General features: G+C 46.7%; 3 protein-coding genes across 3 annotated transcripts in view; all 3 read left to right on the top strand.

The window, feature by feature from the left end:
• Nucleotides 1-2,046, top strand: part of Ube2q1 (ubiquitin conjugating enzyme E2 Q1) — a 9,494-nt gene extending 7,448 nt beyond the window's left edge. The window contains exons 8-13 of the mRNA XM_051199468.1: nt 1-89; nt 199-257; nt 358-406; nt 673-768; nt 1,076-1,142; nt 1,556-2,046. The exon at nt 1-89 is cut by the window's left edge and continues 2 nt beyond it. Coding sequence (XP_051055425.1) covers nt 1-89; nt 199-257; nt 358-406; nt 673-768; nt 1,076-1,142; nt 1,556-1,587 — 392 coding nt within the window. The 3' untranslated portion in view covers nt 1,588-2,046. The remainder of the gene's footprint in view (nt 90-198; nt 258-357; nt 407-672; nt 769-1,075; nt 1,143-1,555) is intronic.
• Nucleotides 2,047-29,091: 27,045 nt separating this feature from the next.
• LOC127232925 (60S ribosomal protein L23a-like) lies at nt 29,092-38,516 on the top strand. The gene is made up of 2 exons (XM_051199249.1): nt 29,092-29,524; nt 38,284-38,516. The coding sequence occupies exons 1-2, from the start codon at nt 29,092-29,094 to the stop codon at nt 38,514-38,516; spliced, it is 666 nt and encodes a 221-aa protein (XP_051055206.1).
• A 158-nt stretch (nt 38,517-38,674) lies between these two features.
• She (Src homology 2 domain containing E) lies at nt 38,675-60,250 on the top strand. The gene is made up of 6 exons (XM_051198963.1): nt 38,675-39,510; nt 41,576-41,702; nt 52,930-53,235; nt 55,970-56,111; nt 56,748-56,867; nt 59,159-60,250. The coding sequence occupies exons 1-6, from the start codon at nt 38,905-38,907 to the stop codon at nt 59,340-59,342; spliced, it is 1,485 nt and encodes a 494-aa protein (XP_051054920.1). The 5' UTR covers nt 38,675-38,904; the 3' UTR covers nt 59,343-60,250.
• The last annotated feature ends 3,083 nt before the right edge of the window (nt 60,251-63,333 follow it).

Below are 63,333 nucleotides of genomic sequence, written 5' to 3' on the forward strand. Positions count from 1 at the left end.
TTGACCAGGACAGCGCTTTGCACAACGATCTCCAGATCCTGAAGGAGAAGGAAGGAGCAGACTTCATCCTACTTAACTTCTCCTTTAAAGTAAGATGGCGTTCTGAGCCCCGCTGCCTGGCTGAGCCTTCCCTGCCTGCCCTGAGTCTTACAAGAATGCAGGCCTCTCTTCCCTGACTGCTGTCTGCCTCTCTCCCAGGATAACTTCCCCTTTGACCCACCATTCGTCAGGGTTGTGTCTCCGGTCCTCTCTGGAGGGTGAGTGGCTGGGCAGAGGGAATAGGCCATTTCTGATGTAGCAGGTGAGGAAGGGACTGGACCTCTGGCCAGGCACAGCTGACTAACCCTTCTTCTGCAGGTATGTTCTGGGTGGAGGTGCCATCTGCATGGAACTTCTCACCAAGCAAGTGAGTGAGCCTGTTTCACTCTTGGCCATTGGCCTGGGTGGGGCTGGCTGAGCTTTAACCATTGGGGTGGAGGAAAAAATCATAGCCATAATGTGGCCCTTTCGTTGCACTAGGCATAACCTGTACCCAGCAATCTAGGTGACAAGTGGTGACTATCCTGGGAGTAAAGGGACCTATCTGTAAAGGCAGCCTCTTGCCTGGAAAGGTGCTGATGGTGTCTCGGGAGCTGTAGCCTGACTTCCTGCTTTGTCCCTGCTCTGCCCCAGGGCTGGAGCAGTGCCTATTCCATAGAGTCCGTGATCATGCAGATCAGCGCCACACTGGTGAAGGGGAAGGCACGGGTGCAGTTTGGAGCCAACAAAGTAAGGGCCCTGGGACTGGGGAGCCAAGCACAGCTTGGTCACCAGCCGGCTAAAGCTGCCTGTGAGAGACAGAGGACAAGGCCTCTGAAATGGAGGGAGGGCCTTGGCCTCAAGCACCCTCAGATGTTGGGGTGGGCACAGGTCTGGAAAGGGAAGCTGTGCACTGTGGTATGTCCTCAAGGTCTTTCCTGGCAGAGGCACTTAGTGCTGGAAGCTCGGACTCTTGAGTCCCTGGGAGACATCCTGCTAGTGAGGGACAGTAGGCTGCAGCTGGCCATGATCTGACCTGGCGACTTTCTCTCCCCAGTCTCAGTACAGCCTAACAAGAGCACAGCAGTCCTACAAGTCTTTGGTGCAGATCCACGAAAAAAACGGTGAGGCTGGAGCCCGGCCCCAGAAGAGCCAGGCCTGTGCAGGGCTCTAGCCCCACGCCAGCCAAGTGCGAGAGCCTTTGGTTTCTGAGCTTTACTGTCCATTGATCAGCATCTGCCCAGTTCTCCAGAAGTATGGAGGCGGCTAACCTCACTCTTTTCCCCAACAAGTGCCAAGGGTGGGGTCAAAAGTAGACTGGGTACTGTCTGGGTGGGCTCACCCAAGCTCCCTCCTTTATACTAACCTCCAGGTAAGTATCCTCAGCTTCCCCCAGGCCTGTGTCCTTCCGCTGGACTGGACAGCCTTCCTAGGATCTGCTTTCCTGGAACAATGGAGAGGTCCTCAGGGATTTGGGTGGGTAATTGGGGTGGCCTGGGCCTGCCCCTCACTGTGCTGGTTTTTGTTTTTTGTGCAGGCTGGTACACACCCCCAAAGGAAGATGGCTAACCCTGGAGTATCATCCCCTTCCTCCTCCCCCAGGCACCACTGGACCAATTACCTTTGAATGCTGTTTTTGGATCTCACGCTGCCTCTGGTTCCCTCCCTCATTTTTCCTGGACGTGATAGCTCTGCCTATTGCAGGACAATGATGGCTATTCTAAACGCTAAGGAAAAACAACAAACAACACACACTGAACTGTTTCAAGTACTCAAGACTGACTACAGACCAACCACCTTGCTGGAACCCTTGCTAGCAGGCATTCTTATAAAGAAACTCTCAAGCCTCCTTATATTGCTGGAAACTCAGCTGTGCTCCAGACTAGAGCCTCCTTACCTATGCTATGGGTTTTTAATTTATTTTCTCTTATTTCATGTACACTGCTTTTTTTGGTTACAGTGTATGATGGATGTGTATGAAAAAAAAAATGTATCTTTGGGAAAACAATTACAGTTTGTTAATTTGAAGATGCTGGTCTTGACTCATCTTTATTTTTATTCCCACATCCCCTGACTGCGGGGTGGGGGGGGAGGGGTGCCAGGCCCACCATGTTTTGGTAGCAAGGAGAAGCTGCAGAGAGGCTGCATTTTGCTGCTAGCACAAGAGAAATGCCCAAGCTGAAGCACTTGCCTGATGTGACACTAGGTTGCTCCTGAAGGCCTCTTGGAACATACCTTGGAACAGTCTGGCCTACTGAACTACAGTGCAGAGGCTCAGAAGCAACATGATTGATATGGCTTCTTTATACTAATCTCCATTTTGAATGTCCAAGAAAAAGATGAGACTCGAGTAGCTGCTTCATAAACTCCTTTTGAGTGGGGTGGGGCCCAGGCTCCTGGATGCATGCGGTTTTCTCTAATCCCAGCAACCTGCTGAGTGGCTGTAAACCTTGGTTCCCAGCCTTCCTGCCCTCTGCTCACCTTTCATCTGCTTCATTAGGTGATCTAAGAAAAGACATGAACTTTGGATTCTTTCTAACCGTTCCCAAGTTGCGGTCCTACTGAAAACAGCTAGCTCACTGTGGCTGTGTTGTGTGGTGGGTCCTCAGCGCAGCCCCAGGAACGGCACAGAAGGGGAGAAATCTGCAGAGCCAGAAACCGGCACTGCACACTGTGTTGGATGGACCTGCTGTTGTGAGACTGCACTCCACGTGGCACACGAAGCCTGCATCTTCCTGTCAGTGAGCTTGTGGGACCACCTGCCAGCTGATGTGACAGAGGCAAGGGACAGCTAAGCAAGGTCCCAGGGTTTAGAAACCCAGCTCTGGGATGGGCTTTTTAATTTGGCCATCCTCCCCGCTCCCCCTTTCTTTTGGGAATTTGAATGTCTTGCTGCTTAGGTGGATGGAGAGTTCACCAGTCCTACTTGATGCTGCTCTAATTCTGCCTACACCCACCAGATCAGGGGTGCTAATACACACCGAGACACAAGAGAGGATGCAAGGGGAAAAGTCATTCCATGGAACTGAAATCTATCTCAGCCTGTGTGGCTTCCTTCTGAACTTAATGCCAGCCCTGGCTGGCATGTAGATTGTGTTTTTAGTAATGTGTACTGTGAGCTGTCCTCTGTATAATGTATTTTGTAATGTATTTTTCTCATCTACCAAAGGATGGATCAAATAAAGTTATTTAAATAGTTTGGCTCTAATAAACTTATTAAAATATAGTAGGTTCGTATCCACTTGAACTGACACCAACTCCTGACAATCCTACATTTTTCTTCTCAACCCTTTTATGACAAAATTTTAAGTTTAGGCTTCTCATAAAATTAGGCTGAATTTTAAAATGAGGCTGTCTCCATGCAGCAGTTAAGAGGGCAAGATAGGGCAGCAAGCAGTGACCAGGAGAAAGTAGCGGCCTCCTCAAACATGTAAGACATGACAACCTCCATTTGCTAGAGTGATGGCTCACCGTTCTGATACTACATGCAACACCAAGGAACTTAGGCAGGGACTCTTCCAACCTCCATGAGTCTGTCCTGACATACAAAGAGAGGAAAATGTACTTGGCTGGTTCAGACTTCCAACCTAAAGGAAGCTTGCTTTTTTTTCCGGTTCAAATGTTCATTCTAGTTCAGTAGACTAAAGACACCTGACAAACAAGACTTCACACTTTGGAAAGGCAAAATGGAAAAGCAACTCAATGTTGAGGCCCCAAGAATGGATGGCCCTCAGGACAATGCAGGCAGACAGAAATAGCTGGATGTTCCCAGTGTGCCCCATTAAACTCCAAACCAGGATGTGTGGCTAGAAGCAAAGGAAAGTTGGTGAGAAGGCAGGCTGCCCCCCCCCATCTAGTCCCCCTACTCCTGGCATGTGTTCAGCTTGTTTCGTCTAAGATTTCAGGGAGACCCACAGAATTTTGGCAGAGGGACAGTCACCTCTCTGAAGCACCAGTGATTCCCCCCCCCTAGGGATTTAATGGACACCTGGTGTGAATTCAAAATGTCTGCAAAACAAAACTAAGGGCAGGTGGTGGCAGAGGAGGGAAGCAGAAGGCGGGGGCCACAGGGAGTGGGCTCTGGCGGCGGACCAGCTAGCTCCCCAACAAGTCTCGGCTAGTGTCTGCTAACTCCCAGCTCCTGTCTGAAGATCGTGAAAGCTGCAGCAGTGGGAAGCAGGGGGGGGGGGGGCGGATGGGGCAAGGTAGCGGCTTGTATGAAGATGCAGACCTGTTATTGCTGTTCAAACAATAACAGCGTCCTGGGTTATGCGCTCTAGTGGGAAATTCTGTGGGGGTAAAATGATTGTTTTAGGAGCATTTACATACTGAAGGGGGTGGGGCTGGTACCAGCCAGAACTTCACCTTTCTTCAAGAGGCATCCCCAGAATTCAGTTCTGCCTTCCCTCCTACCAAGGCCTCCAAACTCCGGGGCTGTTGGTATGAGTGAGACCAGTTCTGATTAGGGCAGAAGGAGTCCCACCCCCGGGATGCCATGTTTATGCTATGCAGTACCAGGAAGGTCCTTTCACTTTCTGAGCCTGCCTTTCCTCACCCACGGAAGGAAGAGTCATCCCCTGGGGTGGCTTTCTCAGAGTCTACTGAAGAAGTGGTACACACCTGGGCTGGCACTCTCTCCTGGCAGCGGTTCTTTGGATCAGGAGGCTCCCCTCAGGGCCACCTTCCAATATCCAGAACCAGAGACTGCCATTCCTCACCGCATGGCAGCAGGCCTCTTTTCATGCAATGACCCACGATGCCCTCTGGGTGGAGCTCCCTGACCACTGGGCACAAGGCCGCTAACCTCCCAGGTAGCCTGAGCCCCACACTAGAGGAGGCACTTTAGTGGGCTGTGTCTACCTTGACTTTTTCCAGTTCCCCAAAGTAATATTTCACCCTCTCCCTCAATCTTGAGAGGGGACAAGGAAAGAAAGGTCCTCTGTGTTTCTAGAATATGGAAACTGATGTCTCAGCACCTGGATCTAAAGAAACAACATGGCAGAAGACAGCTCCCTTCCCCCACATCCAGTGCTCTAACCTCTATCCTGGTTTCCAAACTTTCATTTTCTTCTACAGCAGAATCTGTCCCCAAAGAAATTGTAAACAAAACCGGAAGCCTGAAATAGCTGTCATCTTAGGGACGCTGGCGGAAGCAGGGATGGGAAGTCTCCCTTACCAACTAAGAACTCAGCAGCAACTGATACTCCTCGGGGATCCTGAGGCTGCAGAAACAACTGTGAAAAGCCCTAACTCAAAATGCACTCTACTGGCATGGCTGCTGCTAAGGAGAGGAGAGGGCAGGGCAGAAGCTGAAGGAAACCCACCTGGCCAGTCCCCCAGAGGCTCTAGATGTGAGCACCTCCTGTCCCTGATCCTCTAGAGAGGGTGGGAGACAACTGACCTTTCTGAGACAGAGGTGGGGTGGCCCAGAAGTCGGTCATCATTGTCTAGGCTGCACAGGCACTACACAGGGATGTTGGTCAACTGCCCAGCAGCCTGCTTTATCTAACCCATCACTTGACCTACAGGAAGGAAAGAGAGGTGGGTTATGCCATTTGGTTCCATGCACAATAGTACTCTGCCAGGGGACAGAACTCTAAGAAACAAGGCACTGCTATCCCCATATCAACTCTCAGCCATGTGTGTCACTGAGGTACACATGGGTTGGTGGCCCTCTTGGCTCTGGTGCCTTCTTCCTGGGGTGAACATGGTAATGAGGCCCAGTCAGTGGTGGAGACCCAGAACCACCATGTGATCCCTGCTTTGAATCTTGTCTTCCCGGGGGGGGGGGGGAGCTTTAGGTTCTCTTGGGGATGGTTAGGAGGGCTACTGTAACGGTGCATCTGTAGAGACAGGTCCAACCCATTGCATTCACCCTATCTGCAGACCCTCTGCTGGTACGCGCAGCTTCTCTTCATTCGCTCTTCTTGGGTGGCTCAGCCCTACAGCTGGGGGCTTCTGCCTGGCAGAGCTCCATCTGGGCATCTACAATGTTACAGTGTGCCCCACAGAAGGGTCTGCCCCAGGCTCACACTGTACCCAGATGAGAAACAGGTTGGTTGCAGGAGTTGTTAGAATCTCCCTCCTGCTGTCCCTGCCCCCACACTCCGGGTAGAATGAAGTCTGCCATCACCATTTATCTTGGTGAGCCTTCTACCCATGCTCCTGTGTTCTCTCATCCCACAGGAATTTCAAAGGCTGCCCTGTTTTCTCCTTTGGGCAGGCAGTGGACCCCTTAGGAGAGGGTCCTTGTGCAGGGTAGAAAGAAGTCAGAGCTGAGCTAGAGGAGTGCAGCCTTCCCCACATTGCCTCCAGAAGGCTGAGAAGGTAGACTTCCACTTCCCAGCCCCCATGTCCTCATGTGGATTAAGAAAGTGCCCCAGCAGAAGAAAAAGGAGAAGGGGACATTTCTATACTCTCAAAGGGAAACAAAGCTAAAAAGGAAGGGGGAAGCTGTGGCCCAACTGGGCTGAGAGAAGTAGAAGAGCCATGTGGACGTGCTGAGGGTATCGCCTTGGCCTGGCCAATCTCCAAAGCCTGGGGAGAAAGAGACGAGGCGTCATCCGGGTGTGGCAGTGTCTACACGACTGCTACCAGTTGACATGTTTGATCATCCTGTGGTTTAGAGACAGCAGCAACCTCTCCTTCCTTTCAGAATCCTGGAACAGCCCAAAGCGATACACAGAAAGAGAGAAGGAGGGCCAGGGAGGCTGCTGCAGGTGTGTGTCCTCACAAGCCCTCCACAGACAAAGCAGAGGTTAGCCAGGGATGTCAGACCTGGGCGCTCCCTGCTGGAGCCTCTCTGAGGACAGTGAGAGGCAGAAGTAGGAATAGCTCTGGGTGTGAACGGAAAGTCCTGGATGCTAGCCACTGCCTGTGGCCCTGCACACACACACCCACTTTCTCACCAGGGGAACTGCAGGCCTGGTTAAACCCAACGAGATGTATGAGTGCACGCACGCACGCACGCACGCACTCACGCACACACGCACAGGAGCACAGAGGCCCCATATCTCCAACTGGGGCTGTGCCTGGATGTCAGTGTAATCAGTGTTCCTGAAGTAACTCACGATTAACTAGGTGCGGTAGCACATGCCTGCACAGGGAGGCTGAGGCAGGGAAATTGCAGTGAATTCAAAGCTAACCTGAGTCCATGGCTAGCCAAGTCATGGGTCAGAAAGAAAACTCTAAGACACCTGACAACCTGAATTTGATCCCTGGGACCCATGGAGTGGAAGGAGAGAGCTGATTCCCCCAAGTTTCTGCCCTCTGACTTCCATATGCAAGGTATCTGATGCTCAACTTCCAAAGGGGTTGCAACCCACAGGTTGAGAACCACAGTTCTAGAGAGTGACTAAGGCAGAGGTCCAGCTTTGAGAAGCAGGTGAGGAGGAATGTGCCAAGACTGTGTCTAAAAAGAGGAGCAGAGCCGGTGTAGTGGTGCATGCCTTCAGTCCAGCACTCAGGAGGCAGGCGTGGATCACTGTGGGCCTGAGGGTTGACGTCAGCCTGGTCTACATAGGAGTTCCAGGCCCGTCAGAGCTATAGAGAGAGAATTTATCTCAAACAAACAAACAAATGGGGGGTGTGGATGGGAACTTGGTAGTAAATTAATGTCTGAGACTTGGCTGTGGGACTGTGAAGGTCACTGGTCCTGTGCAGAACCACATGGCAGGAACAGAACACTTTACTCTGGAGCAGAGAAGGGCTGCAACAGAGGCTGATGTGGGGTCAAATCAGGTCCTTCCAGATACAGATAAGAGCCAAGCCATGTTTGTTTCGCAGTGGGAAAGGCCCCACAAGAGAGATGGCGAAGAGGGAGGGCTGGAGGGGAAGCGGGAGCCCGGCTGAGGGGGTGTTCAGCGTGAATGGTAGGAAGTGAGGATGAACAGGTGGAGAGGGAAGGCTGCTGTTCTAAAGGAGAAGGTGTGGTGTGCATTTGGGGAAGGGAAAGGAAGGGCTGGCGGGGCTTCTGGAATATTAATTATTTACCTTGTTTTTATTTTTTATTTTTTCGCACGAATTTGCAGGTCAGAGTGTGTATGCCTGTGGTTGTGTGTGGAGGTCAGAGGACAACATGTGGGAGTCTGTTCTCTCCCTTCCACCACATGGGTCCTAGGAATCAAACTTCTTAGGTATGGCGCTGTTACCTGAGTAAGGGCAGAATCCTGAGCATAGAAGACCTCAAAGCCCCACCCCACCCCCACACCCCCACACCCCCACACACACACACACCCGCACACTTCCTCCAACAAGGCCACACCCACTCCAGCAAAGCCACAGCTCCTAATAGTGCCACTCCCTATGAGATTTCAGGGGCAGCTACATTCAAACCATGTCAGGCTTGGTGACAGGCGTCTTTACCAACAGAATCATCTCCTATGCTTGACTCTCTAAGCCTGAGTTTTCTTCTCCCTTCCTGTTTTCACTTGAATTCAAGTGAGTTAGCCTTGAATTCAAGGTGATCCTCCTGCATCCGCCTTTCGAGTTATGGGATTTCTGGCATGAACTACGGTACTCTGCAAACCTTACTTTTCCTCTGTACCATGAATGGTAGGTACTTGCTGTGGTGTGAGGGTTCAGTAGAGCTGCCATCCATGGGCCATGGCGTCCAGTGGGTGCTTTAAAAATAGAAGCAGGATGGCTGTTCACAGTGCGGGTCCAGAGTCCATCTGGGCTCTAATCCTGGCCCCTAGTCACCTAGCTGCTTGGCTTTGGGTGCCACTAGGTGTGAGTGTCTATCTAGCGCTTACCATGGCCACCAGATGTGTGCCACAATGAAACCATGAGCAAGAGCGTCAGTGAGAACTGCTGTGACCAAACGCTATTTGACACCACATTCTGCCTTGCCTGCTCCATCATGCCAGAGCAGGGCCATGTCCCAAAGGTTGCCTCTTCTAGCCAAGCACATCCAGTCCTTTCTATTTAAAATTCCCTAAGGTGGCTCTAAACATTGACCCTAAGAACCAGAGTGAAGACAGGTTATGACTTTTTAATTGATTTACATTTAATTTTCGTGTGTGCAGTGGCAACATGCATGTGTGGGTTTCGGGAGAACTTGCAGGACTCAGTTCTCTGTTTCCGCCATGTGGGTCTCAAGACGCTGAACTCCTGACCCTTCTGCTCCCGCTGGGGTTGCACCACCACACCTGGCTTTGACCCATTTATCTCGCACAGTTTTCTGCTTCTTTTCCGGCCAACATCAACTTTGGATCCTCAGATATTGCCCTTGGTCCTGACTGTTGGCCTCTCCTGGAGGCACTGGGACTTTCCTTGATGAGCTTGATGAGTTTGATCTGGCTCTTCCCTGTTTTTTTGGTTTTGTTTTGTTTCTTTCAAGACAGGGTCTCTCTGTGTAGCCCTGGCTGTCCTAGAACTCACTCTGTAGACCAGGCTGGCCACGAACTCATAGAGACCCACCTTTCTCTGCCTCCTGAGTGCTGGGATTAAAGGTGTGTGCCACCACCCCTCGCTCTTCCCTGCTTTTCTAGCTGACAGATGCATCTGATGGGAGCACTGGCATTCCTGCCTTTCTATGAACAAGTCAGGGGACATAGGCTTCTTTTAGGTGTACAGTTCTGAAAAAGGCTTTATTCCACCTTGATTTCGACTACCCGATCCCACATCCTGTAATACACATCCTCTTCTGGAGCTTTGCCTGCATCTCTGTGGCATCTCAGAGCTCATGATCCTCCTCTCCTCCCCCCCCCCCCCACTCACTTCCCCAAGTGCTGGATCACAAGCATGAACCATGTCTGCCTGACAAAGTTCCAGGAAGTCTTTTCTTTTGACTTAGCACAACCATTTAAAAATGCACACTCCATTTTAAGAACCTCCACCCTGGGATGGGATTGTCATGGTCCTTCCTATTCTACAAGCTAAGTAAAACCTGGCTGTTGCATATAAAGCATATCTAAGATGATTCAGAAGTGGCAAGAAGATGACAGACTGACTGACTAGAGGCCTTGGACTTGCTGATGGGTTCTCTGGGATTTCTTTGTAGTGTGTATATTCCAGACTCGGAGCCATAGAGACTGGTAACCTAGGAATTCCAGCAGACATAGACAAACCCACCCCCACTAAACCTACATCCTCCAGACAAAGGACCAGAATGCAGCCTGGCAAGACAGAAAGGCTTCAGAGGACAAGTCCTCTGTTCTGACTGAAGTGATTCTTACACACACACACACACACACACACACACACACATACACACACACACACACACACACACACACACACACACACACACGCACCCCGACTAAAGCAGAGCAGATAACTCAGACCTCCAGGTAAGTCACCTCAGTCCCGCCCCCTGATGATATCACAGAAGAGAGAGCAGGTAGCCTGCTTCATCCTCCAGAAAGTAAAATCAGTCACTCACTCCCATGCCCAGTCTGGACATCAGTGGAGAGCCCCCTGAGAAGTTTAGACATCCATGCTTGCCCAGCAGGACTAAGACTCTCCCTTTCTCTACCCCCTGGGGTAAGTCAAAAGAAGTCAAGGGCAGAACAAGGGGGAGTTAATGGACCCCCAGACTGATAGCTGGGAAACCAGCATTGGACCGACTCAGACCCCCTGAACATGGGTCTCAGTTAGAAGGGCCTGGGCAGACTAAGGGACCTCAGACAGTGGAACCAGGATGTATGCCTGGTGCACAAAAGGACTTTGGGAGCACATTCCACATGGACGGATACTCCCTTAGCCTAGAGGTAGGAGGGAGAGCCTAGTCCCTACTCCAAATGATTTGACAGATTTTGTTGATCCCTCCTGGAAGGCATCACCCTCCCTGTGGAATGGGGGGATGGGATGAGAGGGGGGTCAGAGGGCATGGGAGGGAGGGAGAAGGAACTAGAATCGATATGTAAAATAAGAAAAAGTAATAATTAAAAAATGCTTCCAAACTAGAAAAAAAAAAATGCCATCGATGTTTCTCACATCAAAAGGAGGAGGAGAAGAAGGAATAGTCAAGGGCAGAGTCTGCACTTTTCTAGGGGCACTGGCCACACATAGGACTTTATCAGTGGGAAGCATTAGCCAGCACCAGCAGTAAAGGGAGCTGCTGTCACCTTAAGAACCTGGATTTGTATCTTCACCTTCTTCCCCTGACACAGCAGTGTCAAAGAAAGCAGGAGGCACAAAGCCAGTCACAGGACTGGAGAGATGGCTCAGATGTTAAGGGTACTGGCTGTTTCTTGCAGAGGACCTGGGTTTAGTTCCTCTAAACACATGGTAGCTCACAGCTGTTCCCAACTCCAGTTCCAGGGCATCTGACACCCTCTTCTGGCCTCTGCAGGTGCTAGGCACACAAGTGACAGAAAGACATTTATGTAGACAAATCACCCATACACATAAATAAATAAACAAACAATCTAATAAAGATTTCAATTGAAATCCAGTCACATAACTAAAAGAAAGGAGAACATATCCAGGTTTCCAGTGAAACTCATCAGACCCAGAGCCCAGAAAATTTCAAACAGAATAGAAAAGATAATCAAGCCGCCAAGAGTGTGAAGTCACACTACCTGACAAACGTTTTCAGCAGACATGAGAGAATGTGTAAGTGTGAATTGCAAACACCCTTAAAGCAAATGAGAAATGGGAACTCTCATTAGAGGTATAGAAAGCTGCAAGGGAAACTTACAAAGATTTAAAATATATTTAGGCAGATATTTTAACATAGAAAAAAAATACAATAACCAAAATCTCATCAGACAAACTCAACCATGGGATGAGGGAAGGCAGAAGAGCGGTAACTAGAAAGTAGAATAATAGGAGTTGTGCAAGAGAGAGAAAGAGGGGGAGGGGGAGAGAGAATAAGCTGACTGAAAATTTTCAATTAAAAAAGGACTGGAGAGGTGGCTCAGTGGTCCAGAGCACTAGATGTTCTTGCAGAGGACCTGGGTTCAGTTCCTAGCACCTGCACTGTGGCTCACGGCTGTCTGTAACTCCAGTCCCAGGGGATCCAATGCCTTCTTCTGACCTCCAAAGGCATCAGGCATGCTTGTGGTGCACACACACACAAATGCAGGGAAAACACTCATACACATAAAATAAAATGAGGAAACCATTGAAAATTATATGTCGGACCAGGCACGGTGGCACATGCCTTTAACACTAGTGCTCAGGAAGCGGAGGTAAGTGAATCTCTGTGAGTTTGAGGCCAGCCTGGTCTACATAATGAATTCCAGGCCAGCCAGAGCTGCATAGTAAGACCCTATGTATGTATACACACACACACACGAAATTGAAAATTGATATGATATGAAAATTGGAGGACTTTGTGGGGGAAAGGAGGAGGCAGGATAAAGAACAGGAAAAGACAACTGTCTTGTTTTCTTACTAGGGAAATCAAGCAGAATCTAGATTTAACTGCATATACAGCGCTCTGTATTTAGTTTAATCAACTTGATACAAGGTAGAGTCATTAGAGGAAAGAGAACCTTAAGTGGGAAAATGCCTCCATCAGACTGGCCAGTAGGTATGCCAGTGGGGAATTTTCTAGATTAATGATTGATATGGGAGCACCCAGCTCACAGTGGGCAGTACCTCCCCTGGGCAGTGGTCCTGGGTAGTGTAAAACAAGCTGAACAAGCCACTGTTTGTGGCAGTTTGAATGAGAGTGGCCCCCATAGGCTCATATACTTGGGTCACAGTTGGTGGAACTATTTGGGAAGGATTAAGAGGTGTGGCCTTGTTAGAGGAGGTGTGGCCTTGTTAGAGGAGGTGTGGCAGGGGAAGTGGGCTTTGAGGTTGCAAAAGCCAGCATAATTGATAATTGGTGCCTTCTCTCTCTCTCTCTCTCTCTCTCTCTCTCTCTCTCTCTCTCTCTCTGCTTCCTGCTTATAAATCAAGATGTAAGCTTTCAGCTACCGCTCCCACACCATGCCTTCCTGCCTGCTGCCAGGCCCTTGCCATGATGACCATGGACTCACCCTTTGAAACTGTAAGCACAATCAATAAACTCTTTCTTCTGTAAGTTCCCTCAGTCATAGTGTCCTGAGAGCAATAGAAAAGTTAGTAAGATAGAATGCAAGCCAATAAGGACTCCTCCGTGGTTTATGCTTCGGTTCCTGCCTCCAGGTTCTTCCCTGACTTCAGTGATGGAGTGTGGCCTCGGTGTTATAAGATGAAATAAACCCTTTCCTCTGCAAGTTGCCTTTGGGCATGATCGTCATCACAGCAATAGAAAAGAAAACACAAAACAAAACCAAAAAACGAAGACACACACAGGGATAAAAGATGAAATCAGAAGAGAGACCATGGTACATGTTCACCTGCATGAGCATATGTGTGTGTCAGTGTAAGTGCATATTTGTGCATGTGTGGATGTCCAAAGTTGAGAGACTTTCTTGCTCACTCTCCACCTTATATTTGTTGATGGTAGGTATCTTGCTGAACCTAGAGCCTGGCAATTCCTGCTGTCTAATGATCTAGCTTGCTCTAGGGTCTCCTGTCTTTGTCCCCGAAGCCCTGGGATTACCACACCTGGCTCCTACACATGCCAGGCTTTCATACGTCTGCAGAGGATCTGGACTCCAGTTTTTATGCTTGCATTGAAAGCACTTCATCCAGTGAGCAATCTGCTTGTCACAGGCATTATAGATCACTTCTTCCTCTTCTCCTCCTCCTCTTCTATGCAAAGGAACATTAGCTGGTGAGATGTCTTAGTGGGTAAAATGCATTTCATGCCAAGCCTGATGACCTGAGTTCAATCCCAGAACCCAACGGTAAAAGAGAGAGAACATACATGAGAGAACTGACTCATGTATGTTGTCCTCTGACTATGCATAATCCATGAGACATGCACCCTCACACCCTGTGCTGGATATTTTATGTCAAATTCACGCAAGTTAAAGTCATCAGAGAGGAGGGAACTTCAATTAAAAAAAAAATGTCTCCATAAAAAGCAAGCTTCCTTTCTTATGTTGTTACTTTGTTCTGTTTTTGAGACAGGGTTTTGTAGTGAGATATTCACTTTGTCTACACCTGTGGCACTGACTACACCCATTGCGGGTGTGGACAGGGGTGGTTGTTACCTGGGGGAACTAGGTCTGGGGAAGGCCCCCCACCCCCGCCCTGAGTGCTCTCTTGTTTGCAGCATGGGGACAGAAGAGCATCCGGAGGCATCCTTGGGACCAGGAACCTGCTAGTGTTCATCTGTCTCTGGTGTAAGTTATTTCTCCCTGAATAAACATCTATTCAGCCTATTTGTTTTTCCTGATCCTGGAACTCTCTCTGTAGATCAAGCTGGCATAGAAATCAGAGACTGGCCTGCCCCTGCCTCTCAAGAACTGCAATTAAAGGTTTATGCCACCACCACTCTAGCCAATAAGGCATTTTCTTAATTAGTGATTGATGGAGGAGAGCCCAGTCCATTGTAGGTGGTGCCATCCCTGGACTGGGTTCTATAGGAAAGCAGGCTGAGCAACCCATGAGGAGCAAGCCAGTACTCAGCACCCTTCCATGGCCTCTGTATCAGCTCCTGCCTCCAGGTTCCTGCCCTGTTTGAGTTTCTGCCCTGATTTCCTTTGATGTGAAGTGGAAGCCAAATAAACCCCTTCCTCTCCAACTTGACTTTTGGTCATGGTGTTTCATCACAGCAATAGTAACCCTAACTAAGACATACCCCATACACACAAATAAATAATGTAAAAAGAAGAAACATTGCCCACAAATAATTCCCTTCCAATAACATGTCTTTATTTTTCATGCCTTACTGGATAACTCAAGTGTGGATTAAAAAATAAAACTTAGTGTGTGTGTGACCAGGGTAGAGAACCCAGGGATTTCCCAACACATGGTAAGGCAGCACTCATCCACTAAGAGCCCTCAGCCTTTTCACTTAAAAAAAAAATTATTTATTTAATGCATGCCCATCTGCACACCAGAAGAGGTCATTGGATTCCGCTATAGACAGTTGTGAGCCACCATGTGGTTGCTAGGAATTGAACTCAGGACCCCTGGAAGGGCAGCCAGTGCTCTTAACCACTGAGCCATCTCTCCAGCCCCCCAGCTTTTCCATTTGAGATAAAGTCTTACTAACTGGTCCAGGCTGGCCTTGAACTCTTCTACATTTAAGGCCAACCTTGAATTTATGATCCTCTTGTCACAGCTTCTCAAGTAGTTAGGGTGGCAGTTCCACACCCAGGCACAGCTTATAACATTAATTTTTAAAAATTTTCAAGCCAAAAGAAAAAATGTTTGCAATAGCATCATATTGCTATTTGGACTTATTTTTATATATTAATCTACTTTTTCAATTCACTAATCAATTTTCAAGCTTCCCTTCTTAAGACTAGACCTTCCCCACTCAGAACCAATTTCATTACATCTCAAAAACTTCTCATAGGCTAGATCATCTTTAGCGTTCAGTTTTGTGTTTTAACGTTTTTGTTACAATTTCCTCTTTAGCCCCTGGGTTGTTGATCTAGGAATGTTAGATTCCCAGGTGGGTGGGATTTTTCACTCCTCTTCTATTGGCTTACCTCAAACTTAATTAGGAATCCACATCTGGCCAAGAGAACTCAGGGGGAGACCGGGGAAACACCCTACAGCGTCTGGACCCTCATGACAGAATGCAACTCCTCCTGCATACAGCACTGAAGTTGTTGTGCTGGTAACAGAGGGCAATTTCCACAGGAAAGAAGGTTCTGGAGCTCCACCTTCACACTGACCTTTAGCCTGGGGACTTTCCCACTCATAGCACAGGCTGGCAGAGTCTGAGCTGATAAGGCAGCCTAGACATTCACAAGATGGCAAAACAGGTTCTGTAACAGGAATTGTGTGAGATAGTGTCTGTCCTAGAGAGGAAGGAGCCACAGACAGGTTCCAAAAAGTTAAGAGTTAACTGTTGCTTGGGTCAGATTCTAAGCAGTCCAAGTACAGGACATTTTCTAGGACAAAGGGTGTGAGCCAGCACTCAGCGCTAAGAAGGGTTTGCACAAGACCCCAGAGACACCAAGCTACAAGCTCAAACTGATGCATAGGCATCCTAACAAGGAGTGTTCTACCCTCAATGGAAAAAGTCCATTACTCACTTCTTTCTCTTTCTTCCTTCCTTCCTTCCTTTTTTCTTTTTCTTTTTCTTTTCTTTTCTTTTCTTTTTTTTTTTTTTTTTTCTTTTTTTTTGGAGTGGGCATGGGAAATGGGAAAACAGGGTCTCACTATGTAGCCCGGAACTCACTATGGTAAACCAGGTCAGCCTTTAACCTCATAGAGATCCTCTGCCTCTGCCTCCGGTATGCTGAGAGGCATGTGCCACCGTGCAACTTTGTTTTTCAGTACTTGGATTTAAACTCAAGCATGTGTCTGCTGGGCAGCCATTCACCTCTTATCTACATCCCCAGCCCTTTCTTCACTTTTTATGTTGAAAGAGGGCCTCACTGTGATGCCTACACTGGTCTGGTAGTCTAGGCATGCTTTTAAAGAAAGCCTTGCTTGAGGTTAGTATGTATGTAAGAGTGTGTGCATGCATGGCGTGTAGAGGGCAGAGGACAACTGGAAGAAAGCCCCTTCCTTTCACCACGTGAGTCCTGGGGATGAACTCAGGTCAGTCTGCAGGTGTTAGTGCACATGCCCTTTCTTACTTAGCCATCTCATTGCTCCCCCAACCAGGGAGGCTCTGAACTCGCCATCCTCTTGCCTCAGTCTGCTAAGTAGCTTGCCCCACTATTAATTTAATTTTTGCTAGAAAAAAATGTAATACTATTTAGAAGTCAAAAAACATTATATAAAGTCTTGATGTTTCATCTAAGGTTAAAAAAAAAACCTATTGCATTTTTTGAAAATTTTTACCTGTAATTACAGGGTAGATGTCAATAAAATCAGATTCACAGATGACCTGATATTGGCATTATGAGACACACTAGGCGAACAATGAGCTAAGGATGAGCGCTGGCCTAGCATGCACGAATTCCCGAGTGCAAGTCACATTATAGTATTTTATAGGGGTGCATGGAGAGATGGCTCAGCAGTTAAGAGTGCCTCGCTCTGTTCCCAGCACCCATGTTAGGTAGCTCACAATCACCTGTACCTCCAACTCTGGAAGGACACCAACTTGTCCACTGGGGGAATCGGTACACATGTGCCCATACCCCACCACACACACAAACACGGCACAGAACTAAAAACAATCAAGTGGATACTTTTAAGGGTAAAGAATGGAAGATTGTAGAAAGACATGGGAAAGGGAGAACCAAGTAGAAGTTGGAAAGTACACTACCTTAAAATGCAAATGCCCTTGCTTGTGCTCTAGAACAGATTGCACAAAACAACAGGAAGGACAGAGGTGTAATCAACCTGTGACCCCAAGGCCACACATCCCAGGACACCTGTAAATGAGGCCCAGCACATTGTGGATGTCAATGTCATTTAGAAATGTCAAAAGGTTGGGCGCCCTGCCCAGGTCAGTTTGGAAGTGTGGGAAAGCCTGTGACTGCGTGCACAGTGAGCTAGCTCTCGGGTTGTGTGGATGTTGTTAATAGCTCAGAGCAGATTCTGAACAGGTAAAGGGCTGGGTTTTGCAGGACTTGATCCAGTGAGAAACTTGCGTCTTGGACTAAGGAAACTTACAGACTGTGGGAGCTAAGCTAAGGAGAAAATGAAGGAATAAGAAGGAATGGTTTGCTTTCCATTTTAAGACAGCAGCTCTGTGTAGCCCGAACTGGACTCGAACTCTTGACCCTCCTGCCTCAGCCATTTGGGTGCTAGGACTACAGATGTGTATCACCATGCCTGCCTGGCCTGTAACTTGTTCTATATGACTCATTGGATGGTCTGTTGCTTGCTAGAGTCTGAAAACCAGACTTGTAGATAGAGAGATTCAGGGATTGGGTTCACAGTGGGATGCTTAGAAGATTTTGGGAATACTTGGTTATAACAATGTCTGAAACACAGCTAAAAACTGTGAGAAGCTGTAATGAGTTGAAAGACCAGGGATAAGACAATGGGATAAGAAGTGGGTGGATCATTACCAGGGACTCAATCTGAGCCCCAAGTGAACCACACAGAGGCAATTCGTGGTGAGGGAGGGGCTGAAAGAACAAGGGTATTGATGGAGGAGCAGCAGGGAACTGCAATCAAGGCTACCCACAACAGCAGACCCTAAATGCCAGAGCCACTCTCGGAGCTCAGTCCTGGCCCAGCACCACACTCCCCACTCCCGTCTTTCCATCTCTTCATCCCTCCAGCTTGCACACACTGCCAGTTGCCTGCAGATCTGTATTCTCACAGAGGCCAGCGCAGCCATAGTACTGCTCAGTGCAGTGCCGGCAAAATGTGCTTGGGCTTTGAGAATATATCTCTGAGGAGGACAAGGGGCCTTTGTCCTTGCTCCCTGCTTGGAACCCAGATACCATAGTGGACTTCCAGAGCAGCCTTGGATACCTCTTGACTACTTTCCCTGGAAATCAGGTAGAGAGCAAAAAAAGTTTTAGCCATTGGATGTGGACTTCCGTGGGTGCAACCAACCCCAACGTTCAGGCTCTAAGATGGGATCCCTTGCTCCTGATTCACCCTTCCACACTGAACATGCCTCCCCAAAGAGATGGAAGCCCCAGGGGGTTCCTTCTCTGCCTACAGAGGCACTGCCACTGATCAACCTCTTCCTATGCCTCAGTTTGGCAATGTTTACCTTCCTGCCAAGAGGGACAAGATTTTATTCACACCCCCCCATACCAGTAGCCAGAGCCAGTCTATGCAAATAATAAGCAATTAATATTTGCCATAGTAAGCAAATAAAACTAAGAATTTCAATATTCCAAGTGGGAAAACCCCAGCTGAATTATCACATGACTCTTTCTGTTCCTGCCAAGAAGACAGACTCCCCTTTATTTAAAAACACAACGTTTTCTGTTCCTGGACTGTCAAAGGCTGTTAAGATTCCCTGGGTGAGCAATCTTAAAGTAAAGCTTCCTACCCTGGGGAACAGAGGCCACAAGACTTAAACAGAAGCTCCTGGGGTGGCTGGGCCACCTGGGTATGTTCCAGAGCCTTCTGTTCGCATTCATAAATTCTGCTCTTGGAAGAACTCACCATTCCACGGGAGCACAAGCGCCATCTCCTGCAGGGAGCCCAGATCTGTTGTCAGAAAGCTGAAAAGGAAGAGAAGGGACGCACCTATGAGCCAGGGAAGCCGCAGACCTGAGTTGGTTCTGATGGCACAGGCCTGTGCTTTTCACTAGGGAGAGAGGCCTGGGTTGCAGTTCCAGGCCCATACTACAGGGTGAGCTCAAGGTCCAGACTACAGAGTCAGCTCCAGGCTAGTCTGGGTAACTTAGTGAGGCCCTGTCTCACAAAGCCCCAAAAGGGAAGAGGGAGGGTATGACTTGGGAGTACTTGGAAGAACTTGCTTAACAAATGCAGAGACCCTGGGTTCCATCTTCAGTACTGAGGGGAAAATGCAGACCAGAGCTCCTAGGGGGCAGCAAAGCTTCAGAGTAGGCTTCTGTCCCCTCTCTGGGGCCTCAGTAGACAGCACTCCAGTCAGACCAGACTCAGGATCAGGCTGTGCCTCAGGAACTAGAAATGATTATTTTCCACCATAAATAGCATATCTGTGACTTTGTATTTCTTTAGTACACCCGCCCACAAAGCTCCAAGAACTTTTATTACTTTGAAAATAAAAACAAGGCTGTGTGTAGCCGTGTGCCTGAAATTCCAGCCCTGGGGAGAATGAGCAGGAGGACCTTGAGTTCAAGGTCAGTATGAACTACACAGTGAGATCCTGTCTCAAAAAGGGGGTCATGGGAAGTATAGCAGGTTGTTGGGGGGGGGGGTGCGGCTAAGACTGAGAGTGGCCTCATCACCCATTTCAGTTTAGGAGACACTAGGTCAGAAGCAAAAGTAACCCTGGCCACAGGACGCCACCACGGCACCAGGGCTGGGTGGAGCAGACAGCTGCTGAGCCCGAGGGTTAAAGATGGAACGGGGAGTTTCCAGATGTCACTTTGCCAGAATGTCTCATCTGCAGCATCCACATATCATCAGAGTGGACAGGGGAGGAGCAGCTTCCCAAAGCAGACAAGGAAGTAGTCATTGGCTGTTTTGGATTCTGCAGACACGAAGAGAGTTGTGTCCTTTGGAAGGGAGAGAATCCCCTCTGGCAGTAGCAGGAGAAAGAGAGGAAGTGGCATCGCTCACAGTGAGCCCCTGAGGCCTCGGATGCTAGCCAGGAACCCCAACTCAACTGAGCACATCTGGTGAGATCTGCTCATACAGTGTGGTCCATGCTTCATGCCATGGCTGAGAACACGGGATCGGGCAGGAGGGTTGAATATGGCCTTCAGTAAGCCTGAGTGGTTGAGTGGGGATGGATGTGAGGGCAATGAACAGATATCACAGAGCAACAAATTCTACTGTGAGCCTGGGGGACCGGTGCTGCATCTAGATTTGAAGGCAAAGGGGTCGAACGGTCTCCAGGAGGAAGCGACTTGCACACCTTTGCAGACCCTCCCACTGCTCTTGAGCAGATCCCGGCCTCTGCTGTCCTGGGATATGGCACTTGACCCATCCATCCCGACTCCTCCTCTTCGCCCTCATATTGCCCTTCACTAGAGAGCCCCAGTTCCAGTGCCAGCCTTCTGTGACCCCCGCTTCCGCTCTGATACCATCCCTTCCACCCTGGTGCCCCTGTGAGCGCCACTGTATTGTGCTAATGGAAAGCCATCCCAACCCTTCCCCTTGTCCAATTGGCTGCAGTCCCGAAACTGCTGAAGCAGCATCCAAAGGTCACCGGTGCTGGTGAGGCTGTGATGGATCGCCTTACTCATCTCATACCTGCAGGTCCGCCCTGCTTCCTGCTTCCTCCGGCCACTTCCATGTTATGCTGCAAAACATTTCCCAACCAACCATGATGAAGGCTCATTCATCCCTGGAAAGTCCTATTCTGGAAAACTGTTATTTATGCCACCCCTTTAAAAAGCACACTGTACCAACCTAAAGTCACTGGTGATATTGGTGAGGAAAACAAAACAAAATACGCACTATTATAACTCATGCTTCCCATGCTATGTGTTAATATTACATTTAAATTCAGATTTTTAAATTTGCTTTACTTCTAAATATTTAATGCTTATTACACTTTAATCTAGCAACAAGCTATCTGCAAGGACAACTCCACATTATTTGTTTAAGAAGAGCTTTCATATTCCTTAGTGTGCAGTCATCACAGCCCTGTGATGGGCTCATTATTATGGCCCTCATCAGGATGTCACATGAAAATAAGGATAAGAGCTTAAGTGACCTCCCTGAGATTACACAGCCAAGTCACAGTTAGGATTTGCACTTGAGGGCTTCCAAGTCCATTTTTTCCATTTTACCATCAAAACTATAATGTGGCCAGCATGATGTACGTGCCTATCATCCCACAGGCCAGCCTGGGCTATACAGGGAGATGCTGTCTCAAATAACAAATGAAGGGATTTAAAAGGTCTGGAGAGACAGTGCAGAAGCTAGAGTGCTTGCTGCTTCCACAGAGGGTCTGGCTCACAACTGACTGCTACTCGGGCTCCTAGGGACCTGACTACCTCTTCTGGACTTCATGGCCTGAACTCATGTGCACATGCCACCCCCACACATATGCATAGTTAAAAATAGTTTTGTCTATACATAGTTTTTAAAAAAAAACTTAGTTTGTCTCATATTTGACCAGTATTAAAATAGAATGGAAGAGGACTAATACTCTTGTATATATTGGGTCTCAGGACACCAAAGTCTTGAGCCAAATCCTGCCACTGCCTTTTTATTTTGCAAATAAAGTTTATTGGAACATAGTCACACACTTTCATTATTTGTTGTCCATGATCCTTTCACTCCAGCCTGTATTCTATACTACCCACAGAAGCAGACATCACTCAGAGCATACAATTAAAATAGTCACTATTGATCTCTACAGAAAGATTGCCAACACGTGTTCTGTAGTAATGGTTCTTTTTTTCAGATTTACTTATTGATTTTTTTAAAAAATAAAACATAAACTGGGTGGTGGTATTAAATTTAATCCCAACATTTGGGAGGCAGAGGCAGGTGGATCTCTGTGAGTTCAAGGCTAGCCTGGTCTACAGAGCTAATTCTAGGACAACCAGGGCTACACAGAGAAACCCTGTCTTGAAAAACCAAATAAAAAATATTAAAACATATGTATGTGTGTATTCCTAAATACAACTTCCTCAGTCTGTCCTATATATATATATATAATATATATCATATATATCATATATATATTACATATATACATATATTATAATATATACATATAATGTCTTCAGGGATGACCTTTGGTATTGGGTAACAAATAGTGTACAATTTTGGGGGGGTATTATCAATCCAATTAGGAATATTTCTTTTAAACTGTATATGTATATTATACACATATGTATACATATACACAGACTTATCTGCATTATATATAATTCTATGTAAATAGACAATAATATAACTTTTCAGACAAGATTTACTTATTCTTATTTTTCATGTATATGGGTGTTTTGCCTGCATGCTGTCTATTCACCATGTGTTTGCAGTGCCCAGGAGACCAGAAGAGGGTAGATCTCCTGTAACTAGAGTTATAGTTGCAAGCTGCTATGTGAGTGCTGGGAATCCAACTGTGGAGCTCTGCAAGAGAAGCCAGTGCTTTTAACTGCTGAGCCATCTCCCCAGCCCCTAACAATGATTCTTAATTCTGCTGCTGACAAGATTCAGATGGAAAAATCACTATTTTTCCCCTTTTTAATAGCCAATGAAACACCAAACCCATCCCAGAAAATCAAAATAAAAACTAGGAGTGAGACTAAAGCATTAATTAAAAAAAAAAAAAAAAAAAAACTTCTCCACCTGTACAGGATAAGTACATCTGCAATCCCAGCATCCAGGAGGCAGAGATTCAAGGCCAGTCTAAACTACAAAGGAAGGCCCTACCTAAAAACAAACCCATTATCCCTAGATAACTTTACTATTCAACCAAGGTCAGAAGCATGGAGTGTACAGCCAACCAAGGTCAGAAGCCACTGCTCAGCAGGGCCACAAAGCATCAAGAATGACAGAAAACCCTCAAGTCTTCTTATCTCCAACACACCAGAATACAAAATCAAGCAAAATCCTGCTGCCTTTTTTCGCCCACAAAATGACTCTGCTACTGTTGGTAGATATGATTAGGCACCCTCCAAATCAGAAGACATGCCCGGTCTTAGTTGGCTTTCTATTGGTTTGATAAACACCATAACTAAAAGCAACTCAGGAGGAAGGGATTTACTTGACTCACACATCCCTGGAAGTCAGGGCAGGAACCTGGAGGCAGAACCTAAAGCCAAGGCCAGGGAGGGGCAATGCTTTTTGGCTTGTTCCCCGTGGCCTGCTCAGCTGGACCACATATCAATCTTCATTAAAAAAAGGAAATGTCCCTCCGGCTTGGCAAAAGCCAATCTGATGGAGACATTTCCCCAGTTGAGGTTGCTTGTTTGTGTGAAGCTGACAAACAAACAAACAAACAAACACAAAAACTACCCAGGACACGCCCTAAGTAACACTTTTTTCCCCTAATACTCATATTTGAGTTCAAATTTTTTTCACTGTTTATAGATTTGACAGAAGGCGGTACAGTAAGCTAAAATTGCCTTGTGCCCCATAGGAACTCGTTTATATCTCATTTTAAATAATGAAAATAACCTAGTGAGGTCTTTTAGAGTACAGACATTAAATGTTTATTGAAGAACTGTTACAAGATGTAGATAAACAAAATAGAGATATCCTCCCACCAAAATCTGAGCACAGATCATCGGCTGATGGGTGAACTCACAGTCTGCCTCGGGTGTCAGGGCAGGTTCACTTAGCAGTGTGCCCCTTCGAGCCACTGTCACCAGCTGTCTTGGCCAAGGATCTACAGCTGGCCACTAATTGGAGCATCAGTGCTGACACTGTGGCAGGCAGGTAGGAGGTCACAGCGGCCAACTGCACGCACTATGCTCCCTGCTCATTAGGCAAGCAATAATTCACAGCTGGACAGCAGTGTGCGAGCAAGGCAGATCACACTTGAGCTGAGTGCAAGCCACTCTCTCTCCTGCTTAAGCTGTGTACACTGTGTGACTCTGAGGTCCCACACCCAGGTACAAACCCTAAGCACACACATGTGCCCAGACATGCATATAAGGAACTTCGCCGAAACTGTTTGAGGCAACAAAGCCCCGGGGAAGTAGTAGTTCAAACCAACTGAAATGAACGCCTTTGCAGACTGACACTGGTCCAATACTTGTAAGCCCAGGAATGTATATGGTGAGCAAACACACTGTGGAAGACTCATAAAGCCGCAAAAGTACTACCTGGGACTGAAATGATTTTTAAAATGAGCCAGACTGGAAGGCAGAGAACGGAAGCTGCCTGCTCCTCCTCTCAGGGCCACTGTCTAGGGCCCAGGCTAGCCTGTCACTGCCACCCCCAATGCCAACTTGGAGTCCTGCCCTCTTTGACCTCCCACCATCTACCGGGTCACACTTCTAGCTCTCCAACCCCCAGTCCCGGGGTTGCACTCTGCAGACCCCACCATCCTACCACCCTCCTGTGACCCTCAACTCTGTTCTCTACGCTGCCCAGCCCTACATGATGTCCTTTCTATCCTCTGCCCAGCATTCCTGTGACCTATCACTCACCACCAGGCTTCCACTTTCCCCAGACAAAACCACATGCGCTTCCCATGCCCTCTTTCTGCTCATCTGATAACCCCCGGGTCTTCTCAAGCTCCTACGATGTCTCCTCTGCCCTGCACCAACTCTCCAATAAATGAGCTCTTCATGGTCTCACTCTCCAAAGAACCTCGGCCCCGCCTCCCCTCCTTATTCTCCTACAACACTAAAGTCCTTATGTGAGGCCTGTGCACTCGCTATCTGCTTCATCTCGTGCAACAAATACATGCCAACTTTGTACCTAAAAAATGGTTTTTGTGGAGCCCAAAAGAGAAGGTAGCTGAGTGTTCAGAGTCATGAGTAATCCAAACTGCAGTCCAGTTCTAGACTAGCAAATCAAGCCAAATAAAAACTGTTATTAACCCCCCCCCAAGGAAAGGAGAGTCCACCAGGAAGCAAAACCTTTTCATCCCTGAGCTTCTTTGCAGTAGATGGGGACCAAGCAGGAGAACAAGCAGTCATGGATGAGACAGTCCCATGGAGAAGGGTGGAGAAGGGCGCTGGCTGCCCAGCCTGGCGACCTGAGTTTGATCCCTGGGACCCACAGAGTAGGAGAATAGACCTCCACTGGCTGTCCCTCTGATCTCCATACAAATGTGCACGCCGTGCGCCCACATACACACACACACACACACACACACACACACACACACACACACACACACGTACACACTTGCAAAAATAAATAAGACAGTGACAAAAGAGAGGAATAAGTAAAGTACATGCCAAGTGTGCAGTAATGTGTTGAAGATGGATCCAAAGCAGGAGAGGGCAGAAGAGCAGCAGAGCCTGGGCCTCCTGAGAAGGTGAGTTCTAGGAACAGCACAGGAACACCCTGAGGCAGGTGTGTACACAGAGTGACTACAGTAGGCAGAGAAGACCGTGGGCAGAGGAGAAGTTCACGTCCCCTCACTCTCTGTGAGAACAGCAGCTGCTGGAGCTCTGAGGAGCTGCTACATCAAAACATGGCGGGAGGGAGAAGGAAAAGGAGCTAGGAGGCCATGTTTACTCAGGTGAAAGACACCATGGCCTGAGCCAGCGAGCAGAGCACCTGACGGAAGTGAACAGATACAGCTAATGGCTTGTTGTGAGACATTCCATGCACACACAGGACCATGAACTCACAACCTGTCCCCAACCTTCACTTTTGCTGTAACTGCTTTATCTCTCTCCACCAATGCTCGCTGGAAGGATCAGATATTGTGTCAAACCCTTACACACTTCAGTGTGTACCTTGGAAAAGCCATTTCCTGTGTTGACTAAGAAAGCGAACAATAATTTCTTATCAATAGGTAAATTTCAGTAGCTGACTCAAAAATACCTTGTTTTGTCCAAACAAGAAAAAAAAAGTAAGCAGAGTCAAAACAAGGACCCCAAATGTGACTGAAGACATGGTCAAGATAGCATCTAGGACAGTGACATCTACCACTAGAATCGTGTGAGCACAATAGCTTTTCTCCATAATAATGCTACCAGTGAGATCACCTGCTTCGGGCTAGAACACAAAGAAACAGACAGGAGCTTCTGTCCACGTAATCCAACAGATAACAATTCTAGCCTAGCAAAAAGCACTGACTTCCATTCTGTGCCTACCACCTCAGCTCAGACACCTCCCTACGTCCACCTGCCACTAACAATCACACTGTGTGACACCAGCCTCACACTCCGTGAAGATCTGTCCCTGGTAGCTGCTTTCCTCCAAAGAGACTCCTTGACCTTGCTGTGAAAGCTGTAATTTTCTTCTCTACAAATTCTGCCAATCTAAACAATGAATTTACGGTCTGTAAATGGACCTATTACATGAATGGTGTCTGGCGATTCACCGGTGTAACTAATTGAAACCCAAATGCTTTCAAGGAGTCCCACATGGACGGTGATATCCCAGGTTCTCTAAGTTTCCAAAGGAGGCCTGTGAGATGTCTCAGTGGATAAAGGTGCTTACCACCAAGCCTGACAACCTGAGTTCAGAGTTCGGTCCCCAGGACCCACATGGTAGAAAGAGAAAAACCAACTCCTGAAAGTTACACAGAGAGAGAGAGAGGGAGGGAGAGAGGGAGGAAGAGGGAGAGAGAGGGGGGGGAGAGGGTCCTAGAGGGAAATCGAGAAAGTGAGAGAGTTTTAAAATAAAATTTCAATGTAATTTTCTAAAGGATATATTTAGGGCATTTTAGAGCATCCGAGAAAACAGTGCTATCATTTCTCTCAATGGGAATAGTTAAAAGTTCTGCATGAGTTTCTGTGGTTGTCTCTATTTTGCTCTTCCCTTGAGTGCCAAATAAAACCTTCTTTAAATGGTGGAAATTTTCGCTTTGCTCAGAATTGTCCTGAGTCTTTGGCAGTTTAAGTGTAGTCATCTTGGGTGGGGGAGATGGCTCAGTGGTTACAGTACTTGGTGGGTGGCCCACCTGTAACTCCTATGTTCCCTAAGAGCAGGGAGACAGGATCTGAGGAGCAAGATGGGCAGCTAGCCCAGGTTCAGAGAGCTCTGTGTCCAACTGAGAGACGCTGCCTCAAAGGTAAAGTGGAAAACAACCAAGAAAGACCCCTGCTATAAACCTCAGGTGTGCACATCCAGACATGCACTTGTACACACATGTACACCCACACACATGTGAACATACATGCACATGGATACATACTACATACACACCAATTTTTTTAATGGAGTCATTTTAAAACCGGACTATTCATTCTTTTCATCCTGACTCAAGATGGAATTTAGTGACCAGAACTGAGAGGGATATGTTAAATGAGCTCAGCCAAGGGAACTTTGGGCTGTTATTTCAAAAGCGGAGTAAGCTCGTTAATTTAGAACTACACTATACCCTCGGAGCAAGATCTTGAACTTGTTAAGTTACTTCTCCCACATTAGAGATGAGGTGCATGCAAGGAATTGTTTCCTGACTTACAGGGGTGACAAGTACAAAGCACAATCACTTAACAGGGTGCTGGCTTGTCCCCACAAAACATCCTGCATCAGGAATACAACAGCAGTGCCCAACAAGACAGGCTGACAGAAGGCCAGGACAGAGTGTGCACGGTTAGCTAGGAAGGGAAAGCTCAACACAAGAGGTTGTAACCCTAGACAACACACTGCTAATATTTAATTAATATTGTATATTTTTCCAGATCTGAGAACTTAGCTAAAGGTTGAATTCATTGAATCTCCCAACATTTTTCTTAGGCCTCTTGAAAAGAAGAGGGATGATCTGAAGAGGGGATGGGGGAAACAGGAAGGTTCTAATTAGGGAGGGGGAGGAAGATAATACAGAGAAAGGGGTGAGGAAGAGAAATAAAATCAATTGAACATACAATAAAGGATCCTAACAATGGTGTACCTTGGAAAGATTCCTGCCCAGCTTCCCTGAAAAGTAGGTTTTTTAAAATTTATTTATTTATTCATTTATTTATTATTTATTTTAAGTTTTTCAAGATAAGGTTTTTCTGTGTAACCCTGGCTGTTCTGGCACTCACTGTAGACCAGGCTGGCCTTGAACTCACAAAGATCCACCTGCCTCTGCCTGCTGGGATTAAAGGTGTGTGCCACCTTTAATCTGGCAAGAAGTAGTTTTGCTTTGTTTTTAACTTGACTCAGAATAGTAATATTATTAATATTGACACATAGGCAAGAGCAAGTTTGGGTAAGGAAGAAATCTCGTCATATAAATGGTTTAACTATTAGGGAAAGAGAATTTGCAAAGTTAAGCATGGAATGTCCCAGAAAGTCAGAGTTCAGAGCACCTGGCTGCTCACGAGGCACCATTTCCCAGCACCCACAGACAGTTCACAACAACCTGTAACTTCAGTTTCAGGAGGTCTTATTCCTTCTTCTGACTTCGGAGAGCACCAGATATTTGTGTGCTACAAATACATACACGCAGGCAAAACACCCAAACACAGAACATCTTCTTAAATGTTTCAAGTTATATACTGATGTTCACATGCACATTATTCATGATAACCAGAAACTGGAAATGACCTACAAGTTCACCTGACAGGTATACAAAGTGCAATCTATCCATACAAGGAAATACTGTTCAGCCATAAGTAGGAATGGTGTGTTACACTACCCCATGGATGACCCCTAAACCACCACAAAAAGTGGAAGAACACAGTTCTGAGAATTGTCTGATCTGTTTCTGTGAAGAGTCCACAATAACCCAAACTCTTAAACACACATGAAAGTTGATTCCTGTGTGCACAAAGAGTAGACTGCGGCTTTGCTAGGGGCTGGGAGGACGAGAGAAGAGGGGCTGTTTAAGATCCAGGGCTTATTTTTGAATTAATAAAATGCTTTGGTGAAGCTTATGAACATATCACTTCTTGTGAATTCATTAAAAACAAACAAACAAAAAAACAAAAAACAACAACAACAAAACCACCATGCTTTTTTGCCAAGATGGCTTCGAAAGCAAAGAAGGAAGCTCCTGCCCCTCCCAAAGCCAAAGCCAAGGCCTTCAAAGCCAAGAGGGCTGTGCTGAAAGGCATCCATGGCCATGCTGAAGATCCTCAGGGCATGTCACCCACCTTCCGGGCGGCCCAAGACCCTCGGAAGAGCGCGCCCTGGAGAAACAAGCTTGACCACTATGCCATCATCAAATTCCTCCTGACCACTGAGTCAGCCATGAAGAAGATAGACGACAACAACGCACTTGTGTTCATTGTGGACGTCAAGGCCAACAAGCACCAGATCACACAGGCTGTGAAGAAACTCTATGACATGGATGTGGCCAAAGTCAACACCCTCATAAGGCCTGACGCAGAGAAGAAGGCGTATGTTCGGTTGGCTCCCGATTATGATGCTCTGGCTGTTTTAACAAAATTGGGATCATGTAAACTGAGTCCAGCTGGCTAATTCCAAATATACACTTTCTCACCATAAAAAAAAAAAAACAAACAAAAACAAAACAAAACAAAACACAAAACACTGAACTGTACAGTAATATTTTTTTTTCCTAATCTGTCTGTGCCGGTATATCTGTGTGTTCATATGTGCATGTAGTGGCTTGAATGAGAGAGTCCCCACAAGTCTCGGGCATTTAAATACGTGGGCCCCCCCGTTGCGGACATTTGGGAAGGATTATGGAGGTGTGGCCTTGTTGGAGGAGGTGTGTCATTGGGAGAGGGCTTTGAGGTTTCAAAAACCTCCTCCGGACACCCTTAGAGCACTCTCTGCCTCCAGCTGCTGCTCCATCACCATGCTCCCGACCATGGTGATGGTGGGTACCTAGCTCTTTGGTACACACAGTAAGCCCCAAATAAACCCTTTCTTCTATAAATTGCTATGAGCAGGACAGTGAGTGAGGGTGCAGTACCCTCAAAAGCCAGAAGATGGCAGTAGCTCCCCTACAGCTGGAGTTACAGCTACTTGACCTGGGATCCGAGAACTGAACTAGAGTCCTCTGTAAAATCAGTGCCTGCGCTTAACCATTGAGCCACCTTGCCACTACCACTGAGCCAGCTCTCCATGCACCCCATCCCCCATTTTCTTCCCTTTGTCAAATAAAACACAGGAGGTCCCCCTGTATCATGGTGAGTCGTCTCCATGTCTAATCAATTTTGCAGTTCGGTACAGGGCAAAGAACATAGGACTTAGGGACAATTGGACCTAAGCTCAACTTTAAGTTGACTACTTGAATGCTGTTTGTCTTTGACTGAGAGATTTGACCTTTTAGGAATTTGGCTGCCTGATCTGCAAGTCTAGGGCTTTACCCCCTTTCCTACTGTTACAACAGTAACAATGAAATCACACCAATGAAACACTTAGCATTTCCTGCAACAGGACTGATGATAATGCAAAACCAGAGCAAGCTGTGGAAGAAGGCGGAGCAAGTGGGACTAAAGATGGAGTGTAGCTGTCTGGACAGGGAGCATGGAGGCCAGGAAATTCTTAACCAGGTCTGGCATGCAACGTGGGCTTGCTACAGCTTGGTATGGTTTATCTCCTAAATGTTCATGGTATTGGGAGGTAGTAGAGCCTCTAAGAGGTAGGGCCCAGTGGAGAGTACTAAGCACTCTTTAAAAATTCTCAAGATGGGCCCAATATAATCAGGTGGTCCTTGAAAACGGAAGAAGATTTTTTTTTAAATTGAAGACTATAATAAGATTAATGTAAAATGCCAGTGAGAAAAGAGCGTCCACCAGCCAAGGAGTGAGGGCAGCCTGAAGACGCTGGAAAAGGCAAGGGATGGGATTCTTGGATTCTGGCCCCCTTGTGTCAGCCCTGTTGACAGCCCAGAGGGATGCACATCAGAAGTTTAACCTGAAGAATCATAAAATAACATGGGTTATTTAAGCTACTATGTTACAAGCAACAAAGAAAGACAACACAGTTCCCGGGAACAATATGCTACTAGCCACAAAGAAAAGTAACACAGATCTTGTGAACAACTTTTAAGTTAAAAAAAAAAAAAGTTTTTGTTGTTAGGGCCTTTTTTTTGGTTTGGGGCTTTTTTGTTTTGTTTTGTTTGTTTGTTTTTTGTTTTTGTTTTGTTTGTTTGTTTGTTTGTTTGTTTTGAGACAGGGTTTCTCTGCATAACCCTGGCTGTCCTGAAACTCTTTCTGTAGACTAGGCTGGCTCAAACTCAGAGATCCTCCTGCCTCTGCCTCCCTAGAGCTGGGATTAAAGGCACCTTGCTGATTTATCTTTATTTTATGTGTATGGTAGTGTTTGCCTTGCAGGTATTTACCCGTTCCTCATGCCTGCAGTACCCTTTATGCCTGCAGGGCCTGCAGAGGTCATTAAATTTCATAGAAGTGGAGTTACAGACAGTTGTGAGCTGCAGTGTGAGTACAGGAATCGCACCTGGGTCCTCTGCAAGAGCAGCCAGTATTGTTAACTGCTGAGTTTTCTCTTCAGTGCCCCAAACCCTGAACAACTTTTAAGCTCCACATACTTCTGCACAATGGTTGGCCTGTGAAGCTAGACCTGCAGCTCCAAGCAGAGACCTTGAGTATGTATTTTTTTATAAGATGGGAATTAACACATCCATATCATAGTCAAGGTTTCTAAAATCCTTTTTTGTCTAGGAAAATTGTGCGTGATTCTGGTTATATAGGTGTCTTTGCTGTAGGAAAATTATGCATGGTTCCAATTATATGGGTGTCTTTGCTGGAGGAAAATTGTGCATGGTTCCAGCTATATGAGTGCCTTTGCTGGATTTCTACCCCTGTGGTGAAGCACCATGACCATAAACAACTTGGGGAGGAAAGGGTTTGTATCTCTTACAGTTCCAGGTAACTGTCCATCACTGAGGGAAGATAGACAGGAACCTGGAGGAAGGAGCTGATGCGGAGGCCATGGAGGGTACTTGCTCATCGGGGCTTGCACAGCCTGCTTTCTTATAGCACCCAGGACTACCAGCCCAGGGATGATACCACTCACAATGGGCTGGACCCTCCCACATCAATTACCAATCAAGAAACTGTGCCATATAGGCTTGTAACACAGACTGATTCAGTGAGGAATTTTTTTTTTTTTTTTTCAAGACAGGGTTTCTCTGTGTATCCCTGGCTGTCCTGGAACTCACTCTATATAGACTAAGCTGGCCTCAGACTCATAGAGATCCGCCTTTCTCTGCCTCCTGAGTGCTGGGATAGAAGGTGTGGGCTACCTCCGCCTAGCTTGGTGAGGGCACTTTTTAAATTGAGGTTTCCTCTTCCTAAATGATTACTTACTTGTATCAAACTGACATAAAACTAACCAGCACAAATAGGTATGTTAAACAGGTATATAAATCAAAGAAGTAGCCAGGCGGTGGTGATGTTTTTCTTTAATCCCAGCACTCGGGAGGCAGAGGTAGACAGATCTCTGTGAGTTCCAGGCCAGCCTGGTCTATAGAGTGAGTTCCAGGACAGTTATGGCTACACAGAGAAACCCTGTCTCAAGAAAACGAAATGAAACAGATTAGAACAAAACCAAGGGCTCGTTATAGTAAATCATAAAGAAATTTATTTTAAAACAATTCTTTGGTTCATAGTTTAGCTATTTGTAGTTCCTAAAACTTTGTTTTCATTTTATTATTGTGTGTGTGGTGCATCTGAGTTGCAGATGCATTCATTCTTGCTACAGCAAGCAGTGGAAGTCAGAAGACAGGGTTAGGGACAGTTCTCCCCTTCCCCAGTGGGTTCTGGGGACCAGATCCAGTTGCTGGATTTTCACTTTCACCCACTGAACCATTGAACCAGCTCAATTTTACCATTGGCTGAGAATGAAATTCAGGCCTGGGAGATGGCTCAGCATTTACTGCCGAGTTTCACAACCTGAGTTTGATGCCAAGATCTTACACTGTGGAAGAAAACTCGGTCCCACAATTGTCCTCTGTCACATGTGCACCCACACCCATACACAAAAAAAATTAACAAATATTTTTTTAAAAAACTGATTAAAGCAAATTTGCATGGTAATGAGATGGATGTGCTTGGTTTTGCATAAAGTATTAAATCTGGAATGAATATTTGAAACCAAAGGAGCACAGCATCCCCAGTGCTTTTCATAGTTGATCAATATTTTGATTTTATAATCATTAATGCTGAAAATGATACTTCACATAAACACATACCCAAATGGCAGGAGTAATTTAGGGACGTTCCAAAAGTTCTGGAAACCTGTCATAGTCATACTTATAAATGAAACTCAAGGGTCCAGTGTGCTGGTGGTGCATGCCTTCAATCCTAGCACTCAGGAGGCACAGGCAGGTGGATCTCTGTGAGTTCCAGGACAGGCTCCAAAACTACACAGAGAAACCCTGCCTCAAAGGAAGGAAGGAATGGAGGGAGGGAAGAAGGGAGGAAAGGAGGGAAGGTGGAAGGAAGACAGAGAGAGAGACAGCAACCCCAAAACCATTTTGTTTCTTAGCTATAGGAGTTTAAACCTAGGACTCCCTACATGCAGGATATGTGTTCTACCACTGAGCTACATTCTCCCTGGTAAAAAGCATTTTAGAAAAACTGAAATTCTAACATGATATGACCCAAAGATGTACTAATTTGATGCTTACACACTGAGGAATGCCAGTGGGAAGACCAGGCTGACCTCGAACGAACAGAGACCTGTCTGCCCATACCCTGTCACTGAGCTACACCCGAGCTAGATCAAGTGGGTGGCAAATCAAAGCTTATGGTCACCAGCTGAAGAACTCAGGCCTGACACTCCACAACCCTCATTCTGCTCCTAGAGATGAAAAAGCTGTCAAACAGATTCTGCAGTGCTACTTTTCCTTTGCTTTAGGAGAAATACAGATTAAAACATTATTATTAATTGCCATGGCTGCACGGCAGGGGACCGAGAATCTGCAGAGGGTGTTGGGATTAACAACACAGGACTCTTGCTCCATGTTAAGAAGGCTCTTTCTAATTTTTTATTTTACTCCTGGGGCTGGCTTATATACCACAGCACCAGATGGAGGAGAGGGAAACAGAGGAGGGTGGTTAGTCATCTCAGGTTCCAAGGACCAGTTAGGGTGTTTTCAGGGTTATGGAAGCCAAAGGAGCATTAGCATTTTGCATTAGAAAACATGTCTTTTGTTTTCTTGTGGTTATAGCTCCTGCCCTGAGGGCAGCAGGGGGAAGTGAATTCTTAGCCAACCTCTTAATTCCTACAATTAATCTAGTTATTTTTTGTTTATTTACTAATTTTAAAGACAAAGTCTCACTATGTACCTTTGGCTAACCTGGAACTCATGTGTAGACCAGGCTGGCCTCAAACTCACAGAGACTTATCTGCCTCTGCCACCACAGAGCTGGAATTAACACCTGGCTTAAAATTAGTATTAACATTAGTATTAACATTAGTATCAATATTAGTATTACCTCTGTTGATTTGTTCTGTTTTGTTTTGTTTTGAGATGCAGGATGGCCTTGAACTCACTAGGTAGCAGAAAGTTTGTCTTAAGTCTTGATATTCCAATCCTCTACCTTCCATGTTTTGGGATTATTTGCATGCACCACCACACCCAGCTAAAATATTAAATATTAAAGAGAAACACTTCTCTCTAAACTGTTCCCAGATGTGGGAAGAAACAACTGCCTTGTGGGCAAATAAATCTAAATAAAGCTAAAAGCAGCTAAGAAAACACAGGAGCGAATGAAGGAGTTTATGGGGAAAACTGAATGTAGACTGTCCATCCAAACTTCCTGTTGATCTATGGAATGTGATTGTCTTTTAGACTCAGGCAGGAACCAAGATTCCCCTAGGCAAAGGCCTCAGCACAAACTTTCAAAGATGCCTCACTGGTCGGCCTGGTGTCATGTTGAGTTCAATCTTATACAACCTCATTTAATCCCCAACAAACCCCCAAAAAGGAGGCACGAAAGCTCAGAGACCAGAACCTGGCCATTCCCTCAACATCCCCTAGCACACTGGTTCTCAACCCTCCTAACCTTTACCTGCTGAGCTGTCTTTTTGGTCCTTGCTTGCTTTTTAAATGTAAGATTATGTGAAGAACTTTACAAGTCAATAACAAGACAAACCAAAAAGGAGTAAACAACCTGAGATATTTTTCCAAAACTATAGAAATAACAGAAGGATGTTCCATGCCTTTTTAAAAAATAGTCTCTGAATGAGAATGGCCCCTATAGGCTCGCATATTTGAATGTTTAGCCAGCAGTTAGTTGAACTGTTTGGGAAGGATTAGGAGGTGTGGTCTTGTTGGAGTAGGTGTAGCCTTGTTGGAATAGGCATGTACTTGTTGGGAGAGGTATGTCACTGGGGTGGGCGTTGAGAGCTTCAACAGCCCATGCCAGACCAAGACTCAGCTCTACAGCTCCAGCACCATGCCTGCTTACCTACTGCTATGCTCTCTGCAATGACAATAGTGGACTAACCCCCTGAAACTGTTAAGTAAGCTTCCAATTATTATATATATATATATCATATCATCCTGGTCACAATGTCTCTTTACAGCATAAAACAATAACTAAGATAGGCTCTCAGGTGGCTGGCCTTAAACTCTTCCCTCCTGCCTCCACTTCCTAAGTCCTGGGGCTTCAGGTGTGTGCTCTCACACCTAGCTAATGCTCTACATCTTTAGCTACTAGAGAAATACCAAACAAAAGCTCTATGACAGCTATAAGTCAAAATATCCAATTCCAGTAGGCATCCAGGGTGTGGAGAGCCTGACATGCTGCTGGTGCAAAATTATGCAGACAGTTTGAAAAAAGGTTTGGCAGTTTCTCAAAAAGTTAAAACAGTGAGTTACCATGTGATTGAGCCATTCCAGTCCTGAGAAATCCAAACATATATCCACATGAGGGCTTTTTCACCAATACTCACAACATTTTTGTAACAGCCAAAAAGTGGAGGTGATCCAAATGTTATCAGCTACACATGGACACCATACAAAGGGATATTACTGGACAATGTAAAATGCACAAAGGGTACACATGTGTGCAGTGTGCATAGATTATCAAAAAGGATGTTGAGAGGATAGGCAGACAGAAGAGACCACTTATGTGATTCCAGTGACATGAAACTTCCAGACAGTCCAATATGTAAAAACAAAACAGATGGTGGCAGGTATGATGGACAGTCTCGGCTGTCAACTTGATTGGATTCGAAACCCACTAAAAGGCAAGCTGCCAGGCACTCCTTTGAGGGACTTTCTTGATGGTGCTAAATGTGGGTGCACCTTCTGGTGGCAGCCCAGATACAAAGGGCATGGAAGAAAAAGCTTACCTTTTGCCTGCTTGCCTTCACTCTGCAGGCAAGCTCATCTAGCCTTTGCTACTGCATCTGTTTGCTGGTATTAAAACTAGCTTCTCCAGGCTTCCAACACAGACTCAACACTATGAGTCTCCAAGAATCCTCCAGGCTTCTGTGCCAGGCTGGGCTAGTGACACATTCAGCCTGGTGGACTGAGCATCTACCAGGGTCTTGGCCTCTCTGATGTGAGAATGCCACTGTTGGGCTACCTAGACTTTATTTTGTAAGCCAACAAATCAGTGTGTGTGTGTGTGTGTTTTCTGTTCCTCTAGACTAGAGAACCACAGAGAATACACTGTCCATGGAGGGGGAATGGGGAGTAGTTACTAATAAATTTTCTTTTCTGGGATGGTGATATTTTTTTTCTTTTTCTTTTTTGGTGTGTGTGTGTGTGTGTGTTGATATTCAAATGTGGTAGAGGTCATGTTAGCACATGTATGCAGGCCACAAGGCCACAAGACAACCTTGAATGTCCTTCATAAACAATGTCTACTTTGTTTTTTTGAGAGGTTTCTAAATTGGACTTGGGGCAGCTGGGCGTTGGTGGTGCACCTTTAATCCCAACACTCAGGAGGCAGAGGCAGAGGCAGGCAAATCTCTGTGAGTTCAAAGCCAGCCTGGTCTACAGACAGAGTTCAGGACATGCTCCAAAGCAATACAGAGAAATCCTGTCTCAAAAAAACCAAAAGAAAAAGAAAATGTACTTGGGGCTTGCCTATTAGGGTAGGCTAGCTGGCAGTGGAGTCCTGGGACCTGTTTTCCTCTGCCTCCGCAGCACTGGGATTTCAAGAGTGTGATTCCCAGGGTTTTTCTTTTGGGTGCTGGAGTTCACACTCGGGTTCTCATGCCTGCATGCCAAGCATGCTATCAACTGAATTACCTCCCCACCTATTAGGTGGCTATGTCTTCAAATCAGATTGTGAGTGAGACTTCAGTGTATTAAAAATCCCTTAAGTATATACTTTAAATAGCTGATTTTGTAGCATCTCAATTATACCTCAATTTAAGTTGATGAATTTTTAGCATCGGAATGGTCAGGCTGAGCCTGCATTTGTCCACCTGATTAACCACCATCCACAAGCTGATGGAGGCTGGTGCTATCCAATTCCCGCAGCTTGTAGCTTGGACTTTCAAACCTGCTGCCTAAGTCTCCGTAGCACATTTAGGATTTTCGCTGTTGCTGTTGAATATGGGTGGTATTATTGTTTTATTTTTACTTTGAGGTTCGTAGACGACTTTATTAGAGCTTGAGAGAAAGCGTGGCACAGCAGGCAAACTGTAAACTCTTGTGGCTAAGACAAAGGAGGACCGGAGGAAGAGAGAAAGTTTCGTCTCTCAGATCAGTAGTTGAAGTCTGTCAAAAGCTGCTCAGGACTGGAGACATAACTCTTGGTAGAGTGCTCGCCTAGGTTCCATCCTCAGCACCACATGAAAGTGGCAGTGGTGGCACAGCCTTTGCCACCCCAGGTTCAATATGGTCGGGCGGCAGGAGGAACACGAGTTCGTCCTCCAGTGCACAGACCTCCAGTGCACAGATCCTCGTTTGGATTGCACACAGTCCTAAGGGAGGAGAGCGTAGCTGAGGAGAGGGAAAAGGGAAAGAGGGTGAAGGGAAAGAAGAACAGCAGGGCCTCAGGCCAGCTTGGTATTTTGGCCTATATCCGGAAAAAATAATACTATTTTGGACTCAACGTACTCAGGTTTACAGCGAAGGTTTGTAAGCAAGTGCCACGTTTCGTGTTTTAAACGAAAAGACTTGGTGTCACGTTCACACTTAATCTTCTTAACCAAAAAGCGTTGAAACTGCTTTGAGGAGAGCGCGAGAGTGGAAGAACCAACTAGGGGGAGAGCACTTAGAGGTGCCATCTGTCCGGAGCCGGTCTGGGCCAGCACGCTCTTCCTCCGACAGCGACTCTTTGGGGCCGGGTCACCCTCCCCGCGCTCCCCGCAGCCCAGGCCGTCCCTGCGCGGACCTCACAGGCTCCCACGCCGGCGCCTGGCCGAGCTTCGAGCCTTCGTCCCTCGAGCCTGCTTCCATGCGCGCAGGGAAGGCCGCGCCCCGGACGCGCGTGCAGGACAGGAGAGCGAGGGAAGTAGCGGGCGCCCGCGACAGCCGTCCCTGAGCGCCACTCCAGGCCACTCTCCCCGCACAGTCCCTTCTGCAGAGAGGGGGCTCCCGGCGCCGGCGAGGGAGGGGCGCGGCCGGCGGTCCGTCCGTCCGTCCGTCCTGTGCATCCACCGTGAGGCGGGCGCCCGGGCACTGCGGCCGCCGTCGTCGCAGGGAGTGTGGGCAGGGCTGCCGGGGGCTTCCGTGGGCTCGGCCTCGCCCACCTCAGGAGGAAAAGCAGGGGAAGCCCCGGCGCCCGGCGGCCGCCAGCCGTGCAGCGCAGAGGACACGGCGGTCCCGTCACCGCGCCCGTCCAGCTCCGGGCCGAGGGGTCCCACCCTGCCGGACGCGCGCGTCTCCCGGCCAGGGGCCTCGCGGCGGCCTCCAGCGCCCAGCCCCGGGGAATGCGGCGGCCCCCGGCCCCTGGCGCCACTCGGTGTCTCGGCTGGGCTTCCTCGCTCGTCTGCTCCGCGGCCTCGACGCTCCCGGCCCCCCTGATGGCGGCGAAGTGGTTCAAGGAGTTCCCGCTGACCCTGAAGACCGCGTCGGAGCGCGCCAGGCCCGGGGGCGCCGGCGGCAAGCCGCGCAAGAACTCGGAAACGGGCGGCGCGGCGCCCACCCCGGGCAAAGGCCGGAAGAACTCGGCGGCAGAGCTTGGGGGCGGCAGGGCGGGCAGCGGACCCCCTAAGGACAGCCGGCTGTCCCGGGACAGCCTGCAGGGGCTGATCCAGGCCGCGGCCGGCAAGGGTCGTAAGAACTCCAGGGTCACCGCCACCTCCACGTCTGCCACCACTGAGGAGGAGCCCCACCGGGGCGCGGTGGCCAAGAGCGCGGGCTGCAGCACCTACATTAGCAGGCTCATCAAGGTGGACACGCAGGAGAAGAACGGCAAGAGCGGCTACCCGGGTGGCGGCAGCAGCACCAGCAGCTCCTCTTCCTCTGCATCCTCTTCACCGTCCTCCCTGGGCCCCGAGCTGGACAAGGCCAAGATTATGAAACAGCAAGACACGGTAGAATCCAGCATCTCTACCCACCTCTCAGTGCGCGCTGGGGTGGGGTGGGGAGCACACGGGAGCCTGCTGAACCCCATTATGCCTTATGCGTAAGATCAGTAGAAGATGTTTTCTAAGGGCCTCCCCTGAGTCCATTCTGACTCCCAAGTGACTATTTAAAAATCATTAGATTTATTTTCTCCTGGAAATACCCTTGCCCTGGCTTTGAGACCTTGGCCGCAATGTTTGTTCTGTTTGGGTTTTTGTTTTGTTTTGTTTTGTTTTGTTTTTGTTTTGTTTTTTTTTTTTTTGGTTTTGTTTTGTTTTGTTTTGTTTTGTTTGTTCCGTGGTTTAGAAGAGCAGTTAAAGGGAAGGGAAAGAAATTGGCCTTTTATGGGTGTGGTATACTTTGGTTGTTTTCAAGTTTGTCATCCAGGGGTCTACCAAAGCTAGACCTAAGCATGGCTTACGCCCCTTGAGCATATAGAGCAAAAGTCACCTGTAAACTGTGAAGTGTGGCTTCCCCATCCCCCAAGCCTCTCAGAGTTCCAGCATCACCAAGATGACAGGCCTTCCATTCATTCTGTGGATGTTTGCTGTGCTATAGAATGAGGGCCATGGGCACGGGGGGGGGGTGAGGTGGGGGGAAGGTCCACAGCAAGGAAATGCCCTTAAGGAAATTGCAGATCAGGAGAGAAGAAGGTGTTTCCTGCATCTTGGTCACCAGAGGGCTTGTGGGTGCTGTCCAGTGTGGGAAAGGTAAGGGGAGGAGTGGACCTGTGAGTCTCCTCTTCATCCTTGCAGGGCAGAGCTGGGCTTTCTGCCCTGTGAGCAGTGGAGAGAGAAGAGCTCCCACCCAGATTTTAGGTTTCAGCCCATGCAACCCCTTCCTGGTGAGGGGCGTTGATTTCCTCTTGGCTTTCAGCAGGCTGCCTACCTAGACTGCCAGAAATGTGTGGCATATGTGAGATGACATATATTGGGTGGCTCTGTTCACTGCTCCATTCAAGAGTTTAAAGAGATGTTTAGTGTGCCTGTCCTGGCCAGGCACTGAGAAGAGCCATGGAAAGATGGCTGTGGGAGCATCTCACATATATCTGGGTGGTGTGCCTCACTTTTGGGCAAGGACTGAGTGCCACATCCTGTCTTCCTTGCTGTATCTGAGTCACAGCGTGTGGAGCAGGTGTCAAGGACAGCAGGATGGGGTGAGTGGCCATCACAGTTCCCTGTTGTGGGTGTCACTTTTGGATTTGGATGGCTGACATTTCTTAGGCTGTCTTCTCCAAAGCATCGGATTCTTCCAGTCCATTCCATTCTCTTCACTTCTCCCTTGACTGTCTGAATTCTTTCCTCGTGCCCCTGTAGAACTTTGTGAGCTTTCTAGAGAACATTCCGCCAGAGAGTATGGAGCAGGACTCTGGCCTCGTCCCTGAGAAGGGTCCTGGCCCCCGGTAGTGTCACCCAGCCACTACAGAACAGAACTGCTATGTTCAGAGCTTCACCACACACACTGTGGCTTTGGAGTGATAGATGCTCTTGGACACAGATACTATCAAAATTCTGTTTTGTAGTAGCTGCTGAATCACTCACTATCCCTGTGAATTACGGAACCCAAAAACGTCTGCAGAACTGTTCAGTGCTAACCTGAGAAGCCTGTCTCTTTGGAACTTAAAAAATTCCATGAGGCCAGGAAGGAGGCCTTGGATTCATTTTGACCCAACTCAGTGCTGGAGGTGACTGGGTCACTGGACTATGTTTCTTAGATGATAGGAGACTCAGAGCTGTCACCACGTGGTAGAACAATTCTCCCCCCACCCCGCACTGAAGCCACAGATAACCTCCACTTCCCACTACCCACCCTGCCACCCTCTAACCCACAAACAAGAGTTTAGGTAAATTGTCACAAATCAAGTACAAAAAAAAAAGTTTGTCTAACGCAGCTATATGATCAAGTACAAAAGCTTTCAAAACTAATGAGAGATTTTGACTCCTTGGACCTGTAGGAGATTTCAGTAACTGTTTTGATGCTGTTGCCATTTTCATATCTGGGAATCCTTAGCAACTGTCTTTTCTTATTGAACAGGTCATCATTTTAGAAGACTACGCTGACCCGTATGATGCCAAACGGACAAAAGGTCAAAGGGACGCAGAGAGAGTGGGTGAAAATGACGGCTACATGGAACCCTACGATGCACAGCAAATGATAACAGGTTTGTGACTGGGTTCTGCCTAATGAAGACAGAAATATCATCCTCATTTGAGTGTTAGAGAATGGTAATCCCAGGCAGAGGCAGGAGGATTTCTGTGAGTTCAAGGCCAGCCTGGTTGACATAGTGAATACCAGAACAGTCAGGGCTATGTAGAGACACCCTGTCTCAAAAAAACAAAACAAAACAAAACAAAACAAAAACAAAACCAACCAAACAAAAAAAAAACCAAAAAAACAAAAAAACAGAGAAATAGAGATAGATAGATAGATAGATAGATAGATAGATAGATAGATAGATGATAGGTAGAAAGATAGATGATAGCTAGGTAAGTCGACAAACAGACAGATAATAGAAGAGTAGATAGGTGTTTGGGGAGGAGAGCAATTTAAGCAGAGCCTGCTGACTGGAAGAAGCTTTCTGAATGTCTCTTAGTGTCCTTCAGAGTTTTATTAAGAACTTGAAGAGTTTTGTTTTTAAGTTTCCTACTTTTGTGCAAGATGGCATTTGAGATTCTGTTCAATATGCAATCTTTACCTACTAAAGAATTTTATTGCATTTTATTTGGGTGAGGATGGATGTCAGAAGACAACCTGTGGGAGGCAGTTCTCTCCTCTACCTTGTGGATCCCAGGGGTCAAACTTGGGCTGTCACATCAGGCTTGACACTGGTGCCTTTCCCCACTGAGCTGTGTCACTGGCCTCAGTTTTTAAGATTGCTGATGTACATATCTCAGCCACATTCAAAAGCACTGGCATCCATAATGGGGGCCACAAGTCAGTACGGATATACTTAACGGATTCGAAGATTTATCTCAAGTTCTTCAACACTGAAACGAAACAATTAATTGCTAGGGAATAATTAGTTAGTCTCTGTCAGCCATTCCAGGCAAATCACATAAAACTAGTCTTGTTGCTTTTCAAGTCCAAGCCATTCCAGTCAGTGGGCTAAGCAAACCCTCTTGTTAGTGTTGGTGTCAAACCTTGCCTTTTTAATCAGTTCTTCTAAGTTGGTATGAGTAGTACTCAAGCAAAACACCAAACTAGTTGTTCAGATTTATTGGAGGATTTTAAAGTAAACACCTACAATGAAATCTGTGGCTGCTGAGTACTGACTCGAGTGTCCTGTTCACGCACACTGTTGAAACACACTGAAGAGCGATCCCGCTCAGGCTGGGTGAGCCTGCCCCTGCAGAGGAGAGCAGAGAGGTAACTATCACACCCTGGAAAGCCAAGACAGGCAAGAACAAGTGAGCCACAGGAAAGCTCGGCTCAGTTTCCTGCTTCCCTGCTCGCAGAGATAAGGTACCACTCTGGGGAGGGTGTGCCCTGGCCAGGCTGTGACCCTGCAGGTCACTGGACTGTGGCTCTAATGAAATCTGTGAATGAAAGGAAGTGAAAACGAAATTAGTCACTTTTACAAGATATCAGTGGTTTAAAGGAGTAAGGGAAAGGATTGACTTTTACATATGACCAAGGAAAGGTGTTTTATTTCCTTTTTTATTCTTTTCCTTTTTATTTAATTTTAGAATTTCATACATAAATAAGTACAATGCCTTATGGCCACACCCACCCCTCCCCTTCAACTCCTCCTGTGTCCCCACCCCACCCCCTCTCAAGTGCAAGCATCTTCTATAACATATATAATAGATGGCACATATGCATAACTACATAAATATGGTACGTGGAAAGCCGATTAGTGTTGTCCAGGGCATCCTAAGGGGGTGGGGGGAGCTTGTCCCTACCGGAACTCACGCCCCCTCTTTCAGCAGCCATGAATTTCCTGTAACTTCTTAACTTGTGGGGTTGGGGATGATTGTGAGCCCCCACCCCATGCTGATGTCTGCTAGTGTGCTGTTGAGCAGCTTCTGAGAGCTGGAGAGTGCAGTTCCTCTGCAGGATCCAGAACACATCCTTACAGCCCTTCTCCTGGTCCTCCAGCTCTTACAGTCTCTCCTCCCCTCCTCCCACAGTGTTCCCTGAGCCTTGGCTGTAGCACTTTTACAGATGCCCTTGGGGGATGGATACTCCACAATCACTTAATCTCTGTGTTTGACCAGTTGTTCTTTGGCATAACCTCCACTGGCTGCAAAATGTAACTTCTTTATCAGGGTGGTGGTGACTCACACCTTTAATCCTAGCTCTGGGGAGGCAGAAGCAGGTGCATTTTGGGCAGCCTAATCTACAGAGCAAGTTCCAGGACAGCCAGGGCTACACAGGGCTACAGTCATGAAAACACTGACCCCTTCCCCCCCCCCCAAAAAAAAGAAAAGTAGCTTCTTTGAAGGGTGAAGTGCACCAATCAAGACAAACCAGGAGTGCCACTGCCTCTATAATGCCCCCCCCCCCCCCCGCCACCTAATGCTGGGGATTGAACCCAGAACTTTGAGCGTAGTAAATCAGCCTTTGCAAATTGAACTGTATCCCCAGTCCCATTTTCATTGTTTAATCACCACAAAAGCTCTCCAGAGGGACTAACCATTTCCCTGTCCTTTCTGGGTGAAAAACAAGCTTAGAGGACTTCAGGCTTGTCCTGCTTGCATGACTTTATTTATTTGGTGGGTGGGTCAGGTGCTTGCCACAGTTCCTGTGTGGATGTCAGGGGGCAACCAATAGGAAGGAGTTGGTCAATTGAGAGCATTCACCTTTACCTGCCAAGCCACTAAGACACAAACTTTTTTTTCTAGTGTGTTCTTTTTTTTTTAAAGAGACAAAGTCTGCTTACTATGTTTTTTTTTAAATGTGTTTTTGTTTGTTTGTTTGTTTTTCAAGACAGGGTTTCTCTGTGTGGCCCTGGCTGTCCTTGAACTTGCTCTGTAGACCAGGCTGGCCTGCAATTCAGAGATCTGCCTCCCACTTCCTCCCAGGTGCTGGGATTAAAGGCATACACCACCACACTCAGCCAGGTCTATTCCCTAAGTAACCCAGGCTGGACTTTTGCATCCAACTCCCAAATCCTGGGCTTACAGGCACGAGGGAGCCACTCTGCCTGATGTTTTGGTTCTTAATGGTTTTTGTTCGTTTGTTTATTTTGAGAAAGGGTCTTGCTGAGTATCTATGCTGTCCTTGAACTCACTGTCCTGCCTCCCTCAGCTTCATCGATGCTGAGATTACAGTCTCTCACCTGGCTTCACAAGATTTTTTCAGAATAGGTGAAGACTTTGAGTTGAGATCTGCCACTCCAAAATGAGTGCTCTGTCCCCAGTTCCACATGGCCCTGAAAAACATAACTTAAAATAATATCTGCAAAGGCATTGCAGACTCCCCCAGGCTGGGCAGTCTCTCTGCTCAGATTCATGTGATATGCCAAAATTGAGCCTGGGCTAATGGCATGTACCCAGGCTTGAGAGTATGAGACAGGAGGATATGGCCTTGGCCATACACTGAGTCCTTATTCCTACCCACCTGCCAAAGAAGTTTAAAATGTCCAATATGAGATGAATATAATAAGCTGTGCACGATGGCACACATCTTTAATCCCAGAAATTGAGAGGCAGAGCTATGCTGATCTTTGTGAGTTCAAGAAGGTCAACCTAGTCTACAGGAAACTTCTAGGTCAATCAGGGCCACATAAGAGACCCTACCTCAAAGGGCTGGGTGATGGTGGGACATGCCTTTAATCCCAGTGCTCAGCAGGCAGAAGCAGACAGCTCCCTGTGAGTTTGAGGCCAGCCTGATCTACTGAGTGAGTTCTAGTACATCTAGGGCTAGACAGAGAACCCTGTCTCAAAAAAAACAAAAAATAAGATAATTTAGTGTTTAATATTGGAGGGATTTATCAAGTTCTTTGCTTTGTTTTAAATAGTATGGATAAATATAAAATTAATTTATTCAATGATAAATTAGTTCAAATTTATTAATAATGTAAATTACTAATGTTCAACAAGGTGTGGTGGCACAGGCCTATAATTCCAGCACTCGGCCCTTCGGATGATTAGTATTAAAGACCACCTCATATTACATTTGGAATTCTGGTCCAGACAGTGAGACCTTGTCTCAAAAGAAAGATACAAAGTTTAAATTACTGGTTTTTAAATAAGTAATCTAAGAATATAATGCTTTTCTAATAACAAAAATCTTTGTGTTAGTTATCTTAATGTTTCTTCTTTAAAATACATACTGCATATAATATATGCATTCATCACAAAGACCGGGTCTCACCATAGAGCCTATGCTGTCCTGGAACTCGCTCTGTAGACCAGGCTGACTTCTAACTCACAGAGATCCGCTTGCCTCTGCCTCCCAGTGCTTGCGCCACACCACCCAGCTTCCCTCTGAAAACTTCCACCTTGCAGAACTTAAGAATTTAGAAATAAATTCTCCTCGGGATTGATCTAAAGGACTGCAAATAAAAAATACAGGACTGGGTACAGGAAGTATGATTAACATAAACCTGTCACTTTTCTGCAAAATTACAGGAGTATTTTCCCTGAGCAACTGATACATGTATTCAATGTAATTTGGCAATGTGACTTTTAGTCACAAAATTGAAAGTTACACACTAGGTAGGTCTTAGTTTTTCAGACAGCGGTCAATTAGCATAAGGAGTCTCCCCACAGGAGGCATTACACTGCAGTTGTCAAACTTGTCAAATAACCTTACCAAATGCTCCAAAACTGGTGTGAAAGCAAGGGCTAATAGACAGTTGAGGAAGCCTAGGTCCAGAGGAATGAAATAACTTGTCCAAATCACTCAGCTGAAAAGGGAATTACCAGGGCACCCAGGCAGCCTGCAGCTTTGACTGTTTAACTCCTGTCAATGATTGTTTTTAAATTTTCATTTTGCCTCCAAGTAGTTTTATTGGTTTGTTTAAATAGTCAGGTCTGAAGGACAACCCCAGTATGTTAAAAACTATTGCAGAAAAAAATCCACATGAATTCTTGTTTTTTGTTGTTTGTTTGTTTTTGTTTTTTCCTATAGTGCTAGAGCTTGAGCCCAGGGCCTCACACTTGCCTAGAAGTCTTCTGTTATTGAACTGCACCCCAGCTGAGTCTTTAATCTGTCTCTCCTAGGTAAATTTCAGGATTTCTGAGTTGGATCTGCCTTTGTTGGAGTATCCTGAGTTAGCAGATAGAAAATGCTAGCTTTAGATTAGAAACTTGAGCACTGGAGAGGACCCTACTCAGGAACTGTGCAACAGCCCTGTTCTGACTCCAAGAGGAAACTAGAGCCTTGTGAGGCTGTATGTTTAGTGATTTTGGAAACTTGAAAAGATATGTTACTTAGAATTATAATTACAATTTTATGTGTGTGTCTGGAAAGATGGCTCGGTGATTTAGGAGCACTTACCCGTCTTCTAGAGGAGCTAGGTTTCATTCCCAGCTCCCACACAGCATTCACAACTGTCTGTAACTCATTCCAGAGGAGCTGAGGCCCTCTTCTGGCCTCCGCAGGCACTTACACAAGCATGCCGCACAGACATATGTGTAGCAAAACATTCATACACATAAGATAAAAATAAGTAAATCTAATTTTTTAATGAAAAAATACAGGAAATATTTTACATAAAGATACACACTGGGGCTGGAGAGATGTCTCAGAGGTTAAGAGCACTGACTGTTCTTCCCAAGGTCCTGAGTTCAATTCCCAGTACACACATGGTGGCTCACAACCACCCATAGTGAGATCTGGTGCCCTCTTCTGACAGAATACTGTGTACATAATAAATAAATAAAATCTTTGGCCAGGCACTGGTGGCACATGCCTTAAAAAGAAAAGAAAAGATACATACAGAGTAAGGTGTGGTAGAGAAGCATGGGCTGCCTTTGGTGGCCTGCAGGGCAGAGGCCTAACACGAATGAGTATGCACCAAGGCTTCTATGATGTACCTGTGAAGTACATGCCCAGCAAACAGTCAGTTTGACTGTGAGAGAGAATCCTAGTTTTAAAGAGAATCCTAGATAATATAGGGTGATAATAGCAGTTAAATTTGTTGCTAGGTGTGCTAGTGCACTCCTATAATCCCAGTCTCTTGGGAAGCTGAGGTAGGAGGATCACTGCAAGTTAGAAGTCAGCCTGGGCTACAGAGTGAGACCCTACAAAATCAAAATTGCTGATAGTCAATTAAGAAAGAACTGGCCTTCTGCTATGTGTTGGGTGTGAATGGCTTTATTATGTGCCATGAGAACTAAGGGTTGGGAAGGGAAATTTTCCAGTCCCTGTTAGGCTTTGTACATATTAGTTGCAATTTTCACTGGTGTGGGGCAGCCCTGGATCTCAGAGAGGTTGAAAATGAGTGTTTATCTGCTGCCCAACCACAGCACCTCGTTGTCTGCTGCAGTAAATGGCCTCTATCGGCAGCCAGGGTGTAGCTTCCTCTTGCCATTTCCTCCTTCTCAGGCTCATTTCCTCTTGGAGTCAGCTCCGCACGTCAGGGGCTATTCTCCCTGCAGGAAGGGTCGGCTTGCAGCCCTGTGATTGTTTCTGTTTCTATGGCGCCTCAGGTTGGGGACAGCCAGGTGTTGGAATAGACTGGAAGGTTAATGCCCTGGAAAGGGGGGCGGGGGGGAAGTGTCTAGGCTCTTTTCTGCCTAATTAAACATTGTTTCAAAAGATGTTTTACCAACATCTCCATTCCTGGGCCATGCAAGGAAGCATTTTCAGCTGTGTGCTTTCCAGTTGGCTCCTGCTCCATTTCAAAAGGAGAGAATAGGAGGGGACACCGCTGCAAAGGCATACTGCACACAGCTGTGATAACTCAAGATGCCACACGGCATCTCATTTGAACGCAAGTCTAGTGGAATGCAAGTCTAGTGAAATTTCCTTGTGCGCTGAACTTGTACCCTAAGGATGAACTCAGGACCTCTACCTAAAATACACTCATGACCTCTACCTAAGAAGGGACCTCTACCTAAGATGGACTCGGGGTCTCTACCTAAGATGGACTCAGAACCTGTATTTAAGATGGAGTCAGGACCTCTACCCAAGATTCACTCAGTTTCCTCTTTGAGTTCATACAGCTCAATTGGGACAGGGTTTAAGCCAGGATCTTTTCTCCCCTTTCTTTTTATTCTATGTGTGTGAGTGCTTGCCTGCAGGCATGTATGTACCCCATGTGTGTACCCTAAAAGTCCAGAAGAAGGTGTTAGAAATTAGAGCTACAAATGATGTGAGGCACCGTATGGGCGCTAGGACCTGAGCCTGAGTCTTCTGTGATAGTAATAAGTGCTCTTAACCATTGAGATCTCTCTCCAGTCCTGAAACCCGGATCTTGGGAAACACTGAGCATAATAAGTTCTGATTAGAAACCTAAAATTTCTAAATCCATCCCTGGTTCCTTTGTGTGTTGTGCTTCCTTTCGCTTGGTTCTTGAGCAAAGATCTTTTTATTTCTTTTAAATGCCAGCCTTATCTCAACTGAGCCAAGAACAGTGTATGTTTTTGTTTCTTGTTTTTCATAGCTCCATCTAGAATAGGCAATGAAGAAAAAGCCGTGGGGTTGAAGTCAAGAGGCTAAGACAAAGACACAGCTCTGGCCTCTGCAGCCAGGCCCCTGACCTTGTGTGAGGTGAGCAGGGACAGTCCTGCCAGCCATATTCACAGCATCATGTTGTGGTCGTCCTTCTGTTTGGGGATGAGGCCAGGGGAGATTAGCCCCAAGGAGTCAGAGGAAGTGGGTAAGAGATACCCTGAAGTTTAGCTGCTCATTAGAATAGCCTAATAGTTTGTACCATCTAGCTCACCAGTGAAGTCAGGTCCTGTGAAGGTAAGGACCAACTAAATAAATGTATATTGCAGTTTGCTCAGGTAATTCCAGTGAGCATAGACTTGCATGGGATCGGAGGCACAGAGGTGGTTGCTGACAGGGTTCTGAGTTCCACGGATTCCAAACTTCACCCTAGAAATAATGTCATCACATACACGTACCCCACATACCACCCCCACCCACCCCACACTACACATACTACACACACATACCACATGCACACCACACATAAACTATATATATGCCTACACACACACACACACACACACACACACACACACACACACACACCTCACTGGTTTAGAACTCACTATATGGCCGGGGACACAGGATCATCCTGCCTCTGCCTCCTGAGTGCTGAAACTAAAGGCATTCATCGCTGTGCCTGACTAAAATCTGCTGTATTTGATTTAGTGGTGTTCTTTAAATAACTTTCTCCGTCTGTTGTCCTTTCTTTGTTATAGAACTCTTCCTGAGTCAGTGCTCTCCAAGGAACATCCTTTTGTCTGCCTGTTTTAATTTGCAGGAAGTCCTTCCAGGCTCATCCCTACAGTATTGCAGTCTTATAATCGTTTTCTGGCTTGCCGCACGGTTCCTTCTCACCCTTGCTTGCCCCTGCCAGCCACCCTTACTTAGAGTCCCTTGTCTAGAATTCCACCCTGGACTCTCTGTCTTTTCCAATGGATGCCCTCTTCTCTAGCAGTTGCTTTTATTCTCACAGTGTTAACAGCTGTCCATGGCAAGAATCTCCTTGATGCACACTTGCATCCCATCCCATCCCCACAGCTGTGTGTCCTGCCAACGTAAGTAAGGTGTGATGGTCCCTACCCCAGCCATCTCTACCCAGTTGGAAACATTTATATCTAAAACTCAGTACACAGTGGTAAAAGCAAGGTAAGAATGGGCCAGGACACCTATGGCAGCTGGTGAGCTCTGAGGACCAACAGAAGACCAGGTAGGCAGGAGAGGCTTTTCCACAGAGGAGAGGAGATGCCGAGTTAGAGTTCAGTGAACTAAAAGACCACAGATGCTAATAGATGTAGGTATAATATGTGGGAATCTCAATTCGGTTAGGACTACCTGGTAAGGCTCTAGACCCAGGCTGATCAGTCACCAGACACTGCTGACTCCGTCCTATGGTGGCTAGCTGTTTAACTGTTAATTGACTGGTTTATATCAGGGGTTTATCTGTGCACTACTATGCATCCGTTCAGGCCAGACATTTCTCACTTTCTCCATCCTACATACTGCTGTTAAGAGTTAACCATAACGTAACTCTCAGAGATAATTGTTATTGACTGTTTTTAAAATTTTTAAATAGCCAGGCATGATGACACATGCCTTTAATCCCAACACTTAGGAGGCAGAGGCAGGTGGAGCTCTGTGGGTTTGAGGCTAGACTGGTCTACAGAGCTAGTTCCAGGACAACCAGGGCTGTTACACGGAGAAACCCTGTCTAAAAAAGAAAGAAAGAAAGAAAGAAAGACAACAAAAGATCTGTAAATGGTTTTACTGTGTGAAGCACAATCCAAACTTCTTATTCTTGCTTTAAAAAAAAAATACAAAAAAAAAAAAAAAAAAACCAACTTCACTTCCAGATAAATTACAAACAACTGATTCGTAGCACTTGGAGGCTGAGGCAGAATAGTCCAGTAGTTCAAGGTCATCTTTCTCTAAGTACCAGCCTCCAGGCTAGCCTGGCCTACATGACACCCTGTCTTAAAAAGCAACAAAGATGGGGTTGGAGAGATGGCTCAGTAATTAAGAACACTCACTGCTTTGGCAGAGGGTCAAGTTTGGCTCCCAGAACCTGTGGCCATTGGCTCAGGACTGTCTCTAATTGGAGCTGCAGGGGCTCTGGCACCACCCTCTGGATTCTGCAGAAGCACACACATAACTAAAAAAAATAAGTCTTGACATTTTTCATCTTTTTTTAAAAAATGACGGAACTGAAGAGATGACTCAGTGGGTAAGAGCACTGGATGCTTTTCCAGAGAACCCGGGTTCAATGCCCAGCACCCACATGACAGCTCACAATTCAACGCCCTCTTCTGGTGTGCAGACATACACCCAGACAAGGCACCTGTATACATATAAATAAGTAAATCTTCTTTTAAAAACTAGCAAACACCCCACAGCTCGCTTCTCTGGGCTTTTCCCTTCTCCAGCTAAGATCTCCCAACTACCTTCCTTTTCCCTGGACATTTGCCTTTGAAACTTTCCTCTCCTCTCCACGATCCCCGGATGCCAACCCCCCTTATGTTCCCCACCTCCGCATCTTCATTCATGCTGCTTCCTCCACCGGAAGTGACCTCCAAAAGAGTCAGCTCATCTCTCATTCTTCTTCCTCTTGGAGTCTGTCCAAATATGTGTCAAAGAGTAAGGGTTCTAGCGCCCAGCTTCCTGCCCTCCACTCCCGGCCCTTGCCACGTACGGTCTGGGTCACTTCCTTAAGCTCTTTGTACTTCAGTTCTCTTTAACGTGGGACACAGTTGTGTCTGTCTCACTGGCTGGCTGGCTGTGAGCATCACTGAGGACAGTGCTTGCTGCCCAGGGTATGCTGTAGAACGGTTATTTTGTTTTCTACCATAACACCTTTTATTTGGATTTATCCTTCAGTATACTGGCTCCCACAACCTTCAAAGTGTCTGATGGAAGCTGGGCATAGTGGTGCACATTTTTAATCCCAGCACTCGGGAGGCAGAGGCAGGTGGATCTCTCTGAGTTCCAGGACAGCCTGGTCTACAGAGTAAATTGCAGGTCACCCAGGGCTACACAGAGAAACCCTGTCTCAAAACAAACATAAAGCTGACTAAGGCAAATAGCATTCCTGGTATATTGTGAGCAATGCTTTCGATGCCATAATCAGCTTGTTTTCGTTGAAATACTTTACTCTGGGTTTCCTAACAAGAAGTATGAGAACTGAAGGTAAAGTTTACTCAAAGCAGACATTAGGGCACAGAGGTGAAATTGCTACCCAGATGCCACTTCTCTGCTATCCTGGCAGGGAGCCTGGAGGCTCCTGAATTTAGGTGTCAACCTCCTTATAGGCTCGGTCCATTTGACCATGCCAAGAGGCATTTCTTCTTATTATTACTATATTTTTTAAATTATGTATACAGTGTTCCATCTGCTGTGTGCCTGCAGGCCAGAAGAGGGCATCAGTCTCATTACAGATGGTTGTGAGCCACCATGTTGTTGTTGGGAATTGAACTCAGGACCTCTGGAAGAGCTCTTAACTGCTGAGCCAGAGGCATTTCTTCTTAAACTATCTTTTTGGACTTGGCCCTCGGCAACTGTGCAGACTATATGGGGACAGTGTGATGTTTCCGTTCTTGTGCAGTAACCAGGAGAGTCCTGGTACCTTCCTCTTGCTTCTGCAGGCTGGCTGGACAGTAGTCCAGATCAGAAGAGTTTTAGAACATGCTACTGCTTCAGTGCAGTTACCCATGCGTTACCCACAGGCCTCCTGAAACTTGTTCATGTCCACTGAGGGGCTCTGTGTGACCTGTGTGCCCGATTTTCAGAAATCAGACGTCGTGGTTCCAAAGACCCCCTGGTGAAGGCCCTCCAGCTGCTCGATGGCCCATGCGAGCCAGGGGAGAGTATGAAGGTAGAGGCCACAGCCAAGAGACGCAGCTCCAAGGACCTGTTGGGGAAGCCGCCACAACTCTATGACACCCCCTACGAGCCCCCGGAGGGTGGCCAACGAGGGGCAGAGGTGAAGGCACGGCCAGCAGACAGCAGGCTGCCAGAGGAGGATGACCGGCCTGCCGCCGAGTATGAGCAGCCCTGGGAATGGAAGAGGGAGCAGATCGCACGAGCCCTGTCAGGTGAGGGCGCAGCACCTGCCACTCAGGGCCTTCCCTGCTAACACGCTTACTTTTCAGAGCTTACACACAGCAATGGCACAGGCTCACTGGGCACAGTATGGCTTTCAGTACATGCATGGGTAGAGCCCTTCAATACATGTGTGTGTTGTATAGTGGTCAACTGGGGGTGGTGAACATACCCATCACCTAGTGTGAGTTCACTCAGGCAGACACTGAAGAAGTCCTCAGAAATCCAGAGCAGTCGTGGTTACCAGCGGATAAGGCGGGGGAGGAGGGAGGTCGAGGAGCCTCGGCTGGCTCTGATGACCCACTGCAGAGGGTACTGAGAGTGATGGATGTTTCATAATCGCCTGAAGACTTTAAACCCTGCATTGTGTCCTCGCTACAGGTCTTATTTGTATTACATCTGTTTGTTTGCCGTGTGTTTGCGTGTGGGGATGAGTGTAACATGGTAGACCAGAAGATGACCTGTGAGAGTAGGTTCCCTCCTTCCATCATGTAGGCCTCGGGAATTGAACCCATGTTGTCAGGCTTGATGGTTGGTACCTTGACCCTCTAAGCCGCCTTGCCATCCCACAAGTCCCCCCCCCCCCCTTTGTTTGAGGTAGAGAAGTACGGATCTAGCTATGGATGAGGTACAGAGTATGCCTGTATTCCCAGGATGTGGAAGACAGGAAAATCAGGAGTTGCAAGCTAGTCTGGGCTATACAGTACTCTGTGTGATCAAAACGACAACGGGGCTGGAAACTGTGCCCTTAAAACTACTTGCTTCACTTCCCTTTCTGTCCTGGGCTGTGGAGATGCCTGGGGGGCGGGGCTGTTGGAAAGCCTCCTTGATCGTTTTAAGTTGATTTCCCATTCCCAAAGCTATCAAATCGCAAACAGCTTTTCTAGTTCTTAACCTCACTTGTTCTTCAAGCCTGTGAAATGCTCGTTGTGAAACAGCTGGCCTGGGTAAGAGAGATGAATGGGCCACCGTAGCTGCAAACTCGAGTGAAAACTATATTGCTTTTGTTGTCATTTGGTTTTCTTCTCGCCTCGGTTTCCTCAGTAAGATTGTTAGAGGCATATGCCACAATCCCCAGCTACAAATTGATTCCTTTACAAAGATATTCCAAAATAAAACCTAGATTGAAGGTAGAGTCACACCTTCAGATGTAGACCTCCTGTTGCAGGAGCCAGGGAAAGTGTCTCCCATTTAGTTAGCCCAGGCTGGCCTCAAACTCCTGGGCTCAGCTTCTCAAGTGGCTGGGATACCACCATGCCTTGCTCATGTAAGGGTTTTAAGCAATTTAAGGGAAAGTTGATAAACAGGCTTAAAACAAAAGAAGAAGAATGGGGGGGGTGTTGGAGAGGTGGCTCAGTGGTTAAGAACACTTACTGCTCTTGCAGAGGACCTGGGTTCAGTTCCCAGCACCCACATGGAGGTAACTACTGCTCTCAAGACATAATTTTTCCATTTGACTTTCACAGAATTTGGTTTTCCTTTGATTTAGAATTTTCAAGGCATCCTTATCCCTTAACACTAAGTCCAATTCGATGTAGAGCCAGCATGTTGGTTGGTGGTGCGTGCCTGTAATTCCAGCACTTCCTACCGCAGCAGGAGGATGGCAAGATCTAGGCCACCCTAGGCTGTATAAGCGCTCATCTAAAAAGAAAAAAACAAAACAAAGCGTAGGCAACATGAAGAGCCTCCGGGCTGTCTGTCCGCTGCCTCCGCTAGGCGCCTCAGCGGCTCCAAGCTGTCATTTCATGATTTAGGTTTGTTTCTGAGTGGCTTTCTTTTTGCTTTATTATCTCATAGTGAAGTTTGCCACTGGTTTTATAGAGATAGATTCACTAAATTTCACTAAATGTGTGTTTAAGTCTTTTGAAAAAAATCGTTCTCTGAGAATTTCATAGTGTGTTTTTATCATATACTTCTCTGTCCTCCAACTCCTCTCAGATCTTGCCCTTCTCACCCACACAACTTCCCTCCGAAAAGAAACGAAACGGGGAAAGCCACTAAAAGCATGGGGTCCTGTTTGTGTTGGCTAACGGCTCCTGAGTTGACGTGGTGCCTGTTCTAGAGTGCAGAAGAAAACTGATCTCCCTGGCCTAGCAGCTAGCGTTTGTGAATTGCCTCTTGGCTTGGGGTGGGACTCTGTGCCCACATCCCCTCCTCCTGGCTGGGATTCTGTCTGGCTTGAGTTTGTGCTGTTCTGTGTGAGCTGTCACAGTCTCTGTGAGTTCATGTATGTCTGGCCTGTTGTGTCTGCAACATGCTGTTTCATTAAGTCATCTACCATGTGTGGCCCTTACAGTCTCTCTGACCCTCTTCTTCAAAGACCCCCGAGGCTTGAGGACAGGGTGAGAAACAGATGTCCCGTTCAGGGCAGAGTGCTCTAGAGTCACACTCAAAATGTATGTTTAATCTAAAAAAACAAAACAAAACGAAACAAAAAACCTTCTTGTTATCATCTTTAAAATAAAGTTTGTGCTGAAACATGAGTCTCCTCTTGTGTTCCAAAACTGTTTTATACTGATGAGTTACCTCAAGGAAACTAATCCCACGGGGTCGCTTAGCAGTGTAGTCCGATGTCCACAGCAGCGGGAGCATAGCAGTCTGGGACACTGCTGCACACTGGAGCTTACCTTTAAGGCTTCCCTGGGCTAAGGCACGCATGAGGTTTTTCCCTGAGGGTTACATGGCTGGCTTCGTGGTCTCTGGTGTTAAGTGATATCTTCCTTCCAGTCCAGTTTGAGGGACCTGATCGACCTCCCAGCAAAGAGGAGACAGGGAGACCACACCACTGGCAGAAGACCTTGAAGCCGACCCTGTCAGACCACAGTGACAGGGAGAAGGTGGACCCGGGCCTGGCCCTGGAAAAGCAGCCGTGAGTCTCCCTCGGTGACTTTGTCACAGCCCTGTGTGGGGTGCCCTGGCCCATTTGGGGCAATGGCTTTCGTTTACGAATTCTTGCCTGGTGGAGGGTTCTAAGCACAGTGCATTTGTTCAAGATGGAAGGGCCTATATCCCAAGAAGTTTGCCATGCCTCCTTCCATACAGAAGGGAGGCCTGCTTTACTTTGGAATGATTGTTTTATTTTATGAGTGCTTTGCCTGCATGTATGCTAGAAGAGAGCATTGAATACCCTGGAACTGGAATTGTGGGTGGTTGTGAGCCACTGTGTGAATGCTAGGAACTGAACCCAGGTTCAGCAAGTGCTCTTAACCACTGTGCTGTCCCTCCAGGCCTAGAGGGAAATGTTTCTAAGGACACCACCCTCCTTGACTTGGTTGTGCATGATTGAATGGCTTTGTGACCGAGACCTCTGGAATCTGCACTGTGTCTGTTCTGCGAATGAAGCAGGGTCCATGGAGGCTGTGAGCATCTCTAGAGCTCCTTGCAAACCGAGCTTTAGTGGAGTGGTTTTTAAGTGATGTTCACAGAGGGGTGTAACCTCGGTCTAGACTTGCACTGTGACGCTGTTTTTTTGTTTTTTTGTTTTTTTCCCTCTGCCCCTGTTCAGTTGGTATCATGGCACCATTACCCGAGCTGAGGCTGAGAGCCTACTACAGCCCTGCAAAGAGGCTGGTTACCTGGTCCGAAACAGTGAGTCAGGCAACAGCAGGTACTCCATTGCACTGAAGTAAGTGTCTGCACCCCGTGGGTGTCCTTGTCTGAAGGCTAGGCTGTGCTGTAGAGGCTCTCTCCTCCCTGGGGGTAGATGGACAATCAAACATGTATATCTGAAGGTGGATCACAGGGCGTTTGTTTCCAGAAAACAGTGGACAGCAGACATAAAACACTGTGATCAGAATTGATACTAGATTTAAAAAAAAAAAATCCTGGTGTCTATTACCAGGTTGGACCCGGTTTTCATCATCATAGAACATTACTCAGTTTCAACCTTACATTATCAGATCTGAGGCCTCTTAGAGGAGAAGTAATTCCTGATTTTTTTTTTTTTTTTTTTTTTTTTTTTAAAGTGAAGCCAGGTGTGGTGGCACACGCCTTTAATCCCAGCACTCAGGAGGCAGAGGCAGGTGGATCTAGAGTTTGAGGCCAGCCTGGTCTACAGAGTGAGTTCCAACACAGCCAGGCCTACATGGAGAAACCCTGTCTCAAAAAACAAAAAACAAAAAACAGAAAACAAAAATTTCAGGGCTGGAGAAATGACTGCACAGTTAAGAGCACAGGCTGCTCTTTTCAGAAGACAGGGGTTCAAATCCCAGCAACCACATGGCAGCTCACTGCTGTCTGTAACCTCAGTTCCCAGGAATCTAATGCCCTCTCTGGCCTCTGGAGGCTCCAGGTATGCACATGGTACACAGACATATATGAAGGCAAATGATCCATTACATAGAAAGCATAGTGTCTGGGGTCAGGGCCATAGTGCTTAGCAGACACAGTCCTAAGTTTGTCCAACAGCAGCGCAAAAAAAAAAAAAAAAAAAAAAAAAGGTCTACAAAAAATTAAAAAAAGACAGTGCAGTTCAATTTCTTCTGTGTTTTTTGTTTGTTTGTTTTTAAGATTTGGAAATGTTTATGTTGAGTATTTGCCTTCATGTATGTGTACCATATACATGCAGTAACCATAGCTACAGATGGTTGTGAGCATCCATGTGGGTGCTAGGAACTGAACTCAGGTCCTCTGCAAGAACAGTAAGTGCTGTTAACCACTGAGCCATATCTCTGGTGTGTGTGTGCACACACAAACACACACACACACCAATTCTTTCTTTTCTTTCCTTTTCTTTTTTCTTTTTAGGCAGGGTCTCTCTATGTAGTCCTGGCTGTCCTGGAACTCAATTTGCAGACCAGACTGGCCTCAAATTCATTGAGGTCCTCCTGCCTCTAACCCCGAGTCCTGGGATTAAACGTTATGTGCCACCATGCCTGGCACTGCTCTACTTTTTTGCGATAGGTCTCACTGTGTAGCCCAGGTTTATCTAGAGCTTAGTGATCCTTTGCCTCCGCACTCCCAGTGAGAGATCTTCAGGCATGTGCCAACACACCCGATCCTGTCATTTTTCGTTCATTACCTAGTATGAGGGACCTTAGTGAATACCGAGTCCTTGATTGTCAGGATGCCAGCTGCGTTCCATTCTAGACTCTTCTGGTGAGAAGGAAATGCTGAGTTGCTGTTACTCGCTGTCTAATTGTGTGCAGTTGCTCACTTCTGCCTGGTGGGCTTGGCAGACTGAGTCCCATGGAAATTCTCAGTGCTCGGTGAATTCAGTGGCACCGTATTGGAGGATCTTTGTCAGGAGCCCTCACAGTACTTCCTTCCTGAGGAAGCTGAGCCCCTGGGGCTGAAACAATCAGAGTGGAAGGGAAGGGTGGGGGAGGGGCACGAGAGCGCTGTGGCTCAGAAAATGGGATAGACCACATAGACAATACCAGGAACAGCCTCTGTGATCCCGAAAAGCCATGTCTGGGGACTAAGTCTTTGCGCCTTCAGTGCCAGCTGTCATTGTGTGCAACTAGGACTGCTCTTTCCTCCTAGGGGCAGGGGCCAATAGACAGTTATTGTTGTTATTATTATTAATGTGTTCCTTTGGGGAAAAATAAAGGAGAAGAAACCTCACATGACTGTTGAGCGGTGCCAGGGGGTTGAAATGAACTGTACAGTGGCAGCAGCAGACTTGGGCTCATTCACTGGTCTTACAATTTGGTCAGTAGAAGGGATTTATTTGGCTTTTTCCTTCCAGTCTTGACTACTGGTGTGTAATAACAATAAACAAGTTGAGGTGTCATGCATTTAGGCTTAGAAACTTGCAAACCCTCCCTCAGCTTGCTGGAAGCTTTTCGGTGTGTGTAGAACAATTGCAGGATGGGAAGAGGACCCGTCCACCTATTGTGAGTGTGGCTGGGATGGTTTCCAGTTGGGATGGATGCTCTGCTCACTCATTCATGTCTTCTTGTTTTTCTCCTCCAGGACTAGTCAAGGGTGTGTCCACATCATAGTGGCTCAGACAAAAGACAACAAATACACCCTGAATCAGACGAGCGCCGTGTTTGACAGCATCCCTGAAGTGGTACACTATTATTCCAGTGCAAAGTTGCCTTTCAAAGGGGCAGAACACATGACCCTACTCTACCCCGTGCACAAGCTTCACTAAAGTTTAACCAGCAAGAGCCCAGGCACCTTCGAGGGCATTGGCACCCACCCAGCATCATGTGGACAGGACTCTGTCTGCTGCTGCAGACTGGGAGTTGTCACCTAGAAGTCAAGCAGCCTTTGATCTTAAATCCAGGACATGTGGTCTGATCTGTTCTTTCTCTTCCTTCCAAGTAGCTATTCTATAAGAAAGTATTGCTTACCTGTTACCTTCTCCCTTAGAGTAGGAGGTCTGTTTGAGGTAGACTAGAGTTCAGGAGCACTAACTTGTCCCTCATTGCTATTCTGAGTGCCTGGCCTCTGAACAACAGAAAACTCCTCAGCCTTTACTGGTGGTCACGTGGACTGGAAGATCCTTCAGTGTGAGCCCCCATGGGGAAGTGGATGGACAGTGGGAAATGGGAACAATGGACAGGAAAGCTGTCTTTCTCCATGTCCTGATGCAGCTGTGGCCTTCACACACATTCATAACTTAAGGGCCGTGCAAGAGGATTGTTTGGCTGGTCAGCCCTCCTAAGAACAGTATTTGCTTTCTTGCTTTCTCTGGACCTCCTCATCACTTCTCAGAAAATCAATAACACAAGCAAAAAATTGGGTGGAAGATCCCAGATTAAAGTGTTACCAACGCAATCAAGTAGTGACGTCCTTTGTGAAATTCTGATTATTATTAAGTGTGCTCCAACGACTTGATTTCTGATTTTTAAAGAACTCTACAGAGCTCAACAACTGGTTTATTATTGAATGATCATGTAATTCAGACATCTTTTGTTTTCCCTTTGTGCATTTTAGTTGTATGAAATCATCTTTAAGTTTTCTTTCTAAAATTAAATTGGCTCAATATTTTTGGTAAATTTTTACAACAAAATTGGGGTCCAATTGTATGAACTGAGTCACTGGTCTGGGAAAATCCCCCCCCCCCATGTGTAGAACAAATCAATTTGTGCCTACAGAAACATTTTGAAAGGACTGAAGTGTCTCTACTGCTCTCTAAGACACTATGTCATTGTATTTTTACCCTTGTGATCTCTCTGTTGTGGGAAACCCCACAGGAGTGGCACTGTGACAGGCACTGTGGGGAATGGGCTGGGCCAGAAGTGGACGAATGTTTCTTGCTCGGGTTTGTAAACTGGGTCTCAAGACTGTCTCCAAGGCAATTTACTGACCACCTGGGGTGGAAAGCAAACTGTTTGTAGCTTCTTTCAGATGCAAAAAAATATTAACCTGGTCAGACTTCTTGGGAAACACAGCTGTGTACTTAGCGCCCATCACTCGACTTCGGAGACTGAAACATAGGAAGATGTTTGCTCCTGTTTCCCTGAGGATGTCAGCCAACGGGTTGTGTGGTTTTCTTTTTGTTTTAGAAAGTTAGAGGGAATTTCTTCCAATGGAGCACAGTGATCTTCACAAAGGCTGTTCTCACAGTGGTCAGATTGCGTGTTGTGCGGTATGTGCACTTTCAAGTTTTCAGTAGCCAGAGTTCCAGTTCCATCCAGCAAGTGTTTATTATCATTATTATCTTGTATATGTGCATTGTTCACTGTGCTAAACCTATTTTTAGCTCATCTTCCTAGCCACAAAGACTTATTTTTTTGCTTAGCCTTCCTTACTCTCCAAAGGAAATTGAGCTGTTGACTTCAGTGAATAGTAAGAACATTTTAAAATGTCTCTGTGTGTAGAAGGGTGTGGGTCCACACCCAGCGATTCTGATGGATGCAGCCTGATGCATGGGTGTCTCCTGGGCTCTCCAGGTGTTTTCCCTCCATATTTGTTTTCTGTGATTGGAAGTGGAGGAAACAGAGTTTATATATACTCCAGTCTTCACAATAGGGAGAGGGGCTATAAAACGCAAAAATATTGCAGATTAGTGGAAGCCAGTGGGGGAGTGTGTTAAAGCTGCTATTTTCCTCTTAGGTTGTGACACAGTGGACAGAGGCCAGGGAGCTGACAGCTGGGAGGTGTTCTAAAAGTAACTGTGCCCAGCAGGGCGTCCTCACCTCCCATGAGCCTGGGCCAGTTGCTCTGGAACGCTTGTCCTGTGAGCTCCAAACACTTAGGCTTCCTTCCTTTTTCTCCTGATTTAGTATTTCCCTGTTATCTTCATTCCTTTGAGTTGATTGTGTCTCCCAGAAATTTTTCTTCTAGAAAGATTGTCTTTTGGTAAACCCTCAGGATGCTCTGAAGTAAACACCTGTAGAGCTTCCGCTTTTTTTTTTTTTTTTTTTTTTTTTGCTTTAGAAAAATGTATTTGTAAAAACTGCTCCGTTCCAGGGCATTGACTTAGAGAAGACCCCTGAAAACAGAGCCCCATGTAATCCAGCTAGCTACCCAGGAGGTGGAGGCAAAAGTTCATTCAGAGCTAGCCAGGGCAACAGAGTGAAGAAAAGAGGAAGGCAAATGGCATGTCTATCCCTGTGGTACCGCAGGCAGTGGTTTCCGTCAGGGTATATTTTAACCCCCGGATCTGCATATTTAAGTAGGCATCGGCACAGGTCAGGAGGATGCTGAAGAGGCAGAGTGGGAAGACTCTTGAACCTGAGGTTACTCCTGGTTTACACCCTAGGGCTGCAGAAATGGCTCAGCGGCTGGAAGCCCTGACTGCTCTTTGTAGAGGACCCTTGTTCAGTTCCCAGCACACACACGCTGCCCAGTTCTGGTGATCTGATGCCCTCTTCTGGCCTCTGAGGGCACCGAGCACGTACATGATGCACATGCATCTATACAAGCAAAACATTCATGTACATAAACTTTTTAAAACTTGAAAAATAGGAATAAAATAACCGGGGATTTTAGTGTGTGTTCACAAAAGCAAGTGATGATAAATGCAGTGTCCTTCCAGGTTATTCGAGGGCTTTAGTAGACAACTGTAAGAATAGCCCCCTTTACTCTTGGCCCTTTAAAGTCTGCTCCTGCTGTATTGGTGCCTGGCCTCTGCCACAGCCAGGGCAGTTGGGCAGAGAACCTGCAGGGAAAACCAGCTATCCTCAAGGCAGGTCCCACTATACTAGTCCTTGTTTGTTACTTGGATTATTTACCGGTGTTAGCACTTAACAATTAGCCGCTGCTGTTGGATAGATCAGAGGAGCAACTGTGAAGCGTTCTTTATTGCTTGTTAAATGAGTCTGCTAAAATGCCCTTTCAGTTGCAAGCTAATGCCTTATTTTTCCTTGCCTCTGTCATTTTAGATATCATTCCTCCTGTACTTGCTTTTGATACTTAGGATTTCACCGATCTCTTCCTTGAACCCCATATCCATCGTTTATCTTTCTATCTTCTATAGCCAGCACCAGGTTAACCTTTAGAATTGCTCTTCTTTATTCTCATTGCCTCTTCTTACACCCCACTAACTTGGCCTTGGAGAAACTTGACCTGCTGTGAGCCTTCCTTGCAATTTAGCCTCTCTTCTTAGCGGAACCTATGTGATGAAAGATGGTGTGCTACTGCCATCTACTGGAATAAGAGAAAACTGCAGATGAGAAATAAGCTGTGCATTTCAGGGTAGTTTGTCTAAAGGATTTCTGATATAGTCCATAAATAGAAATAAATGATAACACAGCAATTGCTGTCTTGAAATATGCCCTTTCCTATGGAAAGGGTTGTTTGATTCCTAGTATGGCAATCATCCATGAGGCCCCTGGACCCAAGCTGGGTCATTTAGCTCACAATCTATTTTTTTTGTTTTTGTTTTTGTTTTTTTGTTTTTCGAGACAGGGTTTCTCTGTATTACTTTGGAGCCAGTCCTGGAACTTGCTCTGTAGACCAGCCTGGCCTCAAACTCACAGAGATCTGCCTGCCTCTGCCTCCCCAGTGCTGGGACTAAAGGCATGTGCCACCAACACCTGGCATAGCTCACAATCTTATTTCTATTTTTGAAGACTATGCTGTGAACAGACCATTGAGGCAGACTTCATTATGTCAAGTTATTAGCTGTTCCATATGTTGTAAGGAGGATTTGAAATTTTAAATATCAATTAATGCATTGTTTTAACTTTTTA

The sequence above is a fragment of the Phodopus roborovskii genome, unplaced genomic scaffold (assembly GCF_943737965.1).
Source record: "Phodopus roborovskii unplaced genomic scaffold, PHOROB, whole genome shotgun sequence".
In the NCBI taxonomy this organism is placed as follows: Eukaryota; Metazoa; Chordata; class Mammalia; order Rodentia; family Cricetidae; genus Phodopus; species Phodopus roborovskii.

Coding starts and splice junctions, on each gene's coding strand:
- LOC127232925 (XM_051199249.1), top strand. CDS start 29,092: ATGGCTTCGAAAGCAAAGAAGGAAGCTCCTGCCCCTCCCAAAGCCAAA. Junction 29,525..38,283: donor TTTAACAAAATTGGGATCAT/GTAAACTGAGTC, acceptor GGTCTGGGCCAG/CACGCTCTTCCTCCGACAGC.
- She (XM_051198963.1), top strand. CDS start 38,905: ATGCGGCGGCCCCCGGCCCCTGGCGCCACTCGGTGTCTCGGCTGGGCT. Junction 39,511..41,575: donor TTATGAAACAGCAAGACACG/GTAGAATCCAGC, acceptor CTTATTGAACAG/GTCATCATTTTAGAAGACTA. Junction 41,703..52,929: donor TGCACAGCAAATGATAACAG/GTTTGTGACTGG, acceptor CCCGATTTTCAG/AAATCAGACGTCGTGGTTCC.